This window comes from Capsicum annuum, chromosome 6 (assembly GCF_002878395.1).
Source record: "Capsicum annuum cultivar UCD-10X-F1 chromosome 6, UCD10Xv1.1, whole genome shotgun sequence".
NCBI lineage: Eukaryota > Viridiplantae > Streptophyta > Magnoliopsida > Solanales > Solanaceae > Capsicum > Capsicum annuum.
This window is the reverse complement of record NC_061116.1, coordinates 50,758,275-50,830,363: the sequence shown is the minus strand read 5'-3', so window position 1 is coordinate 50,830,363 and position 72,089 is coordinate 50,758,275. Positions and strand designations below refer to the sequence as shown.

Here is a 72,089-nt window from a genome sequence, read left to right as displayed (position 1 = left end):
TTATTAGTTGGAGTTATTTGGGGACATGCCCCATCAACTTCTCATTCAGATAATTCAGTCAGTTAGAGGCTTTCCAGACTATCATGTTCAGACTATCATGTTATTTCAGTTTTGTTTTAGGTATTTCATACCCCATTCAGATGTTATATCTCTATCAGTTATGTTACAGTATTGAAACTTATGTCCTTTCAGTTCATGTTTCCGTAATCATATAGTATATTATGTAGTATACAGGTACAAATATTAGTCAAGGGTTAGCTTATGGTCCGTCGGGGTCATGAGCACCGTGTAGCATTCCGGGTACCAGATACGGGGCGTTACAACTACTGATTATGTCGTGACTGATACTGTTCTATGACTGAGCATGAATCTAGGTAATCAGCTAAATTGTCTGGTACAAGTACCTCCAGGACTTGATAGCATAAATTAATAGACATGGCATAACATGAAACATGTAAACTATGAACTTGATCATTATTCATACATTGGGGAATTTTGACAAACACTTGCATGATATAACTTGCACATAAGCTAACTTGACATGATTTTGTTCTCTTAATAGCTTACATGGATAATTTATCAAGCAATTGGTGAGCATAGTATATGCACATAGTATTTAACAACAAGTGAGCATTATAATTCATCTCTAATTTCACAAGTCAAGGGTTTATCATGGATTCACATGAATCTACATATATAATGATCAATTTCACATGAGATATATATATAAAATCATGAGTTAGGAACTTAATCCAAATAGCAATCATGGATACACTTTAATTCCAATCATGGAAATCATAAAATCAATTACTTGAAGTTCAAAAGAGAATCTTAGACTCCAAGGGTGGAAGGAGCCCTTGGATAAACACTTCAAATACCTTTGTTGAGGAATTTCTGAAACTTATGGTTAAATCTTGAGTTCTTGATTTAAAATTGGATCTTCTAGGGTTTTGTTCTTGAGCAAATTTGAGAAAAATGACTATATTTTCTCTATAGGGAGTTTAATTTTGTGTTTTAGGGGATGAGAGTCAAGGGAAAAAGACCTAAATACCCCCAAGAACACGATCTTTTAATGACTAAAAACTGGGTTATCGATGCACAGGTCGACACGGTGCGTTGATGGTATCGACGTGATAGTCAACGCATTGCGCTATGTTCGTGTCGATTCACTGGAATTGGACGCTGGTAGCTAAGAAAAATAGTAATCAACGCGATAGTCAATGCGACGCGCCAAGATCGCATTGATTCACTATTTTGGTAGCTTTAAATGAAGTCCAAAAAATCCAAAACTTGTCTGAAAATACCTACGGACTTTCCTGATCATGAATCAACTTAAACATAAATATTTAATGGACGTAAAGATTGCAGAATAAGACTGCCAACCTTCGTAGGTTAAAATGACAATAAGTCTGTGTACTTAGCTAAAATATTCTAAGTCTGGGACCTCTTGACAAGCCTAAAGGACTGAATTAAGCTTAGGATTTTGCGGGGTTTTATATTATCTCCCCCTTGGGAACATTCGTTCTTAAATAAGACTGCTGAGATTGAGAATACTGAGAGACTGACTTACTTACAAGACATAAGCATCTGTAACATGGCAATATAACTGATATTACTAGTATTCTGAATTATCATACTGAACATGCATATCTGATGCATGGATATAGGTGAACATGATTCATGAATGCATGACTGGGGTTACTGATAAACAAAATCTATATACTGAACATGTATATCTGATACATGGATACATGACTGAACTGGCTCATGAACGTAAAACTGAAAATACGATGGTAACTGATGTAAAGTTTATAACTAAAAGCTGAACATAAAACTGATTAAGCTTAAGGAAAGTATTACCTTGAGCTGAGTCTGGATTAGCGGAGAATAGATGAGGATACTTGGTTCGGATGTCTGTTTCTGCTTCCCAGGTAGCTCCCTCAACGGACTGATTCCGCCAAAGAACTCTGACTAGAGGAACTTCTTTATTCCTTAGTCTGCGAATCTGATAGTCAAGGATTTCGACTGGGATCTCTTCATAAGAAAGACTGTTCTAAATATTTATTTCCTCAATAGGGACTATGACTGATGGGTCACCTATGCATTTCTTTAGCAAGGAGACATGAAACACTAGATAAACTGAAGATAAATCTGAAGGTAACTCAAGCTCGTAAGTTACCTTTCTGAAACGGCTGAGAATTTGGTAAGGACCGACATATCAGGGACCGAGTTTCCTTTTTTTGCCAAAACACTTTACTTCTTTCATTGGAGATATCTTCAAGTACACATAGTCACCAATCTCAAACTCGAGATCCTTTCTGTGCACATCTACATATGATTTCTACCGGTTCTGAGCTGTCTTAAGTATTTCCCTGATCAACTGGACCTTCTTTAAGGTATCAAGCACTAAGTCAGGCCCTACCATTGCGGCCTCACCCACTTCAAACCAACCAATAAGAGATCTACACCTCCTCCCATAAAGTTTCTTAAACGGAGCCATCTGAATACAAGAGTAATAGCTGTTGTTACATGCAAACTCAATCAAAGGTAAATGGTTATCCCAACAGCCTTTAAAGTCTATCGCACATGCTCGCAGCATATTTTCTAGAGTTTGAATGGTCCTTTATACTTGACCATTTATTTAAGGATGGAAGGCTGTACTGAGATGAACTTGGGTACCAAGACCCTTTTGGAACGCTTTCCAAAAATGAGAGATGAAATGGGTACCTCTGTCTAAGAAATAGATAATGAAACACCGTGTAATTTTAACAACTCTCTGATGTAGAGTTTGGCATAATCCTCGGCTGAATAAGAGGTATGGACTGGAAGAAAATGAGCTGATTTGGTCATTCTGTCTATAATGACACAAACTGAATCATGCTAATGACGAGTACGAGGCAAACTCGTCATGAAGTCCATGTTTACTTCATCCCACTTCCAAGTAGGAATATTGCACTCCTCCATAGACCCACTAGGCTTTTGATGCTCTATCTTAACCTGCTGACATGTAGGGCACTTAGCCATAAACTCTGCAATATCTCTCTTTATCCCACTCCACCAATAGATTTCTTGCAAGTCGCGGTACATCTTTGTGGCCCATGGATGAATAGAGTAATGCGTACCATGCGCCTCTACGAGAATTTACTGCCTCAAGTTATCTATACCTGGTGCACACAGATGACCCTGACAACATAAAATACTATCTCCCCCTTAGGAGAAAACCCCTACCTTCTGATTTTTGACTGATTCCTTCAACTAAAGTAGACTGGGATCCCTATCCTACTTTTTCTTTACTTCAAAAACTAAGGATGATTCTGAGCTACTCTGTACCCACACACTACCTTCTGTTGAATCGACTAAGCGAATACCTAGTCGGGTTCGATGATGAATTTCCTGGGCTAACTTCTTTTTACTGTTCTCAACATGGGCAACACTACCCATAGACATTCTACTGAGAGCGTAAAGTACTACATTGGCCTTGCTCGGATGATACAGAACACTCATGTCATAGTCTTTCAACAATTCCAACCACCTTATCTAATGGAGGTTATGGTATTTTTGAGAGAACACATACTGTAGGCTCTTATGATCAGTGAACATATCAACGTGTACACCATACAAGTAATGCCTCCAAATCTTTAAGGCAAAAACTATCGCTTCTAACTCAAGATCATGAGTAGGATAGTTTTTATCATGGGGATTAAGCTATCTAGAGGCATAGACTATGGCTTTACCTCTCTCTGAAAGAGTCACAGTACACAACAAAACCGTCGGAACCATCTGGTAGGGTCAAAACTGGAGTTGTCGTGAGTCGAGTCTTCAACTCCTGAAAACTTTTCTCACAAAAATCTGACCACTGAAACTTGACTTTATTCTGAGTCAATCTAGACATAGATGATGCAATATACCAAAATCCCTCAACAAACCATCGGTAATAGCAAGCCAAACCTAAGAAACTCCTGATATCTGATGGAGAGATGGGCTTGGGCCAGTTTCTCACTGCTTTGATCTTTTAGGGATCAACTTTAATGCCATCACTGAAAATTATATGGCCAAGGAATGCTACTGACCTTAGCCAAAATTTGTACTTACTAAATTTGGCGAATAACTGATGGTTTTTGAGAGTCTGCAATACTATTCTGAGATGGTATGCATGATTGTGTTCACTACAAGAGTAAACAAGAATGTCATCTGTGAAGACTATGACGAACATGTCCAAGTACTGCTTGAACACACGGTTCATCAAGTAAAATGAAGGCTGCTGGGGCATTGGTAAGATCAAAGGACATGACTAAAAATTCAAAGTAACCGTACCGAGTTCGGAAAGCTATTTTTGATATGTCACTTTCCCTGACTCTGAGCTGATGATAGCCTGATCTGAGGTCTATCTTAGTGAAATAACTGGAAACCTAAAGTTGGTCAAACAAGTCATTGATTCTGGGGAGTGGATACTTGTTCTTGACTATAACTTTTTTTAACTGACGGTAATCTATGCATATTTTGAGAGAACCATTTTTTTTATGCACAAATAAAACTGGTGCGCCCCACAGGGACATACTGGGTCTGATGAATCCCTTATCTAAGAGATCCTTTAACTGTTTCTTTAATTCTCTGAGTTCTGCTAGAGCCATTTTGTATGGCAAATTAGAGATGGGCTGAGTATCTGGGAGAAGATTAATTCCAAAATTAATTTTCCTTTCGGGAGAAACTCCGAGAAGATCTTTGAGAAACACATTTGGGAATTCACATACTACTGATACTGATTCAAGAGTAGGGGTTTTTGAACTAGAGTCCTGTACTTGAACGAGATGGTATACACATCCCTTAGATGTCATCTTTTTAGCCCAAAGGTGAGAAATAAGTTGACCCCTAAGTGCTGAAGTACTACCCTTCCACTCTAGGATGGGTTCATTCAAAAATTGAAACTTAATAATTCTATTTTTACAGTTGACTGAGGCATAGCAGGAATGAAGCCAATCCATGAAGAGAATGACGTCGAAATCAGTCATCTCTAATTCAACTAAATTTGTTGAAGTAACTTTCTAATATATCATAACTGGACAGTTCTTGACTCTGAAATCAACCGCTATATATGGAGTAACAAAAGACAAAGAAACTCCTAGATCTAGCAAAGCGTAAACATACAAATGGAAAACTTGTAACATACCAGTGACCATATCAGGAGAACTTTTCTAATCCTATCGGTATTAAAGAGCATAGAGTCTATTTGGGCGCTGCCCACTGGTAGCACTGGAAGAGACACCCTACTGATTCAGGCAACCGGACTGAGCTAGGGGATGGTTATGTTGAATCTGTGAACCAACATGAGGACATTGTCTGACTCTGTAGCCCGGCTTACCATCTCCAAAACACACATCGGTGCCAGCTCTACAGATACCCTAGGGGTTTTTGCTGCACTTATGGAAAAGGGATTGGTTCGAACACTACGCTGGGGTTTAGGGCTTGATGCCCTGTCTCAGTTTCCATCTTTGAATTTTAGAACTAGAGCATTGGTTGAGGAAGAAGTTGGAACTGAGGATTTTTGGTAGAACTGAGAACAATTCCCACCCTCTGACTTAGGCTGAGCTAAATTAAAACTATTTATTCTCGCCCTCTTATTATCTCTCTCCTTCTCTTTTTTCTTGGCCTCCTCCATCTGCTGAGCTTGGACCATGATCCTAGATATGTCCATATCCTTAATAAGCATTGCGATCCTACACTTCTCGAGCACGCTTCTAGACACTCCTGACACGAACTTACTCATCTTTGCTCTGCTATCTACTACAATATACGAGGCATATCTGGCTAACTGAGTAAACTATAGAGAATAGTCCTGTACTGTCATATTTCCCTGCATCAGGTTTATAAACTCTAAAACCTTCACTTTCCTCAACTCTAGCGGGAAGAACCTATTCAGAAAAGCAACTGCAAACTCCTCCCATTCTATGGACCCTGCATCTGTGGCCCTCTCTTCCATCCACTATTTGAACCATGAGTGAGCCACATCCTGTAATTGTTATAAGACGAACTCATCACTCTCAATAGCAGTCACCCCTATGATATCGGTAACCTTATGCACCTGATAAAAAAAATTCCTGAGGGTCCTCATCTACTTTGACCTAGTAAACGATGGAGGGTTCATTCGAGTGAAGTCTCAAATCCTGGCAGCAATAGTATTGGCCACTGGGTTGGCCGAAACTATAGTTAGGCATTTATTTTGGGCTGCCATAGAATGAGATAGGGTAGTGAAGGCTGCTCTGAACTCCATATGGGAGACATGCTCGCACAAAGGATTAGGATGGACGGGCTGAGCGACTGACTGATCTCCCGTTCCTCTTCCGTGAGTCCTCTTTGGAGACATATTCTGTAAATGGAAGAGAAGCTAAGATTAGAAAGAGAGTGTAACTGGAATCATGCTCACTCGCACGACATGAATACTTAAAGAAGGAAAAATTTTCCTAAAACATCTCGTAGCCTCTTGTCCATAAGTGTGACGCACAACACACCCATGCACAAGGCTTTACTAGATGTGTCTTTCAGACTTCCTAGGACACTATTAAAAACCTTAGGCTCTGATACCAAGTTTGTAACGCACCGAGTTTGTACCCTGGATGCTACATGGTGCTAATAATCTTAAAGGACCACAAGCTAACTCATGACTGGTACCTGCTGCAATAACTATGTAATAAATACTGTAATGATTGTAGAAATAGGCGAAAACATATACCATAAGGTTCAAATCTGTAAATAAATATGAATGCGGTATCAAAATATCAAAACTGAATATAAGTACTACAAAAAACTGAACAACTATCTGAAAATACTCCAATCTAAAAAAAGGCCTCTAACTGTCTGAACTATGGAGTTGATGGGAAAAGCCCCCAACTAACCCCATCTACTGAAATAAAACTGAAGTACTGTAAATAATAAGCATGTCCTCGAACTATGAGGACTCACCACTACTCTGAAAGCTGAGAATCTGCACTGCTAAGGGTGCTCTCGAGCCCGTGCATTTGAACCTATGATATAAGAAATCATAGCACAAAAAGCATGCATCAGTACTTTGAATGTACTGGTATGCTCAGTGAGGTAGGCTAAAATGCATGGGCTCATATGCATGCACAATAATAACTAATAACATAAGTATGACTGAGTAAAAGTACATGCATGAATACATAGATTGTAACTGAGATCATGCTAATACTGAATACTGAATCTGGATACTGATAACTGATGTCTGAGTTTGTGAATACTATATTACTAATTATCTAAATGACTATATCTAACAATTCTGAATACTGTGGAGCCATACTGAGTTCCATACTGAGCTAAGTGACTATGTTTGATAGTCCTGAATTTATAGAACTGAACTGAGTTCTATTCTGAGGTTGATACTGAAACTGAGACTGTGGGAAGTAATCATCTAACCGACATGCCCCTTCTCTAACTGATTTGGGGTCCAACCTGTAACCCTAGTTGGAAGGGTGTCAATATTGTGCCACGGGTTAGGACAAACTGTGAGTTAACCCTCTCTGACATGAAGCTCTTTCGTCAACCCTCACTGGTAGGATAACTCGGATGAGAAGTATTAACCCTCATAATGTCTGGCAGAAAGATACCTCAACCTACGCTGGCTACTTAGTTCTGTAATATAGGGATTGCTGCTAAGGGTCAAACTCTCTGCTGACAGGAATGCCCCCATCCCTAGGTTAACTCGGTGCTGAATCCTACTTCAAACTGAATAGACACTGAACTAATTTCTAGTTTGTACTAGGATGGACTAAACGGTTACTGAGATTACTGTTTAGCTGAACTGAACTGAACTGAGTTCACTGAGTTCCATTGAATGACGAAATACTACTGAATTTTGTTAGCTGACTGAGTTTACCGAGGTCTGAACTGGATCCTGAATTAGACTGGACTCATATGGATTCTACTGAGTTTTTTTGAGTTTTGCAACTGACTGGGAGTACTACTGGTCGTGTCGTGACTGATACTATTCTATGACTGACCATGGCTCTAGGTGATCAGCTAAATTGTCGGGTACAAGTACTCCTAGGACTCGATATCATAAATTAAGAGACATGGCATAACATAAAGCATGTAAACTATGAACTTGATCATCATTCATCCATTAGGGCATTTTGATAAACACTTGCATGATATAACTTGCACATAAGCTAACTTGACATGATTTTATTCTCTTAATAATTCACATGGACAATTTATCACGAACTTGGTGAGTATAGTATATGCATATAGTATTGAACAATAAGTGAGCATCATAATTCATCTCTAATTTCACAAGTCAAGGGTTTACCATGGATTCTCATGCATCTACACACATAATGATTAATTTCACATGAGATATATCTATATAAAATCGTGAATTAGGAACTCAATCCAAATAGCAATTATGGATACACTTTAATTCCAACCATGAAAATCATAAAATCAATTACTTGAAGTTCAAAAGAGATTCTTGGACTCCAAGGGTGGAAGGAACCCTTGGATGAACACTTTACATACCTTTGTTGAAGAATTTTTGAAAGCTTATGGTTAAATCTTGAGTTCCTGATTTGAAATTAGATCTTCTAGGGTTTTGTTCTTGAGCAAATTTGAGAAAGAATGACTATATTTGCTCTATAGGGAGTTTAATTTTGTGTTTAGAGGTTGAGAGTCGCGGTAAAAGACCTAAATACCCCCAAGAATGCAATCTTTTAATGACTGAAAACTGCGTTATCGACGTGCAGGTTGACACGACGCACCAAGATCGCGTTTATTCACTGTTTTGGGATTCCAAAGGAACTTCAAACGAAGTTCGAAAAATTCAAAACTTGTCCAAAAATACCTACGGACATTCCTGATCATGAATCAACCTAAACATCAACAGTTAATGGACGTAAAGGTCACAGAATAAGACTGCCAACCTTCATAGGTTAAAATGACAGTAAGTCTGAGTATTTAGCTAAAATATTCTAAGTCTGGGACATCTTGACAAGCCTAAAGGACTGAATTAAGCTTAGGATTTTGCGAGGACTTACAAGTAATCATTAAAAGCTTGGGATATAAATTCTCCAATATTAGCGATGAACAACCTTAATGGGATAACCTGTGAGTTGCACCCTTAATAGTATTATTTGTGTCGATAATTTTTCAAATACAAGATTGCAAGATGCTAAGAGACACATATGAGACCATCTTGAAGATGCGTCTATTAGGACCATAACATATCTAAATGACCCACTGGATGAGTGAATAGGTCCACATATATCCCCATGTTTATATTCTAGAAAAAAGAGGGGATTCGATGCCAAATTTCAGTGGTGATAGTTTATTATCAATTTGGCTTGATAACAGGCAGCACATGAAAATTCATTGATTGTAAGAATCTTCAGGTTCTTCAACGGACGCCCATTTGAATTTCCAGTGATTCGTCTCATTACTATTGAGGCAGGATAACCTATTTGATCACGTCAAAGAAAAAATATATTCGAATAGGTAAACTTTTGATTTACGATAGAGTGTGCTTCAACTATACTAATTTTGTCGCAATCGAAGACTAACCCCTAGTTGTAACATGGTGCTCGGAACCACAAGTAATCCCAAGATAACCCATGAACTGGCACACTATTGAGAAACTGATTTAGTATGTATAAACTAGCTGAGTTTACTATGCGGAAACATAATCATGGTATAATATGGATATAAATTACTGAGAAAGGTTATAATCTAATAATACTGAAGAGAGAACTGAAATTGCATGACTGAATCTGACTGACATCTATGAAGTCTCTACTATATTGACTATAGATAGCTAGGACATGACTCCAGCTACCACTAATCAATACATATGAGTATTAAAGTAAAGTACACGAACAATATCTGACTGAAGTCCCCGAAATAGAATAACTCATCACCTGTTGGCTAGAACTGCAACTGTTTGATTATGATGTGTGGACTACAACAGTTACCTATATTATGAAATAATGTAGCCACACAGACATATATGTGGATCATTACTTTTGGAATGTACTGAGTAAGCGGGGGTGAATACAATAAGTAAAACTGATTTCATACGTAATCTTAAAACATGCATGCTAAGTATAAGTAAACTCACCAAGAGGCTGAAGTAAATTGAAAGCTGAAATATCTTAAAACATGAGTAACAAACATATTCTGATAAGATGGTGAATCACTACACTTAGTTTCTTAAAACTTTACTTTTGTAGGATAAGTAGAACTGAAGCTGGGATATGGTAAAAACATAAATACATGAACATACGTAACCAAACATACATGTACTAAGCTGATCTAATTACTTGAATAGCTGATGCCTGGGTGACAGAATGATTGAAATCTAAGAAAGAGGATAACTAACACCTATATACTAAGTAGTTGATATAAGAATACAAACTACTGATATCCAAACACTGAATAGCTGACGACTGAATACCAATCATGTAATACTGAACTGAACTTAGTCTAAATAATTGAACTAAAACTATAGAGTACTGTGCCTATGAGATAAGGACTAACTGAATAACATGGGATAACTAAGCATAAATGCATGAAAACTGTAAAATCTGAGAATGCGAGACCAAGCATATACATTTCTGAAAATAATATATAAACTAAAATATTAAAGTCTGGTGACTGAATAACTGAGAGTATGTATGCTATGGTCAAGTAAACCTAAACTGAGAATATAGTGAATACTATATTGAGACTGTGGAAGGTATCATCTAACCAACATGCCACAATCTGAGCTATTTGGGGTCCAACCTGTAACCCCAGTTGGAAGGGTGTCAGTATCATGCCATGGGTACTAACACTGGCTTTGTGGATCCACTAAAGTAAAATTCGGAAGGACTAAAGAGTCATTCTCTACTGGCAGGTGCCCTGGTGAGATATGTGTCAACCCTCAACTGGTAGGTTAACATCTCAAACATACGATGGCTACGTAGTTCTGAAATACAGGGATTACTACTAAGAGTCACACCCTCAACTAGAAGGTGAGCCCCCATCCCTTGGTTCGCTCTGTGCTAAATCCTACTCTTAACTGAACTGATACGGATTACTGAACTGATCTAAGTTTGAATGATATGATAACTGACTGAACTGATAATGCTCATACATATCTGAAACCATTCTGGAAATACTGAGACTAAGTAAAAAACTAAGTTTCGGGTATTCATAACCCCCAGGACTCAATAGCAATAACAATAGGACCACATGAAAACTTTGAAACCATAGAAGGGAATCACTGTTCAACATTCAACACTTAGGGGACCATAAACTTGTGCATGGAAATAAGCAAACATGCAAAAATATTATCGTTATACGAATCAATGGGGATTTGATATGAAGATCATAACATTCAAAATATGTATTGGCTTATTCCACTTGAAAACACATATACTCTTAACTTGAAATCAAACACCTGGGGATCATGAGTTAAAATATGAGAGTAATTAAACTATGAAAATCACAAAAAATTCAATATTAGAAACATGTGTTAAGGATTTAACATTTGAAAATCATCATTCGAACATATCAAGGAAATTTCAATGAAAACCATTTGTAAACATGATACATAATTGAAATTCATGAAATTTCATGGATATAATTCATATTGACATGTAAAGATCATAACTTTGAACTTGAAAATGGGTTTTGAGCTCCATGGGTGAAAGGGTACCCATGGATGAACTCGTACATACCTTAATTAGATGAATTCTTGAAGAAATCATGAATTTGATGTAGAAAGCTTGACTTTGAAGCCCTTAGGGATGATCTTGAAAGCTTTTATTGGAATTCTTGAACTAGAGAACTTAAATTCTTGTTTATCTTGAAGAGATTGTAATAGAGTTTTGAAGTTCTTGGATGGAGGTTAAGGTTTGTTCTTGAGAGAGGGAGGTTTTCTTGGAGAAAAATTATGAGTAAAGGGGCAACTAATGCTCCTTGGGGGCTGAAATTATGTGTTATGGACGGATTTAGATGAAGAAAAATGACCAAAGTGGCCCTAGACATTTTAGGAACTGAAGCAGCGTGTGAAAAAGCTCTGTATCACATCGAATATTGCATTGGTAATGCAACGTGTTGCGTTACTTATCTCTTTGAGAAACCAGCAAGCCGCACCCCAATCGCGTTGGCTTATTGCCTCACACGAAAAATGTCATAATTTTACACTCGGGTATTGGATTAAGGCAAAATTGGTGTCGTTAGAAATCTGACTCAATTATCTACAATTTGGTGGGTCTTGAGCTGTAAATTTATATGTATATGAAAGTTATACACGTTTAAAGTCGACCCTTGTAGAATCAAATACCAAATTTTGGATGAACCATAGGCTCTTAGCTCAACTTTGTTCTAAGTGATTCTTACAAACATTTTTTACCTCGAAATCACATCAAACACGAGGATAAAGATCATGAAACTTATTTTCACATGAGAATCATTTGGATTATAACTTATACATGTAGGAACGACGGTCCAAAGAATAACCCAAAAATACGGGGTGTCACAAAATTTTACATAATATAAATCGAAAGATAAAGTTGACAATTTCTCCAACACACGTTTCTAGCCTGTGACATTCTTGATAATGCCAAAATATTTAATATTCCATTCAGTTATTATCTGAACATGATATTCATTTCGACCTATATCCTTAAAACTTAATAAATTTCTTGGAGATTTAGAAGAAAATAACGTATCTTCTATAATCAGTTTTGTCCTCTTAGGCAGAAATATAGTAGCTCTTTCGGAGCCTTCAATTAATTTTGAATTACTAGAGATTGTTTTGATTTTATTCTAAGTAAGAAGGAAAAGTATTTCTTATGTTTAAATATGGCGTGCGTTGTTCCACTATCAATTACACAAATATCGCCACAATTGATTATTGATCCAAATAAAAATTGAGAAGAATTCATATATTCTTCAAGATGAAAATTTAAACAAAGTAATTATTATAGCATTACTAACACACAATGTATTATACAAACTTCAAGATAGTGAAACGCTACTAACAGAAATATAAACTAATATACTCAATAGAAAAATAAAATACTCAGACTACTGCAGATTCATCACCGATAAAGTGACTAATATTTTCTTCAGAATTCAAAGAAATCTGCAACATCTAAATCCATTGGCTCAACATTATCTTCAGAGATAAAACTTGTTTTTACATTGTTATCCATTTTCTTAAGGGACACCTGATAGAAATTAATTAGGTGCTTTGACATACGATAGGGACATGACTAGTGCCCTTTCCTCCACACCGATAACATTTATTTTCTGAATTTTTTCTTTGCACTGCTTCAGTATTTTCACCTTTATTTTTACACTGCAGGTGCTGCGGGTCATTATTTAGTGCAAGACGATCAACCTAATTAAAATTTCTCCCAAGGCCACAGCCACAATCACGACCATGGCGGGGCCAGAACCTCTTTCACATCTGAATTGGTGAAAATTACAGCATTTACTTCGAGAAATATAGTACCAGTAGGTCGACTTTCATGATTTTTCATCAAAAGATATTGTGCTGTTCAGCAAGAAGAAGATGCAAAATTAGTTCAGAATACTTTTTAAATCACATTTCTCGATATTGCTATAGGAGCATACTCGAGGCAGGAAAAATGAGAATATTTTCTCTAGCATATAATGATCAGTGATATATTTTTCTCTGCATAAATTTTAATTGAAATTTAATTCTAAACATGACAGAATTATAGATAGTTATATTTTTAAAATCATGTAATCTCACATGAATCCATTCATAATGTGTCTGTGGAAGGACAATCATTTTCAGGTGGTCATATCTCTCTTTTAGGTTATTTCACAGGATAAGAGGATCCTTAATGGTGAGATATTTTATTTTTAAGCCCTCGTCATGATGACGATGGAGAAGTATCATAGCCTTGGCACGGTCTTGATTTAATGCCTGATTTTATGTAGGTTTTGCTCGATATATCTAGGGCAACAAATTCATGTTTAGATATAATTGTCATTATTTTAAGAAAAGTAAATTCTTATATTTACTATCGCTGAAAAATATTTGTTCAAGATGGTAACGTGTTATAAAACTATCTAAGAAAGTAACAAAAGGTAAAATGTAACAAGAGAGAATATAGCAGGAATAGTATTATCCATTTCTTCTCAATATAGATGACAATTTATAGCCAAAAGGAAACTTAGCCAACTAGATATTTAAAAGAAGTGGGAGATTATTTGGCATTAAGCATAATCAAGTGTAAGCCACATGGACATCCATTTGTCTTCGTGACATTTGGCCATATAATTTGTCATTATTTGATAGATATTTTTGACAAATAATTTAAATTCTAAATACTAAAAAAAGTCTAGTTGGACCAAATCCTATTATTTGAAAACTTTTAAAATTATAAACTTTACTCCAAACCATTATGTATTATAAAATACCTTACCGTTTATTAATCCCAATTAGTATCTATTTGTCAACCAACCCCATTATTAATCTTTGATATTTGACTCAAGTATGAAATTGAATAGTTGCATAGCACTTTTAAAAGTAATATAATAGAAACATTGAATGCTCCTTTGTGAGTTGAGAAGACTTCGGTAGCTCCTACACTTATGTGTGAAACTGTTTATAAGAAAGTTGGAGCTTATAATTTATGAGTTTAATTTTTATCATGGAACTTATTCATCATAAAATGATAATACAAAGTTATGGATAATTTTAATAGTTTTAAAACTTATGGGTATAAATCATATTTCTTTAAAAAGTAAAATATTCTTTTAAAAAATTATGGCCAAACACATGGTGAAACTTTACCCAAATCTCGACCCAAAAATAATTTGCCAAAAATATTTGAGAATCTATGTCCAAACTCTAGCTAGTTTTTTTTTCTAGTATTTGAAAATTTAAATTATTTGTCAAAGATGTATCCTAAATAATGACAAATTGTATGACGAAATATTATTTTTTTATTTTTTTCAAAAACTTCGTAAAAAACTTTTGGCCGAACGAATCCTAGATTTCATTCGCATCATAGCCTATCAGAATCCAGCATTACCCAAAACTCAACAAAAGATAATACAATGTGAGGCTGACTATAGTAAATAAAAAAATTACAATTTCTATTAATTTCAATTTTTGAGGAAACACACCCTAAATGAAAAAAAAGAGCATGATAATGCTGAAGTATACGCTTATCATACTCGGCTATGATAATTTATTGTTCGAGTAAATTCTTTGCTACTATATATAAGTGGATAGATATTTAACTCTTCATTGAACAGTAATCTGCACGATATCAATAACGCCACTTTCACATGACAATCGACTCTAGGACTTTTGGCAAGCACTAAGAAATTAGGCTTTAAACATAATTCTTAGAATAATGTTCCCTCCATAATCTATTTTTGTATCTCCATTGACTTGATCGGTCAATTGCCACCAAACCAACAAGTGCTAAACACTCTGTTGGGAGCTCTCCCCCAAAGGGGCCCGACACGGGGAGAATCCGGATATAGTCAGACTCCTAAAAAATGGGTACCGAACACCGGGTGGTTTAAACCAAAAAAAAATAAAAATACACACAGCCTATATCTTTTTTGACACAATTTATTATTTAGTTCCATGAGTCTATCTTGCTATCAAGGTAGAATAAAATAAAAAAGTTTCCATAACAAGAAAGTTCGGTTATGTTGTTTCGGATATACAAAATCTGTATTTTGGCAAAACTACTTCAACACAAGTTCAAGAATAAATCAAGAACACTTATGAAGTTTTCCAATACCTTCAACATAAGATCAAAATATGATTTTTCAAAGAAGTGTGTTTTCAGTTTTTTTTTAAAGAATAATAGATGAAGCGGAAAAAAACCCAAGTCCTTCGAATTCACAGAGTGTTCTTACGAAAATAATTCCCCTCAAGTACCCGAGGTTGCAGAATTTTCCTCCCAGGATAAAATGGCTTAACGATCCGACAATAGTGGTACCTCAAATGATCAGATTCTCTTCGAACTCACTCAACGGGATATGATCACACAAAGTTTTTCAGAAGACAAGATGCGTTTTTAATTCAGAAATTTTCATTACAAAACCTGTGGAATACAGGTTTATATAGCCATTAAGTGCCCCTTTCGAAAGGTGGCAATGGTTCATCGAAAAGGTGTGTTCTTTGGAACAGTCATGTCTGTCCATTTGAAACAGTGTGTCTTTTCCGAACAGCCACAACCATTCAAACAATCATACCTTTTTATCAAAATAGTGTGTCTTTTATACGACGAGTTGTATCTCTTTCGAGCATCGTTTCTGCATGCAGAAGCATGCATGTTAATGAAGGATCAAAAACTATTGTGTTTTACGTTTTAAATAAATTTTGTCTAGAAAATTAATCTTATCGATCGATCATTTTTCAAATCCAAATCCAAATCCGAATAGGAATCTGAATTCGAGCGACCAACCGACCGACGACGGTGCAAGGCACCTCTTGGTTCTTGCCTCACTTACCATGTGGAGTAAGTGTTTCTTAATATAAACACTTGAAAGTTTCATTCTCCCACCAATGTGGGAGAATTAGTAGACTTTTCCATTTTTAGTACACTTTTCATTTTGAGTGTTATCTCAATTTTTTCCTCCACTTAGTTTCCTCCATTTTCCATTCACACTTTTAATCTTGAACCCAACAATCTCATACATGAATGGGGAATGACTATCTTTGTAAAACTTTACGAAAAAATATGTGATCATCAAGCAAAGATTGATTGCATCTGGATAAGTGGGTTTTCCTTTGAACTTTCCGTAGTGAACACGCATCAGATGCACTCAGTCAATCGGTAGATTTGATATCATTGAACCATCGAGCTTTAATGTATACCTAGACAACACATGTCATACAACCAGCCTTTTATCATTTATGGTTCTCATAATTTTATTTGTTTCAGCCATGAACACGTCCCGATCTCATGAGAACTTAGAGAATAGGCCTTTACTAACATCTCCTTGAAGCGGCTTCCACTTCGTCCTCACATAGGTGATTTCTAAACATTTAATTCTATAGAATAAGCTATTTGGTCAAATCTGCCAAATTTAGATAATCATTAAAAGACTTCACACCATAAGTCTTATCTTTGTTTACCAAACATTGTCTACATCATGAGAATAGGTTGCGTGTATTAACAATGTTGAAACTGTCAGACACAACTTTGTTTGATCTCCTTGAACCTAGCTTTTGGGATCTCTAGTCTGCTAAGTAGAGTTACCGACATACTGACTTGTCCTAGGCCGTAAACTTATTCCCTTGTATATTCTCTCAACTCCTTCTCGAGATAGACCCTTTGTAAGTGGATCCGACACATTATCCTTTGACTTCAGATAGTCAACAGTGATAATGCCACTAGAGAGAAGTTCTCTAACAGTATTATGTCTCCATCTTATGTAACGAGATTTACCATTGTACATCATGCTCCCTTCTCTACCTATCACTGCTTGACTATCACAGTGTATACATACTAGTGTCAATGGTTTGCAACAATAAGGAATATCTTTCAAGAAATTCCGGAGTCATTCTGCTTCTTCATCAGCTTTATCCAATACGATAAACTCAGATTCCATTGTGGAGCGAGCAATACATGTCTGTTTGGACGATTTTCATGAGAGTGCTCCTCCACCTATAGTAAATACATATCCACTCGTGAATTTTACTTTATTTGATCCAGTGATTCAATTTGCATCACTATATCCTTCAGTTATCGTGGAATATTTATTATAATCAAAGCATAGTCTTGAGTGTATTTAAGATACCCCAAAACTTTTTTCATTGCCATCCAATGAGTTTTATTGGGATTACTCGTGTACCGACTCAACTTACTAATAGCACATGCTATGTCTGGCCAAGTACAATTCATGATATACATTAGACATTCCAACACTCTTGTTATTCCAACTGTGAGTCACTTTCACTCTCATTATTTTGAAGTGCAAAGCTCACGTCCAATTGAGTTTTGGCAATATCAAATTTCAAATACTTGAATTTGTCAAGTACCTTTTCGATGTAATAAGACTGTGACAATGCCAACCCTTGTGGAGTTCTATGGATTCTTATTCCCAAGATCACATCCGCAACTCCGAGGTCTTTCATATCAAACTTGCTCTCAAGCATTCATTTCGTAGCATTTATGTCAGAAATGTCTCTACTGATGATTAACATACCATCCACATGCAAACAAATAATGACCGTGTGATTTGAAGTGTATTTAATGTAAACACATTTATCACATTCATTTATTTTAAACCCGTTTGCCAACATGAATTAGTAATCTTAGTATAAACACTTGAAAGTTTCATTCTCCCACCAATTTAGAAGAATTAGTAGACTTTTATTTTTTAGTACACTTTCCATTTTGAGTGTTATCTCATTTTTTTCCTCCACTTGATTCCCTCCATTTTCTATTCACACTTTTTATATTGACCCCAACCAATTTCACATTTAACTTCTCATTCCACGCAATGGCATACTTGTTTTAGATCGGTAAAGTAAATAGGCAATCATTATTCAACTATTTTTGGAGTTGATCCATTAGCGTATTATCACTAATCTAAGGCTACATGTGTGTATGTATTAACTATCCACGACGAACTAATTCAAATGAAAAATATTTTTGATTAGACACTACACATCAATTATTGCACATTATCCGTTCATAATGGCGTAAAAGGTACACATAATGTTTTAGTTGTTCTTTTTTTTTTTTTTTTTTTTTTTTTTTTTTTAATAATGGTGGTGTTAAGATATGGAGAACCAGCTGCTCTCCGCAATAGAGTGCTTTGTCCATACTGTTATTCTCCGGCTTTAATCATACCTTTAGCTAGGTCTGGACATATTTTGGTTCAACGAAAAAATCAAAAAATTGAATCGAAATTTAATTTTGATTTGGCTTTTTGATTTCTTGGATTCGTTTTGTTTTCAAATTTTAGAAATTCGATTAAACGGTTTGGTTTTCAAATTTAAAAAAAAAGGATAAATCAAAAAATTAAAATTATATAAATAATATATTATAATTTATATAATATAATATAATAATATAATAAATAAATATATAAACTATAATCATTTAGTAACCCTAGTGCTAACATAACATTAACCTGAAGAGCGAAGGTTGCAGCGGCGCTCAGCCTCAACCATCGTCATCGTCAGTACTCAGTTCATTTGAAATTTTGATCATCGTCAGTTCATCACTGTCGTCGACAGTCGCTGCCGAGTGCTTCCACTGCCGTCACGCCAACAACTACGACTGTGACCACTGTGTGGATTGTTTCTATGATATTTCAATAATTTTGTGGATTGTTTATTCAAACTTATGCATAATGTTGTTATATATTATGTTAGACTTATGGTTATTTCATGCGTGTTGAATTAATTATATTTGGGATGAAAAATAGGTTTAAAAAAAAAATATTTTTCTAGAAAAATCACCAAATTTAAATGCTCACTACTTTAATCTTCAAAATCGAAATAAAAATCTGAAATAACCGAACCGAGTTTGTAAAAAACGAATCAAATTAAATTTATTTTGATTTGATTATGATTGTATTTTTCGTCAATCCAAAAATTAAAAAGCCAAATCGATATTAAACAATCAATCCGAAGAAATTGAATATCCACCTCAACCTTTGACATCTTGGGACAGTAGCCTTAGGTACCAATGAACTGACTCTCGGATCAAACAAACAAAAGTTCTTTTCAAAATATTGTGGCAATTTTTTATGGATCATTTTGCATTGTTTTATTTAGCCCATATCAGTTTAATTTTTTATTAAATTAATTGAATGAATTAAAATAAATCGAGCTAAAAAATAGACGAGTCATCAATCTGTTTAGTTTGTTCAATGAATCATTTTTCATGAACTACTCTTTCACCCCTAATTATGAAAAGAAAATATTTAAATGATTTATGATGAATTAGTGAGAAACGATTGATATATTCCTATCTCCTCTCATTTGTAAGTACTTAACTAGCTTGCATGGGTTGTTCTTCTCTTAGTCTTGATTTTGAAATCTGGATATGAAAAAAGATTTTAGTTGGAAGCACTTTCAACCAAATGAACCCTATGTTAAATGAATGTAAATTAGTTGAGTTTTAATATGAATATGGAATACCAAATGAGAAATTAAAAAAAGCTTGTATTAGTTGCAAGCCTTTATGTACAGATTGTAGGAAGTGATTAAGAGCTCATTTGGATAGGATAAAAAAATAGCTTTTTAGTTTATGTACTTAAAAGCTGAAAATAAATGCTTATAAATTAAGCAGACAAGTGTTTAGATAGAAGTGTTGAAACTGAAAAAAATGATAGATGTGTTTGGTAAACAAGTGTTATTAAGCATGTTTTTCTTGTCAAAATGACTTAAGTGTCCTTAAAGCCGCTAACACCGTAAATAAATTGAATTATATATAATTTTTAATTCTAATAATTTAAAAACAAAGGAAAAAGATTAAGAAGAAACTGGAAGGAACAAACAAAGACAAGCGACAAAGAGTAAAGAAAGAAAAAAAACAATATATAAGAGCAATAAATTTGGTTTGTTGTTGGAACTAGAGAAAAATATAAGAGATAAAAAAGTAAATATAATCTAAAAAGTAAAAAGTTGGGAGTACTCAACTTCTCACTTTTTTCTTTTATAATCAGTTTTTAACCTTTTTTTTAAGTACTTTTTTATTTTACCAAATACCTAAAAAACCTAAGAAAAAAAAAGATTAAAAACTAATTTGATCAAATTTTAATTCTATCCAAATGGGCTCTAAAAAATAATTGCCCAACTACGAATTAAACCTACAAAAACCTGAAATTCACTTTGTTCGGGAGTGTGCATTCGATAATTAAGTTGGAGTAACAAATTTCGACAAAATATTTGGTGTAAAATGATATAGCATTTGGTTGACCACATAAAAACAATATCGTATAACTAAAGCAATATTTGATTGCTGGTATTAGCATTAATATTAGTACTAAATTATATCAGAATATTTATATTGTTTATGTATGATGAAATGTGGAACATAAAACATATATTAGTAAAGAAAAGGTTAAACTATAAAAGAGAAAAATGCCATTTTGAAGTAAATGACTCATACATGACAATTCCTTCATTATTAATCACAGCACGATAATTTTCTTCTTTTTTGTGGTAATGAAATACTTATATTATTAGTAATAATTAAAACTTACACAAGATGTAGTAGGTATACTGCTAGCAGTGTCTAGAACTATATTGTTACTATTACTATCATTAGAGATTACAGATTGATTGTCGATACAAGCTAACTTATTACAAGTAGATTAAGAAATTAGTTTACTAAATAGCACTCCATTTTGATCATGTTTCAGTTGTGCTTTCACATCTTCTGATGGAAATAACAAAACATAGATAGAATTGATTTGTGTTAGCTGAAAATCTAGATCAGAACAGTACGATAATTTCTTCATCACTTATTACAGACTAAACAATTCGTGTATTATAATAGATCAATTCATAAATAAGTATATGCTGCTTTATTTCTCGAAATGATCACCAATCAAAGTCTGTTGGCTTGTGAATACATCTAAAGAATTTTTCTTTAAAATGGATTTGAGTCTTAAGACTCCTAAATGTTAAATAAATTAAGATTATGTAGTTAAATTGTAGTTAGTTTGTTAAGCACTAACAATAGTAGTTAACACTGTTTTCAATAAATAGTTAAGTTAGTTATAGTTAGTTAAAGTTAGTTATTCTCGACTAATGCTTGGAACCTTTTCAGCTATAATGAGAATCTATATATAGCTAGTCAATGTATTGAACACATAGAAGTTTTACATTGAATGATTAATCATCCTTTTTCTCTCATCCTCTCCTCCCTGATCCTTCTTTCTACTTTGTATTTTTAAAAAATAATAGAGTTCATATAAGAACCTCTACTTAGTTACATACAATTTCATGGTTTTAGAGCCATAGACATCTTTCAATTGATTATTTAAGTCAGTTCGATTCTGAAAGTTGTATATTTTACTAAAACACCTTTCTTAAATTCTAGTTTCTTGTTTCTCAATTTTTGAATTCCAAAAAAAATAAAAAATTATGAATCAAACTGATGAAAGTCTTAAAAATCTTAGAAAAAATTCAACACAACTATCTTATTCTACTCAATCCTCACATGCAGATGGTAACTCTGGACAAGCATCTGCACAAGTAATCGATCAAAATCATTCTTTTTACCTGCATATATCTGATGTAAGTTGCTATTTGGACTAGGTCAATGCGTATATATCTGTTAGATAGAAACAAGATGAATAATATTGATGAAACTTGGAAGAAAGAAAATTTTAATGTAGATCTTTGGGGAAAATAGGAGAAGGTAAATATTATTTTTATTTCTTGGATCATGAATATTGTTTCTAGATTTTTTGAGTGGTATTATATATTCATACAATGCTTGATTTGTATAGGAAGAACTTAAAGAAAGATTTGACAAAGTCAATGGTTCAAAAGCCTTTAGTTTGCATAGAGAAATTGCTACCATAACTCAAGGAACTATTATTATATCTTATCTATTTCATTAAGTTGAAAGATCTTTAGAATGACTTTTGAGTTACTTGAGCCTATTACTAATTGTTAATGCAATCATTTTAGGAATTTTATTTCTTATGTTCAAATGTAGAAATTGTATCAGTCATACTTATAAGCAAGAAGTCTGTCGTTATTAATGAATCTTTGTCTATAGTTAATTAGGCATATGCGATGATTATGAGTGATGAGAGCCATAAAGCTACTATGCCTACATCTACTGGCTTACTAGGTGATGCACCTAGCAATGCTGATTCTGCAGTTATGTATTCTAAAGCAGGCCCTTTTATATTAAAGAGAAACAAAGACTATACTCAAACATGTGATCACTGTAAAATGAAGGATCACATGAAAAACAATTGCTATAATGTTGTAGGGTATCTCCTGGACATTTTGCAAATTCAGGGTATTCTAGTCATGTGTTAAATTTCAACAAAAAGAAAAGTTATATTCTTGAAAATGGTAATGGATATTTCACTTACTATAATGCCTATCATGTGCAAGCAGAAGAAGGTGGTGTTGACAGTTGCTGGATGACTAATGTTGGTGTCAATATACCTGATAGAGGATAAGATCAAATGGTGGCCAATATTATGAGTCTGAATCTATAGACGAAAACAAGACAGAATCAGACATCAAATCTTGGTACATGTACCTTCCCCATGAATTAATATGAGCAACTATTGAAAATACTAAATAGATCAAAATTGATCATCTGCTAGTTCTAATATAGATAAAGTCACTGAAATTCCTAACAAATCAGTATGAGTTATGCACTCTTAGTACTTACTAATTCTGGTGACCGAATTATAGATACTGGGGCCACTAATCACATAGTATCTGATGTTAACATACTAGATAAATAGACTATCACTAAGAATTCTAATTCAAAAAAGGTGTTCCTACCTAATGGTGATATATATTTGGTTACACACAGTGGTGATAACTTTAAATCTGCACAGAACACATTGCATAATGTGTTTCACTTACCATAGTTCAAGTTCAACTTACTATCTGTTTTCAAGGCTTCTACTAAAGAATTATATTATGTTGTGTTGTTATATCTCGACTGAATATTTCAAAAATCTCTCAAATGAAAAGGTGAAGGTGATTGGTAGATAAAAAATGGACTCTACTTAATAAGAATGCAAATTATCTTACCAACTTAAATATAGTCTTGACTGCTAAAACTACTGAAGACAATCATTTTCTTGAACACTTAGATATCAAGCTATTACATAAATGATTTGGATATGTGTGTATATCTATACTCATATGATTATTCCTAAGAAACAACAAGTTATTGCATGTAGTAGATAAAAGCTCAGCCTATCCTTTTGCTAAGCAAGTTGGATGTCCTTTTCTTGCTAGTAGTATTCAAAGTAATAGTGTTTTTGACTTGATACATATGGATCTTTAGAGGTCTTATAAGACCCCTACAATAAAGGCTACAAGTATTTTTTTAATAATTATTGATAATTATTCAAGAATGACATGAATCTATTTGTTGAGATTAAAATATGATGTATGTGTTGTTATTCAATATTTTCTTACTTTTGTGCAAACACAATTTCATAAAACAATTAAAGTATGTAGAACTGAAAATAGTATAGAATTTGTAAATGAAATATGTAGTGCCAAGTTTAAGGAACAGGGTATTATACATCAAATAACCTAGCTTATTCTCCTCAGTAAAATGGCATAGCTGAGAGAAAACATAGGTATATACTAAAAGTCACTAGATGACTTAGACTTTAGAAAATATTTCTCTAAAATTTCAAGGTTAGTGTGTACTTGCAACTGTATTTATTATTAATAAACTACCTTCTTTTTCATTCATACTTCTCTTTAGGAGAAGCTTCACAACAGAAAATCATCTCTACTTTATTTTAGAATTTTTGGATGTCTATGTTTTGCAAAAATTCTTGCTCAACATGAAAAGTTACAATCTAGAAGTAGAAAAGTTGTGTTCATGGAATACTCAGAAAAACATAAATGATATCTTTTATATGATCTATGCAATAACTCTTTTTTTGATCATAGAGATGTAGTGTTTAAAGAAATTGAGTTTCCTTTTAAAAGTCATGCATCTGAGAAACCTCTTTTAACAATAATAACATATTCCTATCTGATGATCACTTGTGATTTCACTTTATATATTAACTAGTATACGTATCTGTGCGATGCACGGATAATATTAAAGTATTACTTGTAATAGTTTATATTGAAATATCTCTTTCAAGCAAGTTCAACCATATTATATTTAAGAAGTTTAACTATTATATTATTTGTCAATATAATGTAATGTAATCTGTATAGCTATAATATATTAAAAGTGTCTGGAAGTTCTCTGGCGGGTCAGGGTTGAGGTGGCTGACCAATTTGTTTAATAATATTTTCAAGTCAGCAAAGATGCCTGAGGCGTGGAGATGGAGCACGATGATTCCTTTATATAAGAACAAGGGTGACATTCAGAGTTGCAACAACTACCGGGATATCAAGTTGTTGAGTCACACGATGAAGATTTGAGAGAAGGTGGTAGAGTGGAGGTTGAGGAAGATTGTGTCTATTTCAGATAATCAATTTGGTTTTATGCCTGGTCGCTCCACGACTGAGGCAATTCACCTTGTGTAGAGACTGGCAGAGCAGTATAGAGAGAGGAAGAGGGATCTTTACATAGTGTTTATTGACTTGAAAAAGGGGTATGATAAGGTCCCTAGGGAGGTTCTTTGGAGATGCTTGGAGGCGAGGGAGGTCCCGATGGCGTACATCAGAGCAATTAAAGACATATATGAGGGAGCAAAGACTCGGCTAAGGATAGTGGAAGGAGATTCTGAGCATTTTTCGGTCTTGACAGGGTTGTACTAGGGATCAACTCTTAGTCCATTTTTATTCACTTTGGTGATGGATGTGTTGATGCGAAATATACAAGGCGAGGTGCCTTGGTGTATGCTTTTCGCGGATAATATACTTTTGATTGATGAGTCGCGATAAGGGGTTAATGATAAGCTGGAGGTTTGGAAACAAACCCTGGAGTCTAAAGGTTTCAGGTTGAGTAAGACCAAGATGGAGTACTTGGAGTGCAAGTTTAGTATTTCGAGGCAAGAGGAGGAGGTGGTAGTGAAGTTGGATTCTCAGGTGGTTTGCAATAGGGATAGTTTTAAGTATCTTGGGTCTACGATTTAGGAAAATAGAGAGATAAATGAGGTTGTCTCTCACCGTATTATGGAAGGTTGGATGAAATAGAGGCTCGCTTCGAGAATTTTATGCGATAGGAAGGTGCCCCCTAAGTTGAAAGGCAAATTCTATAGAGTTGCAGTTCGGCCTGCTATGTTGTATGGAGTAAAGTGTTAGTCGGTTAAGAATTATCATATCTAAAAGTTGAAGGTGGAGAAAATGAGGATGTTTCCTTGGAGTGTGGATTCACAAGGGCTGACAGGGTTAGAAATGAAATTATTCATGAGAAGGTGGGAATGGTGTCAGTGGAGGATAAAATGCGGAAAATAAGGTTGAGATGGTTTGTTCATGTGATGAGGAGAGACACGGATGCCCAGTTTGTAGGTGTGAGAGGTTGGCCTTGGGAGGTTTCAAATGGGGTAGGGGTAGGTCAAAAAAATACTGGAGAGAAGTGATTAAACGTGACATGGAGCAGTTACAGCTGACTGAGGACATGACCCTGGATAGGAAGATATGAAGGAAAAACATTAGGGTAGAGGGATAAGGGTATAGATGAATCGTAGGCAGTATTTATGTGGACTTTGGTGTCCTTTGTTTGGTAATGTATAAATTTTTTGTGGATATCGTGCCTATGTTATTTTATCGTGTTTTATGCTTTTGATGCTTTTGTATACTGCCTTTTATCTTGAGCCGAGGGTCTATCGAAAATAACCTCTCTACTTCTTTAGAGGTAGTGGTATGGACTGCGTACACTCTACCCTCCCCGGACCCCACTATGTGGGAATATACTGGGTTTGTTGTTGTTGTTGTATTAAAAGTGTGAAGGCCCTTAGAAAAGTGATTTGAACTTTTTGCCCTTTATTAACAAACTCTTCTTTAGACAAAACTGTCTTTTCACTATATTTTTTAATTTATTATTTAATTATTTTTTATTATATTAACTAGACTTTCTAAAATATATGAGACTCCTAAAATATATGGTAGAAGAATTAATTAATATTTTTAGACTTTCTAAAATATATGGTAGGAAAATTAATTAATATTTTCCTTTCTACTGTTCAATTAGAAAAATACTCCCAAAATAGGACTCTATTAGGGAAATATTTCTATAAATATTGAGATGTACGTTAAACTAGAGAACAAACCGGTTTGTCTATTGAGAAAATATGATTGATGCTCATCTAACTTGATTCGATTGCATGTCTAGATTTGTAGATGCTTGATTTTCTAACCCTCAACTTCTTCACTATTTTTGTCAGCATAATAGAATTCAACATGTGTGTATATATATATCTTCTTTTTTTCATTCAAACTCATTCTTTAGAGTCAAAAATTTCGCTTAGACAAGAATTAGTTGGATCAAAACTGAAGATTTGTGATCACTATTATATTTTTTTTATAGTTTACAGGTCGTAGATGAATGTCAGTTGGCTATTTAGTGTAATGTTTGAACTCATTAAAGTGAGGTATACGCGCAAAGCGCGTACACCTAAACTAGTATATATATACACACACGCGCACACGCACACCTCCATCTACATCACCACACTTCCATCCCTACCTCCACCTCCATCTCCACACCCTCACACCCACCCTCAAATTTATTTTAAAAAAAAAATAAAGGAAAAAGTGGAATTTGAAAAAGTGCAACCCCTCGTTCTACCCCACCCACCTACTCACTACCCCCTACCTCTAACTAAATTTGTATAAGTAAAAATAATCATGTAATTGAACAAAAATCTTTTATGTTTCATATTCTTTGTTATTATATTATTTACAACTTAAGAATTTCGGATTGTCAAAAATAATGTAAGTTTTTATTTTATTGTATTCATTTTTTTTCATTTAAAATTTATGAATGGTAATATGTGTATTATATAATTAAGTCATTGTATAGAAATTAGAATAAATAAATTTTACTATGCCAAAATACATAAAATATAAATTAAAAGAAGACTCTAAAATAATCTAATATGTTATAAGTAGTTATAATTTAAAATTCAAGTTAAATACTTTTACATCTATCAAACTATAATCTTATCTCATATTTTATTTTATTTTATTTTATTTTTTACTCGGATTAAAAAAATTACTAACCCATCTTAAGAATCAAAAGAATTTTCATAATGCATGTAATAGTCTTGAATATTATTCTTGAATATGAATTTTACATGAAAAAGTAAAATCATAAATTTTTATGCGAAAAATAATTTTAATGTGTAACTGTGCACATAATATTTAATTATATTATAAGCTACAACATTAAAAATTTACGGTGATTTTAACATTTTACGTTTTTTAATTAAAACATTACCAACAAAAGAAACTATCATTATAAAATTTAAGTTATTGCTTGTGTTTTAGTCATTACGATTTATTTTTTTTACTTTATCTATTAAACTTTTTTTAAAATGTAATGTTATCTATAAGAATGTCTTTCCACTACCAAAAAAACAGAGTTTAACAATAGATTTGTAGCAACAAGTACTTTCCATCGCTAATTAATGATGGAATTGCAAAAAAATAAAACTTTTGTTGCTAAATAATTGAAAATAAAATTAGTAGCCAAATTAGTGATGGATTAGCGACATAAAGTAAAATTTGTTGCTATATTTTGGTGGTAAATATTGGTGCCTTTATTTTGGTGACAAAATTAGCGACATAAAAGGTGAAATTTTTTTTTGACATGATGGATACAGAAATAGCAACGAAATTATTGTCACTAAAATTATTTTACCATTTTAAAAAATATATTAAGAATTTTTTATTAAATAATTAGCAACGGATAAAATATTTGTTGCGGAATCCGTCACCCTACCAATTAAATATTAGAAAAAATTCGTTTGTTTTACTTTGTTCCAACATATAGTATCCTCCGCCTCTTTTAAAAACAGGCTCTCCTTTTTCTTTTCTATTAATTAAGAAAAGGGAATCGCTCAATATCAATCGAAAAGGGCGCTCAATTTCGAATCTAAATTAGAGGTACAATTCTAAATTTCATAATGTGAGTTATTTTTCTCTTTCAATTTCTTAGTTTCTAAGTTAAAAGTCACTTGTAAATGATAGGTTTAAGATTGTTTGAGCTCTTTCACTTAGGGTTGTTTGATTATAGTGTTAAAAAGTTTGATAAGTGGTTATTTACTCAAAATGGAAACCGTATTTTTTCTCAGAATTTCTGTTTGTGGGGTTTTTGATATTTTCTGTTGCGTGTTTATTAATCTAAAATTTCTTCAATAGAATTTCTGTTTGTGTGGTTTAATTTTCACTTTTTTGCGTACACTGATTATGTTGGGTTCTATTTGTGGGTTGTTTGAGCTCTTTCACTTAAGGTTGTTTGATTATTGTGCTAAAAAGTTCTGTTAGTGGTTATTTAATCGAAATGGGAATAATATTTTTTCTCATAACTTCTATTTGTGGGTTTTTTTTGTATTTTCTGTTGCATGTTCATTAATCTCAAATTTCTTCAATAAAATTTCTATTTGTGTGGTTTAATTTTTATTTTTTGTGTACAATATTTATGTAAGGTTGTACTTAGTGTGTTGCATGTTCAAAAAAGTATGTTGTTGTTTTTCTTAATCTGATGGTGATGTTATGCTTTGGATTTTCAAGAGATCCATTAAGGATACCAGCAAGTGCCAGAAAGTGAGCTAGCAACTATCTGGTACTATAAAATTCTCCCTTTTAAATAATTTTTGATCAGTTTTTTCATATGTTTCTCTATTTCTGTTTGTGTTCTTGAGTATTCATGAAACTGTCTTTATTTTCTTTTACTTACCGATTGCTTGAAAAGAAGCAACCATGAACATTCTTATGCCTTAATAGTCCACATACAATTGAGGATTTATTTTTAATCTGATTCACCATTCAAATAAAATCAATTCATTTATTCTTAACTTTTGTGATGTAACTTTGTGTTAAAGTTGTAAGCTTTATTTATTTTTTTGCCAACAAAGTTGCAACTTATTTTTTGGTTTTGTTTAATGTTCTAATTTTAGGTATGTATTTTGCTGAAATTTGATGTTCTAATCTTGTTGTCGGGAGCTTTTGCCTCATGCCTTATGATTGTAAAGATAGAAGTTTCAATTTTGTTTGTAATTAAACTTTTTGCTAACCCTTATTAAGAAAGACAATGAATGATATGTTCTGTTTGTGATTTCTTATTTACTTAGCAAAAAATGACTGATATATTCTATTTCCTTGTAAAAATAGAAAGATATATTCTAGTTTGTTAAGATATTTAATTTTTTCTTCTCTTTAGTGATAATCCTGAATGTATGAATTATTAAAAAATAAAACTCTAACTGTGTTATTTATATCGACATTAATTGGAATATGAATAATCTAGAGCGTGGATGGATGTATGATAGGTTGGATGGACAAGGGGCTATAAAATCTAGATTCGTTACTGGTGTGAATAACTTTATCCAGTTTGCATGTTCTCAACAAAATTGCATGAGTGGTAACAACATTAGATGTCCATGTAAAAATATCGCAACATTAAATACAAGGATGTTGAAACTATTAGATATCACCTTCTTCATGATGAATTTTTTAAGGGCTATTTTGTTTGAAAACATCAAGGGAAAAAAATGTGATCGGTGAGATTTCTTTCGATAATAATTTGATCAATGTTTCTCAATTTGAATTGGGATATGATAATCCATATCGATAAATAATTTTGGATGATGCTGGTCCCAACTTTAAGCATGGTTTGAATTGGCAACCTTACAATAATATTGAATCTGGGTCATCTCATCCGTATGAGCCTTCAATTGAGGAGGAACATGAAACTTCGATGGAGGAGGAGCCTAATTTAGAGTACCAAAAATTTTATAAATTATTGTACTCTGCTGATACAAAATTATATCTTGGTTCTTCCCTCTCTCAACTTGCAGTAATCTCTCAAATGTTAAATATTAAGATGGAGAATACTATGTCACAGAGGGTTTTTAACCAAATGATGCAATTGTTTAAAGAGGCTTTACCAGAAGATAACCTATTGTTTGATAGTTATTATCAGACTAACAAGCTAGTGCGTAGCTTAGGTTTATTGGTTGAAAAGATTGACTGTTGTAAATCGGGATGTATGTTGTATTGGGAAGACCATGAACCTCTTACCTCTTGTAAATTTTGTGGAAAAGAGAAGTATAAGCGTCGAGTTGGCTCTTGTAAGAGGAAATTGGTCCTTTACAAAAGGATGTATTATTTTTCTTTGATTCCTAGATTGAAGAGATTATATGCATCCCATACTACAGCTGCTGACATAAGATGACATCATGAACATATAAAAGAGGATGGGGTAATGTGTCATCCATCAGACTCTGAAGCTTGGAAGAACTTCAACGAAAGTCATCATTTTTTGCCGATGAACTAAGAAATATAAGGTTGGGGTTATGTACTGATGGTTTCCAACCATTCAGTCAGTCTGGGAAAAAATATTCTTCATGGTCAGTAATCTTCACTCCATATAATTTACCTCCAAGAATGTGCATGAAAGAGGCTTATATGTTCTTAATTGTCATTGTTCCAGGGCCAAACAATCCCAAACATAAAATTGATGTTTATCTACAGCCTCTAATAAATAAACTGACCTTGTTGTGGGAGAAAGGTGTAGAAGCATTTGATATCTCCAAAAAACAAAATTTTCAATTGAGGGCAGCTTTGATGTGGACAATTAGTGACTTTTCAGCATATTCGATGTTATCAGGATGGAGTACTTCAGGTAAGTTTGCTTGTCCTTATTGTATGGAGGTAACACAATACTTCAGATTATAATATGGTCAGAAAATATCATGGTTTGACTATCACAGAATATTCCTTGATCAACATCATCCATTAAGGAGAGATCATAAAAACTTTCTCAAAGGTCAGACTATCAAAAGATCACCACCACCCTACAGAACTGGAAAAGAGATATTAAATTAAATTTGTGATTTGGGGATAAGAAAAGTAACAGAGTTAGATACAGAAGAAGTTAATCAGAGAATTGTAGTTCTTGTGGATGGGAAAAGTGAAACATCTTTTAGGATTTGCCTTATTGGAGTTCTAACATGATTTGACATAAACTCGATGTCATGCATATTGATAAAAACTTCTTTGATAATGTATTTAATACAGTCCTCAATATTGATAAGAAAACCAAAGACAATCTACAAGCTCGTCTAGATATGGTCAATTATTATGATCGACCTTAGTTGGCAAAGGATGCTTCTGAAAAATATCCCAAAGCTGTATATACAATAGACAAGGAAGCAAGCACTATCTTGTTCAATTGGGTGAAAGACTTAAAATTTCTAGATAGGTATGTTTCAAATTTGGGTAGATATCCAAACACAACAGCGAAAAGGTTATTTGGCATGAAAAGTCATGATTATCATGTGTTCATGCAACGATTGATGCCTATTTCTTTTCGTGAAATACTTCCAAGTAATGTATGGTAGGCCCTTACAGAATTGAGCTTATTCTTTAAAGATCTCACATCGACTACTCTCCGAGTGGATGACATGGAGAGATTACAGGGAGACATTCCACAAATTTTGTGCAAGTTAGAATATATATTTCCTCTTGGGTTCTTTGACTCAATGGAACATCTGCCCGTGCACCTTTCATATGAAGCAAAGATTACTGAACCTGTACAATATCGATGGATGTATCCTTTTGAAAGAAAATGCAAAAATTCATGTTGAACATGTGATAATTATGTTATTATTAACTTTTCAAATATAATGGTTTATCCATTTTTCTATTTAGGTATCTTGGAACTCTTAAAAGAATGATTAGGAATAAAGTAAGTGTTGAGGGTTTTATATGTGAAGCTTAATTGATGACAGAGTCAACACTATTATTTTTCATTATTATGAACCACATGTCATGACACGCAATCATAATGTGGATCGTATTGATGATGGTGGTATTGTGGAAGATGTTGAAGGAAATTTATCAATATTCACCCATTCCGATCGATTATGAGGAGAATAAAAAAAGAGGAATCTAACTCTTAAAGAAATCAAGGCTGCCCAAACTTATATTTTGCTAAATTATGAAGAGGTTGAGCCATTTGTGAGGTAACAAAATTTAGTTGTATCAAATTAATTTTATAAGCATATTCATATATCATGACTTGAAATTGAACTTATGTTCTTTATATGAAGTATGTTTGTACAATATTTGCAAAAAGAATTTTCAAATGTCTCTCAAGATCAAATAAATAAGAGCCTTCAAGCAAATTTCTCTATATGGTTCAAGGAATATGTATGGCTTCAAAAATTAATATCTTCTATACAATTATGCACTTAAATTGACTTATGAAATTTAACTAAATTTTATAATCTTCTAAATAGGTCCGACTCAAACATATTGATAATGAATTCCTACGTAGTCTTTCTTGTGAACCATTGATAGGTGCTACATCTTATTCAGTGTATTTTGTTTATGGATACAAGTTTCATACAGACTTTTATGGTAGTGTAAGATCAACAATGAACAGTGGAGTTTGTATCTCAGATCCAAATTTTGGTAATTTTTATGGACGGATAAAAGAGATTATAGAAGTGGAATACCGTGAAGCACCTTTAAAGCGAACTATACTATTCAAATGTGAATGGTTTGACCCAACTATGGATGTTGGTGTTAAAAACCGTAATCAGTATAAATTGATTAATATTAACTATTGTCACCGATATAAAAAATATGAACCATTTATTCTGGCAGTGCAAGCAACTCAAGTATGTTATGTGTCTTATCCTAGCAAAAAAAGGACAAGGATGATTGGGTAGCTGTATTGAAGATCGAACCTCGAAATGTTGTTGAATTACCCAATGAGGAAATTGAGACAGCTGCAGAACTGAATATTTTATTTCAAGTTAAAGAAGTTCAAGTCTATGAGATTGACATGAATGTTGCCACAAATTAAAGTATACACTTACATGATCGAAATGGTGGCTTAATTGAAATGGACGAACTTATTGATGATGGTTTATTGCAAGAGCATCATGAGATCCAAGAGGATGCTACAGAAAAAGAGTATGAAACTGAGGAAACTGAGGATGATGAAGAGGAAAATTTTGAAGAAGACACAGATAATGATTAGTGCTTGATAAAAAAATATGTTATTGTATCTTAATTTTATTTTGTGAGCAGTAATTTTGTCGGACTAGTATCATTTTCTTTGTCTCTACTCGTTGTTTACTCAAAACTTATTGTTGCAACTGATTTTAGGCTCTGTTTCTCAATTTTTGACTCTTTTATTTCTCATCCATGTTTTTAGGCTACAACTGTGCTTTCTCTTTGCTTACAAGTTTTTTTTAAAGACGTAAAAATTGATGTTAAAAAGTAGATTATCTACCATCTCTGATCCCCCTCTGTATGTGTTGTGAGTATCTTGTAATTAGACAGGATTTAGTGTACATATTTATTGCAGATTTGACTGGTCTAAAAGAGAAAGATGAGCCATTCTTTTTTGGATCAGATTTGTGCTTTTACATTTTTTGATACCTTATCTACATATTGTTGTTTGGTTCTCTTGGTATTATTCCGTTTGCATCTTATATCCACTTAACTAATACAGTTTTTTATAGATATGGCTAGAGGTAGAGGTCAAGGTCACGAAAGCACAAGATGTGTAGGCAAGTCTGTAGCTAAAAGTAATCCTGATGTTACTGCAACTATACCTACTATTCCCACTTCTACTATTGTTAGTCCTCAAGCTGGTGTTAGTCCTTAAGCTGATGGCATGGGTGGTCAAAATGATACAAATCAAGTTCAGCCATTGATTCCTCAAATTACATCAACAGTTCAAACTTTTGGTGATGGTAGTAACCCTACAATACCTAAATCATCTTCCACTGCTCCAAATCAGATCAACATAACAGTTGAAAGTACATTTACTCTAAGGAACCAAATAGGTGAGGGTCTTAACCAATCGACTTCATCATTAAAAATGGATGAATATAATTAAATTATGGTCTTTTTGCTTTCTGTGTATATATATATATGTTTTAGTTTTTTCTGGTTGATGATCTGTTATTGGTTCTTGATTTGGGAGGAGTTCTTGTGAGCAGAATTACAATAAGAGTATTTTGTAGCAGTTTGGTGGTTTTGTTGGTGGTTCTTGATATGAGTATTTTTGTGGTTCTATTGGTTGTTTTTGTTCTGTTGGTGGTTCTTGATCTGTTGTTGGTTTTTTATTTGAGCATTTTTGTGGTTCTGTTGGTGGTTCTTGATCTGTTGGTGGTTTTTATTGTGAGTATTTTAGTGGTTCTATTGGTGGTTTTTGTTCTGTTGTTGGTTCTTGATCTGTTGTTGGTTCTTAATTTGAGAGAAGTTCTTGTGGACAAAATTACAATAGGAATATTTTATAGCATTTTGGTGGTTCTGTTGGTGGTTCTTGATCTGTTGGTGCTTCTTGTTATGAGTATTTTGGTGGTTCTGTTGGTGGTTATTATTATATTGGTGGTTCTTGATTTGTTGTTGGTTCTTATTGTTAGTATTCCAGTGTTACATGGGATTCCAGAATTACAGTGAGGTATGTTGTTGTGAGGTATTTTGTAGGATTCTAGTGTTACATAGGATTCCAAAATTATACTATTATATGTTGTTGTGAGTTTTTCTGTACAATTTGCATCTTATTTCTACTTTAACAAGTACATTTTTTTTAATAGATATGACTCGAGGTAGAGGTACAGGTCGAGGAAGCATAGTGCATGTAGGCAAGTCAGCAGCTAGGAGTAATATTCCTGTTCTTACTGCAAACATGCCTACTATTCCCACTCCTGCTGTTACGCCTCAAGCATCTGGTGACATAGGTGGTCCAACTTCTAATCATGGTAGTAACCCTACAACACCTGAATCATCTCCCACTTCTCCAAATCAGAGCAACCCAATAGTTCTAGGTACGTCTTCACAAACCAACCAAGTAGGTGAAGACGTATCTCGTAGCAACATAAATGGAGAAAGTAATTCCAGTAGAACCTATGTGCGGACCCTTGTTACTATAACTTCTGCAGGGTTAGTCCATTTTTTCTATTATTATTATTATATATTATTTTTTATTTATAATAGACCTCTAAATAATCTCGTCACATTGATACGGATTACAACCTTCTAAAGCATGCTCCAATAGCATACACGAGTCTTTCAAAAGTGAACTTTATCACAATGGAATCAATTGGAAAGGTGTCGCATGTGATATAAAAGATGGCTATTTTGGGGAATTCAAGGTATACATCTTCATCATAATTGAGTTTTTAAAGTGTATTCACTTTTATAAATACAATATTAATGTGTTATTATGGAAATTTATTTCAGAAACACTTCTATTGGGATTCTTCCATTAGTGATGCTGCAGTAAAGAAACAGTGGCAAATTAAGGCAGCAATTGTGTATAGAAATTTCATTGCTAAACTTAAAGACAAAGGGATTAGTCAAGATTTTAGACATGAAGATGTCTGGGAAAGCTGGCAGCGACTTTGGAAAGATCCTAAGTGTGTTGAAAAGTCAAAAATAAATGCACAGAATCATCGTGGTGGCAAAGAAGTTGCTGTTGGAACTAACACGGGAGGATCTATCTCAATTGGAGAGTATCAAAAGAGACTTGTAAGTATATATTTCAAGTACTACCCCCTAATTTCTTTCAATGGGAATATGTTAGCTGGTTTCATAGTCCCTTATAGCTCTATAGTGGTAGAAAATGTAATCTGCATTACAGCAAGTTCTACTATTATATTGACATTGAGTTTAAAGTATATTTATCCTTGTGTGGTGGGTGTTGCTTCTCTCATGTGTTGCGTGTTAATCTTGTGGCTGCTTCTCTCATGTATTGACATTGAGTTTGAAGTAGATTTATCCAAATTGACATTGTGGCTGCTGATATTGTGGCAACTTTTAAAAAAATTTCCTTGTAGTAATTTTTTATATGAAAATAGTATGCGGGTGTTAGGATGAAATTTTCCTACCGTTTTTATAAAAACAGTATGTATGCATTTCCCACATTTTGCTGCCTATATGGAAATTTTTCCATTTCCCACGTTGTGTTGTCCATGCATATGTATTTCTCACATTGTCCCTTGTATGAAACCATGTTGATTTCTTTCCCTTATATTAGTTGTTGATGTTGTTGTATTGAAAGTTTAAAATAGTGAGTTATACTTTAATATGTGAAATGAATGGTCCAGTAGTTTCGTTGTAGTACAATGCTCAAAACTTCTTTTTTACAAGCTGCTGAAATAGGTCGATATCCAACACCAAGTGAGTTACATTTGCATCTTCACACACATGGTCATGATGAAAAATCTTTCATTGATGAACGTTCACGAATCATCCATGTTAGACTAAATCTTAATATAGTAGTTTACTTAATTCGTATTTTTTTAGTTTAAAGTAGTTTTTCATATCTAATCATTTTTAAGTACAATCCGTTATAATTTCACTTCCTCTATTATAGGAAAGATATGAAGAAATATTACGAGAAAAAATATTTTCAGAAACTAATATTGATCAAATTAAAGCATATTACCAAACTGCCGGAGGAGAAAAAAAGCGAAGAGTATTTGGTCTTGGATCTGAAGCAAAAAGCTACTATGGGCAAACTCTTTGTGTTTCTTGTGGAAAGACTTCATCTTCAGCTTCTCATTAATCGGAATCAGCTGCAGATTTGGATTTGAATGACTTTGTGAATCGACTAATTCCCGCACTTAAAAATCAATTTATTCCTATTGTCATTGAGGAGGTACGAAAGTTGATTTCTTTACGATCAGTTGTGACACCTCAAAGCTACTACTTTGGACGATCTTGATTCCTTAGATGATGATTGCAATCTTAATCAGTTGTGATACTTTTAACGATCAGAGCATTGATTTTTGATGGTCTATTTTGTTAAAATGTTTAAAATTGTGCAACAACAATATACACTTCATGGATGTGGGTTCTTTTAAGAATAATTCGTAGATGTTTGGTACTATGGATGATTTGAACATAATTGTGTTTAGATTTTGCTATCTTTGATATTTTGGATGGTGTGGGTTCTTTTAAGGATAGTTGGTAGATGTTTGGTACTATGGATGTTTTGGACATAATTACGTGTTTAGATGTTGCTATGTTTGGTATTGTGGATGTTTAGATTTTGCCATCTATATATGTGGGTTCTTTTATATGAATATTGGATATTTTAAGAAAATTTATCTATATATGTAGGTTCATTTATATGAATGTTGAATAGTTTAAGAATTTTATAATGTGCTTTTAATATGATTCAATACGGTGTATTTAAAGTACAAATCAAAAAGGTTTTGGAAGAAAACTAATGATGACAGATTTAGTGATAAATTTCATCATTGCCAAAGAAAACACATTTGCAACGGATTGAGAAAAATTATCTTTTGTCACAAAAAATTGGGAACCAAATAACAAAATTTATAACGACGGATTAGCAATAAAATACTTGATCACGAAATAATCAAAATGACGAAATACATTATGAAATTAGTAACGACATTTATAAATATAACAATGAAAATATTCGTTGCTACAAATGGCAACGGATATAGGTCGTCTCTATGACGTTGCAAAATTGGCAATGAATTTCATTTTTTTCATTGCTAAAAGGTTAGCAACGAGCAAAATAGTAACGACATATATTCTGTCGTTGATCCATCTCTAAATCGATATTGCAATGGATATATGTTGATTAATAACATATTTTGTCTATTGCTAAACACTGTTTTTTATAGTGTTCTTATCATCAAAACATTCTAATCTCAAATTCAAATAAAAATCAATAAACGATCACAACTTAAATTTTATCTAATATTTAAAGTTTATTAAATTTGATTTGCTTTTTTGGATTAAAAAAAATCATTGAAGATAACCTTTTCTAAAAAATAATTAGAGAATGATTATGTAACATTGACTTAAATTGTGTACATATGTTAAATAATTCACTGAATATTTGTAAACAATAAATCTAAACCTAATAAATTGAATGGTTGGTGTGAAATTTCAAACTTGAACTCATAATATTTAAGTTTTGAATTCAATATAAAGTCTCATAACATCATATTAAATAATTAATTCATCCCCAAAAAATAGAAACACATAAATTAATATGACCATTCATTTATTAAAAATAAATTATATGAAAATCATAACAAAAGTTATCATTTTAAAAGAGTCAACTTAACTTCTCAATTAAAGATGATTTTATTTTTCATTTACGTAATTGAATTTTATTTTTATCAGAATCAAATGACCAAAATAATATTACTTACTTGTATTCAAGCTTGAATATAGTAAAAGTAAATTAATCTGTAATAACATCATCAGTCATATGCATATAAAAAGGAGAAATGTTAAATTTCTAAAAAAAATCATAGATAAAACTAATCTCTCTCTCTCTCTCTCTCTCTATCTATCTATCTATATATATATATATATATATATATATATATATATATATATAATCAAAATGAAAATCAAGACAAGAAGCCACGTGGCAGCACAAAAATAAGTCTAAGTGATAATTTTAAGACAAAGTTAAAAAGAATGTAATAAAAACTTTTAATTGAAAGATTAAGTATTTGAATTCGAAATACATTATCTCTTTTTTTAAAAAAAAATATATTATTTTAATAATAGAAATTCATAATTGAAAAGTCCTTGTAGGGTCTTACTATTTCAAAGTTATATCTTATAAAATTTAAATATTATATATAGTTTATTCACATACTAATAATAATAATAATAATAATAATAATAATAAAAATAATAATAATAATAATAATAATAATTTTTGAATGTGTCTTACACAAAATGAGTAGTGTGTTTAATACAAAATGAGTAGTATGTTTCAATAGGAATAAAATCCATCTGTATTTTTTAAAATTTGAATTGATACAGATATCTCTCAACAATATCAATCTCATTTTAATTTAAGATAAAATAATTTCAAACTCAAAAGTGTAAGTTATAAGATAATTATGATATTTTAAAATCCTATCTTTTTTAACAAATTAATATCACAATAAGTAAAAAAAGAAAAGTATATGTTTTCAAAATTAGTAAAACAAAAAGATAATTTTACAAAAAAATCAAATTATAAAATAATTTATTTGAATTTTTTCGTAAAATAAATTTATTTATAAATAATAAGAAAAAGGTCTTTTTAATCTTTGTGTTTTTTTTATTTGTTTCTGTAGACACGTAATTTTGTCCCTACGAAAGATTAATTTACCCAATGTTACCTTATCCTACCGTGTACCCTTATCCATGTTATTATATCCTCACAAAATACAAAAAAAAATAACAAACCTTGTCTTATCCTAATATTCTAACAACCCACCCAACTAAAAATTGACAACACATCGTAACCCCTACCCCTCCTACCCCTACCCCACATAACCACCCCTCCCCCACATTTCTTTGACACAAAGAAAAGAGCATATACACTCCATCTTTTCCATTTTTTTTGGGGAAGGGGGGGGGGGATATACACATACACACAGATTGACAAAAATCGCACGCACAGATTGACAAAAATCGTACACACACTCACAAAATCACCGAAAAATCGAAACAACTTCACAATCGATACAACATATACCCATAGCTCCATTTTCTCCATTTTTTCCATTGAAGCACATATACACACAGCTACAAGATCACATGCACACACAGATCTAAACAACGTTTTGCTCTATTAAATGTTGTACATACATAAATCAAAAAAAATGGAGAGAAGATTGAGAGTGTGAGATAGAGAATCGAGAGAGAGAGGGAGAATGAAAGGGAGAAAACACATTTTGGTCCTATTTTTCAGCGAAATTATCGCCGGAATTGTCAATTGAAGAACACTTCCAATTCTCGAATGTTACTGTTTCGGCGGGTTCTCATCGAAAAACATATCATTCGTCAAAAATTCATCAAAATCTGACCCGTTTATCAGTCAAATCTCATTGGAAGTTCAAAAATCAACCAAAACCTCTTTTCCCGTCACTGTCTAAAGCTCACCGAGGGTGACGACAAGAACCCAGACCCAATTCCGGCGAGTTTCGTATGAGGTTAGTTGGAAATCGGAGATTTATGGTTTGAGTTGAGATTTTTGTTATGTTATGATTTCTGTTCGAGTTTGTGGGTCTCGATATCGAGTTGGTATCGTTCATTCTGAGATTTTTCCTTGGTTTTCAAATCTGTCCTGGTGGTATTTTTCAATATTGAGTTGAGTTTGGTCGTTGTTGGGATTTGGTTCAAGGTTTACGGGTGCAGACTCTCTTTATTCGAATAATATTGTGTTCGGAATCTTCAAATTGAGGTTCAATTCTCATCTCTCCCTTTATTTTAATTTTGGTGTGATTGTGGATGTGATTTGATAACTTTAATCCATTTGTTTGGATGATTTGGGTGACTTTGGATGTTGTTTGCTTTTGAATAATTGCTCTCGATGTTAAATGTGATGACAATTTGAGTTTGAGATTGTATTAAACATGAAATAGGGGTGGGAATAAAAAATTAATAAAATTGAACGTTGGTTAATTTAACCCATTGATTGTTGTTGATTGGAAACGGATGTTAATTTGGACAACCCCAATAATGTCATGTCTTAGGCCGAAAACTTAATAGACAAAATGGTAGGTCGGGTAAGCAAATCTAGAAATTGTGGGTTGATTGAATGGTTTGATTTTATCACTTTTGAATCAATTGTATAATTCGGCCGGGGAATGCCCCGAAGTATCTGTATATATTTATTCACCGGGGAATGCCCCGAGGTATCTTGTACCCGAAGGACATTCGTGATGAAGGCCCGAGGCGTCGGGTAGAGCATTAGTCTAGAATTAATTTAGAGTAGGATTTATTTTTACACATTTCTTATTTTTGAACTGTATAATTGGACTGGACACTAAATTTTGGATTGTTTTGTTTTGTTTGTTTGATTGATTGTGTTTGTATGTTTTGTGTGGTTTATACCTTTGTAGTGTCAAATTAGCCGATACGCTTCACCAAGCGATCGTGGTCAAACCACGGAATCGAGGGGTGTCTAACACCTTCCCCTCGGTCAACAGAATTTCTTAGCCAGAATCTCAGTTCGCGGATCAGTTTTATAGTCAAAACCGTTTGAAAAGGATTTTCAAAGGTGACTTGGCACACCCAATTATGTCAAGTGGCGACTCTGAGTTTTCATGCAAATAATCCTTTTCGAAACAACTTTTCACCTTTTGTCACTTCAATAATAAAAATCCTTTCAAAACTAAAATCAATCTTTTCGGGTTAAAAAAGGGGTGTGACAGTTTCTTTATTAGAAATTTTTAATTGAAAGATTAAGTATTTGAATTTGAAATACATTATCTCTTTTTTAAAAAAAAAAATATATTATCTTAATAATAGATATTTATAATTGAAGAGTCCTTATAGGCTCTTACTATTTCAAAGCTATATCTTATAAACTTTAAATATTATATATATAGTTTATTCACATAATAATAATAATAGTAGTAATAATACTTTTTGAATGTGTCTTATACAAAATGAATAGTGTGTTTAATACAAAATGAGTAGTGTGTTTCAATAGGAATAAAATATATCTGTATTTTTTAAAATATGAATTGATACGGATATCTCTCAACTATATCAATCTTATTTTAATTTAAGATAAAATAATTTCAAACTCAAAAGTGTAAGGTATAAGATAATTATGATATTTTAAAATCCTGTCTTTTTAAACAAATTAATATCATAATAAGTAAAAAAAGAAAAAATTTATGTCTTCAAAATTAGTAAAACAATAAGATAATTTTACAAAAAAATCAAATTATAAAATAATTTATTTGAATTTTTTTTTGTAAAGTAAATTTATTTATCAATAATACGAATTTTTTTTGTAATCTTTGTGTTTTTTTTTTATTTGTATCTTTATTAGAAAGGAAAAATAAAAGAAGACAAAACGATAAGAAAAGTAATTAAAAAGGAAAAAATAAAGACTCTTATTTGAAAAAAAATTAAAATACATGTTTTTTTAAAGAAATAGTAAATACACGTTTTTTGAAGAAAAAAAAAAAAGAAGATAAACTATCTTCCTGATCTTTAGCAATAAAATACACATTTTTTTTCTCTTTTTGACTTCATTTGAAAGTTAGTTGTTTGATTGGGAGTGCTCTTAAATAATTATTCCTTTTTTATCAATTATTTAGTTATCCAACTTTAAATAAACTTAAAATTTTCAAAAAAAAATTATTAGATGTCTATTCTATTAATTTTCAGGATTTGTTATTGCCATAAAATGAAGATTGGTGGAGTTTTCAAATTCAAAAATACCTTTAGAAAAAGACGTATTATTTTGATCGACCATAAAAATCAAAATAATAATTAAAAAATAAGGATTTAAAATATAAATTTAAAATCTATATCTATATATATTATAAAGCAGAGGACGAAATACCAGAAGAAGCCAATGGCAAAATGCTGAGAAGCCACGTGACAATTTTTAGGACAAAACTTAAGTGTTGTAATAAAAATTTTAAATTTAAAAATAATAAATATTTGAATTAAATAATGACACTAAGAAATTCCCCTAACTTTGCGTAATTATAATTATGCAGCAATTCATTAAAAAGAAAGTTTTAGTAATCTTATTAAATATTTGAATTAAATAAGATTTTTATCATTATTTGAATATAAAATTCATTATCTTTTTATAAAAAATTATTAATTAGTTTAAAATAGAAACCCACAATGAAAGAGTTCTAAATGAATTTTTATATTTCATAAACTTATCTGTATCAAATATAATAATAAATATATTACTATTATTATTATTATTGAATATAAATAATATATATTTGTGATGTGTATCTAAAACTTATCATTACTTGCAATTATTTTAAAATTTTAAATATTAACTAAAATTTAATAATTAAATTTAATTTATATATCTAAGTGAAGTTTCTTTATATATCTAAGTTGTCAGTTGATTTTTATAAAAAAAAAATAACAAACAAGCAAAAGAAAGGAAGGAAGGAAAGGAAGGAAAGGAAAGAAGAATAGAAAATTAAAAAACAAAAGTTAAACTGCCAAAAAATAATTAAGAGTAATAAATTATTAATTTAAATTTAAAATAATATTAGCTTGAAATTAGAAACCTAATGTTGAAGAGTTCTAAATGAACTCTTACTATTCATAAACTTATCCCTTTCAAATATTATTTTAAATACTAGCTTAGAGTACTGCGTAGCACGTGCATCAAGCGTTAATTAAGAATAAATATGTATAAAAAATAAATTATTGTGTGTAAGTTAAATTACTAAATACAAAATTTTTAAAAGTATAATTAATTAAAGAGGAATAATAAATCACTGTCACCCTAATAATTAAGGAGCAAAACTAGATGTAGCAAAAAATATATTCATCGTATAAACTTATACTATTTAGTTTTTTTTTGTATAAGTTGAGATGGTCCGAATTAATGAAAATCAGAGTTTTGACACCATAAATAGTATTTTATCATTATATTATTTTCTAATTTTAAAATTATTATTTTAATTGAGAGTTACTTTTAGTCTCAAAATTCTATATTTTAATCAAAATTGAAGACATTTTAGATGATTAGTATACATATTGGATATGTTAGAGGCCGTTTGGATAAGAGTAGAGTTATTCATTTATTTAAATTGTGTATAACATATACAACGCAGTAGAATTAATACAATGTTTGATTTTACCATTAAAATTCTTCATAAGTTATTCATGTATAACTTATTCCAACTTCTATGTTGCGTAAAAAAATACATAAACTCTCTCATAACTAATTCATGTATTACTAATATCCGATTAACTTTAAACAACTATCAAATTAGTGTTGTTGAGGTAATGTTTGATTAATTTAATAATATTTTAGATATTCTACATATTTTTAAATTAAAATCACAAATTTAAATATCTTCAATACTCTTTTTAAATTTTATGTAACATCAAAACTGTCAAACAAAAATTACTATATAAATTTATGTTTCGCTGCTACAATTTTTCTTTCGTAAATTATTTATAATTTTTTTCATTATACATATTTTAGTGATTTTATTTAATTAGAATAATATAATTATTAAAGTATCAAAAGTGCACGCTCATTACAATCTTTTTACAATGTGCTACATTTTTTTTTTAAAAAAAATAATGTATTACTTTAGAGGTTTTTCTTTCAGCTACTAGTTCAGAGTTCTAAATTTTGAGGTTAATTTATAGACGCGTTATATATTTGAAATTTATGTACAATATATTATAAATTATAATAATAAATAATTTAAAATTATTGAACTGCACAAAAATTATTTATTATAAAGAAGTTTTCGTGTGTTTGTAAAAATTTAAAACTTAAAATATTCAAATAATATAAATAAAATTTTAATTAAAATAAAATTTTAGTGACTCTTAAAATTTCACTCATATCGTATAAATTGAAAACAGAAGAGATGGTAATCATAAGATACACTAAAAAATTTGATAATTGAAAGATTTCTTTTTAAAGGACTTTAAAATGTTTGACACATTTATTAGAAGGTCCACATCAATTAATAATATTCTAATAAAAATGTGAAAACTTTTTAAAACTTTACTTAACATTTATTAGATAACAATAACTGTTTCTAAAAAATAAAATAAGAAACTCCACTATGCTACTACTAAAAACTTTTTTAAACAATAGGAAACTCTAATTCTGTCAACTCCAAATAAAAAATAAGATTCTAATAACCTTATTTCATTCTCTCGTGCCGGTCGATTTCTTTAGCAGTCGAGAGAAGAAAAAAGTTAGTGGTTTCTTTTGCAGTTGAGGTTTTGAATCTTAGAGTTTTTTTTGAAATGGTTTCTCTGGTAGTGATGGATAATTGTTATAACTTCATTTTTAATCTGTGTCAACTATGCTCAATCTTAAGAATTTTTAATGAAGAATTTGTTTTGGAACAGTGAGAAATTCATAGAATTGATAGTTTAGCTTTTCTTAGTATTTTTGTTTTTTCCTTTTCGTAATTTTAAAGTTTTGAGGCTTGATAATTGAAAGTTTTTTCTCTTCTCTGGCCAGTCTCTTCAATTGCAGTCTGTGATTCTTTATCAAGTAGTCGATTTAACTCAGATCCAATTTTGGAAGTCTCTACCTTTGCATGTCAGCTCAAACTCACGAAGTTGAGGTATCGAATATTTTTGTTTCTTTTTCAATTTATTTTTTGTGGATATGTAGTCAAGGGAGTGGTGATTTTATTTTCTTAAGATGCTGAACAGTTTTTGGTAGATAGACTCGTAATCATTCATGTTTCACTCTGTTTAGTTTGATTTTTGTCAACTTGATTTGGAACATTTTAAAACAATTATCATCGACTATTTTGCAGAAATTGATTCGATAATGAAAAATTATGCTGGGGTATATGGTTTAACTTGTGAAAGCTTATTCTGGAATTAGATTGCGTTTGGTTTTTGGAATTCTGCTAGAGTTTTGTATCAAAATGGGTTATTGTTAATGGTTTAAGATTTCAAAAATAGGAACTTCTCTGTTTTTGTGTGTTATGATACAATTCTGATTCTCCTGCATTCGTTATGTGATAATCTGAAGATCGTTGAGTGTTAGCTTAATATGTTATTTCAGTGATTTTAAGGAAGGAGGTACCTAACTAATAGTATTAACCTCCCCCGGTCATTTCTATTTGATAAGAGTTTTAAGGTTTAACTTAATTTGCTTCAGTCTACTAGTTGACTATGATAAACTGACCTAGTTACAACGGGTGCAGGTAAGTTTTTTCCGTCCTAATTACTCTTCTTTTTATGACAAGCCAAACTTTACAGGCTACATATAACTGCTTGCTAAAGAATTAAAATGACAAAATTCATACTTATGTCTCAGTTCCCTTGCAAAAAGAAACTCAAAAATCGACCAATAGAATCTCTATAAACAGTTGCTTTTCCTGATCTTTCTCTTAAAATCTTTACTACCATATACCTGCATCAAAGAAATCCTCTTCATACAATGTTTTTTATAAATTTATTTTCCACATTATTGATATGTTGTGAAGTCTTTTAGTTTGACACGTTGCAGTCTTATTTGCCTTCAGTTAGTTGTTGTTAGTTGTTACTGGTTACCCCTTTGGTGAATAGGAATATGTTGAAATATTAGTAAGTCAAGATCGTGTATGTCCCACGTTTAATAAATAAAGCTAATTTTCTCTTGCCCTTCCTTGAAAAACTGGTCTTATGTGCAAAGAAGCTCTCTGCAGATTTCTAAAGGATTTGCATATATGGACATTAACTCTTTAGGAAAAATATTTAATTCAATTAAAAGGAAACTTATGAAGTACTTGTGATAAAATACTATAGTAACTGCTATACTATTAGAAAATTAGGTTTCATCAGAACCCAACATGCCTTACCACTAATTCTGAGCTTGCATCCGAAGTGAAGAGTCCGCATAACTTAGGTTCTTGAACACCCAAATAGAAAGATTGGATTTTGTTTCTTCAGCTGACATAGTTTTGCACTTTCCTTCACTTACACTAAGTTGCATTACGATTATGTCTCTGTCAGCAATCATAATTGATCTTTGACATAATCTCACACGCATTCTTCTTAATAACATCAGGTTACCATGCCAAAAGAACAGTACTATGTAGGAAAACCACATATTTTTATCAAGACATTAATTTGTAAAGTCTTGATATAGATCCTTGTAGCTCGAACTTTACCGAACCATGCATATAGCGAGAGCTTGAGCATGTGATAGATTTTAGTCCCAGACTTTTGCCCCCAATCTGATTAGTCAAGAGTCATGTGGTCGAATGCACTCTCTTGTTAGTTCTGCAATAGGTCCTTTTTCCAAGTCTGCATCTAATCCTATCAATGATATCATCAGAATTTTTTCTTCAAGTGACTGAATTACATTTTTCTGGTTTGGGTACCAATTCCCAAGTTTTATTCTTGTCTAAAACGTTAGTCTCTTCTTGCGTCTCTTTCCCAATGTGGACAACCCTTTGCTTTTTCATAATTTAATCATTCTTCTGTAGTTAATGCTCCTGTAAAGAAACACAAGGTCACAGAATAACTTTTAAATTTGACATCATAATCTTTTCTCCCTTGTTGACCTTCTCGCTGCTTGTTGTTATCAATAAATCTTAGAAACTTAAGTGGTATGATATGGATAAAAATAAAAGATTCACCACCGTTAGTATCTCTAAGAAGGAAGAGATTGTGTCTGCCTAAGAGGAATATACATATAGAAGGAAATAACCATGAACAGTGGATTTCATAGGAGGACAAGCCTTACCTTCACTTTCACGTAAGAACTATTTAGCTCAAAGGGTGCATAGTTCTAGGGATTTAGGGGCGCCAATAGCAACATGTATCTCTTCGTTCATCCATCAAGAATTAAAAGATCTGAAATCAAATTGTATGCACACAACAAATTCTTCATTAGAATCACATGATAATACAAATAATTTAATTTTTTCACAAGTAAATCAATTGACATAAAAAATCTCAAACATCAATGAAACAAAAAATCAAACACTGGATGATTTACGAAGGACATTAATAGCCGAATTCAAATATATTTAGTAAAAACAATATAAACAATTAGTTAAACTCAAATAAATTTAGCAAGAACCTATATAAACAATTGTTGAAGCTATACATCTTTATACTATTATTAAATATTTTAAGTCATAGATACTGACTACACTTTATTTGAGGAGTTTTTGTATTTATACTGACTACTAAAGAGGGAAAAACACAATATTTATGAACTTAGGAGCCTTGGAACCGACCTTTCTTGTTGAGAAAAGTGATTATACCCATAAAACCTTATGTATATATACGAATTTGATTTTGAGCTTTTTTCCTTCCGAATTTAAGGTACGCCATAAAACCTTACCATAACTTAAAGGAATTTAACTTTGAATAGAATTTTTTTATTTTTTTATTTTCACTTTATTTGTTCAGCCGACAATGGAGGAATTTGGTTTTGAATAGAAAATCTTATTTTTGTTAAAATTTATTGTTTAGGAGATAATCTTTTTTCCATATATTGTTTAGGAGTCCTTAATTTAATAAAATAATAATTAAAGAAAAAAAGTGAAAAGACGATTTTGTCTATTGCAAAATCTTTTAATGAAGGACAAAAAGTTCAATTGACTTTTCTAAGGATCTTTATTTTTTTAATATATTATAGATAAAGATATAGATATAAATATTCAAATATTAATTTAAAAATAAAATATTAACCTATGTAACAATCATAATAATAATAATAGTATAGTAGTAATAGTAGTACACCAGCAGCAGTCCTAACAATCATAATAATAATAATAATACGCGTCTCTTACCCCCAATGATAAAATTTACTTTAAAATTTGAATTAAAAATCAGTTGTTGGGTTGGATGTGAGTGTTCCCTTTTTATAGAATCTCTTCTTCTTTAATAGCAACTAAATGTTTTTTCTATTTTTTTATTTTATATTTATATTTATTCAATTAATATCCTGATCTTCTTATAACAATCTGAAAAGTATTTTTTCTTTATTTTTATATTTATATTTACCCAAATAATATTCTGATCTTTTTATAACAAACTGATATGAAATTTGAATTTGAATTTAAATGAAGTTTGAGTTAGAATAGATTTCTAAATTCCTTATTAACCTCTGTTATATATATACACACACTCCTACAATGATATATAATATTAAAATCTCTTCTGCTTCTTTGTTGTTGATCATTAGATTTATTCGTGAATTTATTGATTGCATTCTTCATATTTTTTATTTAGTTTTAGAAATTTAACATTTTTATTTTTTTATACAGATGACAAATGCTGCTTTTATAGACTAATTTATTTTCACTATATCTAAACTTGAATACAAGTAAGTAATATCTTTCTATTCGTTTGATTTTTGATAAAAATTTAATTACGTAAATGAAAATCAAACCACCTTTAATTGAAAAGTTCAGTTGCTTTTTAAATACTAACTTTTATTATTATTTTCATATAATTATTTTTAAAAATAAATGATCTAATTATTTTGCCTGCTTCTATTTTATGTGATTATTTCATTATTTAATATGGTATTGCGAGATTTCTTACATATTTTAGGATTAACAATAAAATGTACTAAATTTAAAATACTAATCAAATTCGATGTTTGATTATTTTTGCTAATATTTTGTTAAAGTTGTTCCTAAAGCTTAAAAAGTATTTTCCTAAAGTTGTTCAAATGAACATAAAGAATGCGCTACTTGAGAAGTGAGATCGCTTTCAAATCCATCCAATCTTACTTACTCAAAAGCTTTGAATATTCTACTAGAAATGGTTGTTATCAAATACGATTGTCCCCAAGTTCGTTGTAATTGTAGATGAAAGGTCATAGCGAAGAAGATTGTAGAATGAGCAATGTTCAAAAGTATAAAGAAATATATAATATGCAGCATACTAAGGTTGATGAGGGTGGAAAGAAAAGGAACCAGGTTCATATTCCTCCTCCTAATGACCACAAAGTACATAGACTGCAAAAAGAGAAAGATAGAATCCTCTTCATTGTTCGTGTGGTTGGTGGCCTGGGTTAGTAGAATCCTCTTCATTGTTCGTGTGGTTGGTGGCCTGGGTTAGTGGAATTGGTGAGGGATGAGGAAAACATGCAGAAGGCAATACATAATTTTTATTTGTTAATATTTTGCAATTACATTATTATTTTTCTTATATAGATTTGATTAAAAGAGGTGATGATGGGTGGGGGTGAGGGTGAGGGTGGAGGAGAAAATATTAACAATCTAATAACTATAAATTGTGAATAATATAATAAAGAACAACATAAAACATAATTTTTTTCATAAAGAATTGGTTATATGTGGGGTGGGAGAGGGATAATTTTTTTTTTTTTAATTTAAAAAAATTGAGATGGAAGACGGGGGAAGGGGGTTGGAGATGGAGGTGGAGGTAGGTAGGTAGGTAGGGGTGAAGGGTAGAATTATTTTTTCATATTTCATTGAGAAATAATATGATTGTTCATTCCAATATAAAATGATTTAGAATAATAATTTAATATTATCCTCGCATCGTGCGGGTACGTATACTAGTATATTATAAAGCAAAGGTCGAAGCATCAGATGAAGCCAAGTGGTAAATTGATGAGATGCCATGTGTCAGTTTTTAGGACAAACTTAATAGTATTGTAATAAGAATTTATAATTATATGAATTAAAAAATATATTATCCTTAAAAATATATTAGTTAATTTTAAAATAGGAACCTACAATGAAAGAGTTCTAAATGTACTTATATTTCATAAATTTATTTGTATTAAATATAATAATAAAGATATTATTATTATTAAATATAAATAATATATATTTGTGATGCGTATCTAAAACTTATACTTACTTGCAATTATTTTAAAATTTAAAATATAAATTAAAATTTAATTAAATTTAACGTATATTTCTATATGAAATACCTTTATGTATCTAATTTGTCATTGATTTTTATTAAAAAAAAAATAACAAAGAAACAAAAGAAAGAAACAAGGAAAGGAAATGAAAGAAAAGGAACGAAAATTGCAAAAAATGTGGAAAAAAAAAACTAAGCGTAATAAATTGTTACTTTTGAATCAAACATAATTACAAAAAAAATAGTTAGTTATAATAGTAGAGAGTTATAATTAGACTCTTATTATTGTTTAATCAATAATATAAGATATATATATATATATATATATATATATATATATATATATGAATTTAATTAATTTTACTTATTAAATGAAAGAAGCAAATCTTTCCACAAAATATGCCATATCCGTTTCAAAATCTATTTTTGTGGAACTATATTTCCACAAAATTAGCGTAGAAGATAACACAACTTTAATAAAATCACATTTTTTAATTCCCATTCTATTCATTTTTAAGTATTGTTAATTATTCTTATTATAAGATAATCATAGTATTTTAGAATCTTATCTTTTAGATAACCATAGTATTTTAGAATGTTATCTTTTCTAACAAATTAATATTATATTCAATTTTAAATTTGAATTAAATTTTAGTTTGCATGAAATTCAACTTTGTAATCTATTATATATACCCCTTCAGTAATACATATACCAGTGCAATCTTTCTTCTTCTCCTTTTAATTATTATTTTTATCTCGAGAGAATTTTGTACGATCATTTTATTCACAAATATATTGATTAATATTTTTTGCGTACATCAATACTATTTTGTTGTTTACATATTCACTGTAGAAATAAAAAAAATTATTCGCAAGTTTATTACTAATAAAGTTATATTTATGTCCTTCCTTATTCTCAAGTTTACTATTGATATGTTTTTTATATACTTAAAATATTTTAATATACATTATTTATTTTACCATAGAAATTTCTACTATGGATAAAAAGATAGTAGGTAATACTCATCAGATTTCTCCAAATAGCTACCAAGGTTTGTTGTTCATGTCTAATTTTTCTTTTTAGTTATTTATTATTATATATATTTAACATTATATTTATCTTTTTTAACATAGATATACCTGCCATGGATAAAAAGATTATAAGTAATGCTCATCATCAAAGTATGATGTTCATGCTTGATTTAACTTTTAAATTATTTTATTGTTATTTATTATTAACATTATATTTATCTTTTATCACATATGTACCTATCGTGGACAAAAAGGTTATAGACAATGTTCATCTATTTTTTTTAAATAATTGTCAAGGATGTTAGTCAAGCTTAATTTAAATTTTAGCTACTTTATTGTTATTTGATTAACATTATTACGGAAGTTGATTTTCCCTAAACCTGATGTATATAAATATGTCAAAAATACGAAATAAGTATTTAAAAAATCAACAAGTACAGTGGAGGCTCGAAGCACGTAAAGGAGATTTGTTATATTATTTGTGTAGAAAATGAATGAAAATATATTTCGTTGTATATAAATATTATTGTATCACAGTTTCTTTTCTTTTATTTATTTCTCTTTAAGCATAAAGACATATGTGAAATATACTATATTACTTTTAAATATTTACTTTCTTAGAATATAATATTGAATTGTTCTTTCGTTTGGATGGGGAATGGGGATGGGAGTGGGGGCTGATAGACCAATGAAAAATCTAGAAAGAACTAACATTTAGCTGGGAAGGATTTAAGAAGTTGAAGATAATTATGAATCTTTTATGTTTTATGTGTTAATATTAAAGGTATGAGATTTTCACAAGTTTTACAGAAATAAAATGAATACAATGAACAATAAAACACAAATTTAGATTGAACAATCTATTTGAAATAAGAAAATAGAAAGTTCAACTAATTATAGCATGTAACTCAAAAAAAAAAAATTAATTCAATTTCAAATTATAGAAAAATAATTAGATACAGTAAGGGAAATGCAAAGATTGGGGAATTGGGAGATAATATTTTAAGCTAATTTTGAGATATAATAAAGATAATGCATGCACTAATATCCATAAATTTAAATTAAAGATATGTGAACAACATAATAAAAATAAAAAAATAGAAAAAATCATAAAATATATCTATTTTAGCTAATAAATTTATGATTGTATAAAGCCAAGTATTAATCTAATAAAAATTCATATTAACAATCTAATAGTTTTAAATAGTGAACAATTTAATAAAGAAAAATATGAAACATTAAAGTTTTTTTAATTATATGAATCGTATTTTTTTTTTCAAATATAAATTTGGTTATGGGGTTGTGATGGTGTTGGACCGAGTGGATGGGGTCGGGGTGTGAAGCGGTTCAATTTGAGGGGGTATATTTTATTGAGAAACAATATGATTATTGAATTTTTAAAAATAATATAATTTAGCATATTTGAACAAGACGGACAATTTAAAGTGATTTATAAATAACAATCTGCATTTTTAAAAAAAGATTAGTTTGTTGTTTTTTCTTATTCTTACTCTACTTTTATTATTTCTACTACTACTATCATCATATCATCACTTCGTTGATATCAAATGTTTATCTCAATTTAAATATATAAATTATTAGATAAATATACATTTTATTTGAAAAAAGTTAGGATAAGAAAGAATAACAAATTAATTTTTTTAAATGAATTAATATGATATTTAAATTTGAATTGAAATAAAATTCTAGCTTCTTGATCTCTCTTATATATACTCCTATATCATTAGCTTGGTGACTTTATTTACTGAATTTCTTATATCCTTAATTTTTTAAAAATTATTTTTGATTTAAAATTTTTCTTTTTATATGTAGGAAGGATAACATTTTCATTTTCATCTTCATCTGTTAATGATAACGAAGAGGAACAACTTCCACATCATTAATGTTATATTTATCTACTTCTTGCAACTCTTCGTCTTTCACTATAATTGGTAACATCCTCAAAGGAAATAAGGACAAAGGGGTTGCTAATGATTGAAACGACGACTTTGACATGTAAAAGATTTATAAATCAATTTATTTTTAAATTGATTCAAAACTTTTCTACTATTTAATTTATGAGAAAGTTTTATTAAGAGTTGTAAAGTTTTATTTAGAGTTGTTCTTATCTTTACATGATGATTTTATTATTGTTATTGACTTACAGAGGAGAAAAAAAAGAATGAAGAGAAGAGGAAAATAGATAAATGTGAAAGTAAAAATTTTATTGATATAATGGACCAACTTAAGTTTTTCTAAATATGTGTTTCAAATTATTGGTCTTCTTTTGAACGATGCTTTATTTCATATTTTTTTGTTATTTAATTCAATTGTTGCAGTTGATGATTGTTTCTATATTTAATATCACATATAAGAGTTGTTCTGTGTTTAAGTAATTTCTGACAATTCGAAATTGTTAAATTGTAAAAAATATAATTAAAAAATACATATGAAATATAAAGATTTTTTTTTTTTGCAATTACATGTTTGATTTCACCCATATAAATTTAGTTAGGTGTGGGGGAGAAAAAGTATTAACAATTTAATATTTTTAAATTGTGAATAATATAATAAAAAAAAATATGAAAAGTAAAAGTTTTTACAATTACATGATTATTTTTTTTTTTGTATAAATTTGATTAGAGGAAGGGGTTTTGGTGTGAGGGGGAGGCATGTGGTTGGGGGGAGGGGTGCGGTGGGGGGTAGATTTTTATTTTTATTTTTTTTAAAAATGAGGGTGGGGGGAGGGGGAGAGAATTAAAAATAATTTTTTTAATATTATCCGTGTATCGCACGGGTACGTATACTAGTAAACAATAACAAAGAAGCAGAATGAAAGCTTATTATTATATATCATGTAAGAGTATTTATAGAGAGGTTAAGAAGTTAGAAATCTATTCCAACTCAAAGTTCATTTGAATTCAAATTTCATAAGAAAATCAGTATACTAATTAGGATATTGATTTGGATAAATATAAATATAAAAATAAAAATAAAAGGAGCAAAAACTTTTAGTTGCTAATAAGAAGGAGAATATATTATAAAAAAGTAACTACCAAACAACTTATTTTTATTTTCTATAAAACAATACTGAACAAGAAGAAGAGTAGAGAGAATAGAGAGAGTGATTTTTATTTCTTCTTGAGGGATGATTTACAATGAAGGAAACCCTTCTATTTATAGGGGGAATTTGTCCCTAGTTTCATACTAAAAGACAAATACATCAAATCTTGATAGACATCAAATAGATCTTGATAGACATTCACTATAATTGATATATGTCATAACACTCCCCCTTGAATGTCTAACAATACTCATATAGGTTGCCTTATCAAAAACCTTACAAGGAAAACCCAGTGGGAGAGTCTCGTAAGGAAAAAATAGTACAACGCGTATTGGCTCCCCCTAATAAGAACTTCCTTGAACCTTTGCAGTCTGATCTTGTGCACCATCTTCTTGAAAGTTGCAGTTGGAAGAGACTTGGTGAATAAGTCAGCCACATTATCACTTGAACGAATCTGTTGTGCGTCAATATCACCATTCTTTTGGAGCTCATGTGTATAGAAGAGCTTTGGTGAAATATGCTTCGTTCTATCTCCTTTTATAAATCCTCCTTTAAGTTGTGCTATGCATGCTGCATTATCTTCATATAAAATTGTAGGTACTTTGTCACATTTCAAGCACATACACTCTTGGCTTGCTTCATGAATAGTTATAATTTTAGCATGATTCAATGAAGTGGCTACGATAGACTGCTTTGTTGATCTCCAAGATATGGCAGTACCCCCACATATTAATACATAACCTATTTGAGATTGAGTTTTATGCGGGTCAGATAAGTACCCAGCATCAGCATAACCAACAAGATCGAAACTGCAATCTTTAGAATAAAATAAGCCCATATCGGTAGTCCCCTTTAGATACCGTCATATGTATTTGATCCCATTCCAATGTCTCCTAGTAGGAGCAGAACTATACCTTGCTAGAAAATTTACTGAAAAGGTAATATCAGGCCTTGTAGTATTTGCAAGATACATTAGTGCACCAATTGCACTAAGAAATGGTATTTCAGGACCAAAGAGTTCCTCATTCTTTTCTTGAGGTCGGAATGGATCCTTATTCATATCAAGTGATCAAACAACCATCAGAGTACTTAATGGATGTGCTCCATCCATATAGAATCATTTCAACACCTTTTCGGTGTAGGCAGATTGATGAACAAAGATATCGTTTGTCAAATGCTGAATTTGCAAACCAAGGCATAACTTTGTCTTTCTGAGATCTTTCATCTTAAATTCTTTCTTTAGGTAATCAATTGCCTTTTGAAGCTCTATTGCGTTCCAATAAGGTTTATGTCATCGACATAGACAACAAGTATAACAAACTCCGACGTTGTTTTCTTTATGAAAATACATAGGCAAATTTTATCATTTGTATAACCTTCTTTAGATAAATATTCACTAAGATGATTATACCACATGCGTCCAGATTGCTTCAAACTATATAATGATATTTGCAATCTAATGGAATACATTTTCTGAGGCGTTGAACTATATGCTTTCAACATTTTAAATCCTTCTAAATTGTTTATGTATATCTCATTATCAAGTGATCCATATAGATAGGTTGTTACCACATCCATCAAATGCATTTCAAGTCTCTCATGGACAGTGAAACTAATAAGATAATGCAATGTTATTGTATTCATAATTGGTGAATATGTCTCATCATAATTGACACCAGGCCGTTGTGAAAATCCTTGTGCAACAAGATATGCTTTATACTTTTGTATTTTATTTTTCTCATTGTTTTTTGCACAAAGACCCATTTATAGCCAACAGCCTTAACACCATTATGTGTTTGGGTTATAGGTCCAAAAACTTCATGTTTGGCAAGTGAATTCAATTTAGATTGAATTGCTTCATGCCATTTTGGCCAATTATTTCTTTGTCGACACTCTGTGACAGACCGAGGTTCAATATCCTCTCTATCTTGCATGATTTTCGTTGCAACATTGTATGCAAAGACATGATCCACTACTATTTCAGATCGATTCAAATTAGTTTCAACATCACTTGAATTTATGGATAGTTCCTCATTTTCTTGAGTCTCAGGCTCATTAATTCCTTCAGGAATAGTAACATTTCTCAAATCTTAAACTTCCATATGTGGATCTTTCGTAGTGTCAACTTGACCATTTGTTTTTCTTTTTCTAGGATTTCAATCCTTAGAACCTAATGGTCTGCCACGCTTCAAGCGTGCTTTAGATTCATTAGCTATGACACTAGTGGATGGTCTTTTAGGGACGTTAATTTGAATTGGGACGTTCTCTGCAGGAATATGTGATTTAGTGATTCTTTTCAAATCTGTAAATGCATCCAATATTTGATTTTCAATTCTCTGCAGATGAATAATCTTTTGAAATTCTTGCTCACAAATAGAAGCACGTAGATCAAGATGAGATAGTGATGAGTTTTCCACAAAATTTCTCTTTTGATGTCACTATCTTCTCTCCCTAATTTTAGAAAAACTATCTCATCAAATCGACAATCTATAAATCGAGCAGTGAACATCTCCCGTTAATGGTTCAAGATAGCGAATAATGGAGGGTGATTCAAACCCAACATAAATTCCTAACTTTCTTTGGGGGCCCATCTTGGTGCGGTTTGGTGGTGCTATAGGCACATAAATACCGCACCCAAAAATTCTCAATTGAGATATATTAGGCTCTTGACCCAAAACTAATTACAATGGAGAAAATTTATGGTAATTTGTTGGTCTAAGATGAACAAGTGTTGTAGCATGCAAAATTGCATGACCCCAAACAAAAGTGGACAACTTAGTTTTCATAAGCAATGGTCTTACTATCAACTGCAGACGTTTAATTAATGACTTAGTAAGGCCATTTTGAGTATGAACATGGGGTACAGGATGTTCCACTCTTATCCCAATCGATAAGCAATAGTCATTAAATGCTTGGGATGAAAATTCTGCAGCATTACCAAGGCAAATAGACTTAATTTAATTATTGGGAAACTATGATCGTAATCGTATTATTTGTGCCAATAATTTTGTAAATGTCAAGTTGCGAGATGACACTAGGCACACATGAGACCATCTAGATGAAACATCTATTAGGACCATAAAGTATTTAAATGACCTACTAGGTGGGTGAATGAGTCTAAAAATATCCCCATGTATGCGTTCCAAGAATGCGGGGAACTCAATCCCAACTTTTGTTGGTAATGGCCTCACAATCAGCTTGCCTTGATAACAAGCATTGCATGAAAATTCACCATTCGAAAGAACCTTCAAGTTCTTTAATGGATGCCCTTTTGAATTTTCTATGATTCATCTCATCATTATTAATCCTGGATGTCTCAAACGATCATGCCAAAGTTCAAAAGTATCGAAATCAGTAATCTTTCGGTTTAATATAGAATGTGCCTCAATTGCAGAAATCTTTGTCCAAGACAGGCTAGAAGATAAAGCAGGGAACTTTTTAATAACATATGTCTACCCAGAGACATTCTTGGTGATACCAAGATATTCAAGATTCATCTCATCAATTGTCTTGATATGTTAACCATTTTCACGGATATCTTTAAAACTCATCAAGTTTCTTCGAGACTTGGGAGAGAACATAGCATTATTTATGATGAGTTTAGTTCCCTTAGGCAAGATTATAATGGCTTTTCCGAAGCCTTCAATCAAATTAGCACTACCAGAAATTATAGTGACATTAATCTTGCCCATATTTAGATGAGAGAAATATTTCTCGTCTTTGAATATCGTATGTGTAGTGCCAGAATCAATCAAAAATATATCTTCAAAATTTGATAGCTTACTTTGAAAATTATCAATATTTTTTTTAAAAATAACATACACCAAATAAGATATATATTAAATTTTTGTAAAAGCTTATACTATAAGAAATTGTTATTCACACTTTATTTAATACCCCATACTTTTCCTAGCTTGAAAAGTTTTCCAAGAATGTTAGAATCTTTCTTTGAAAGATGATCTACTTTTGTACACGTGGTATTTTTAAGATTTTCACTTTTTATCATGTGGGGAATCAAATAAGCTTTCCATCGATACCAAATTCGCCCAAATACGACACCCGGGTGAAGAGTTAGAGTCTTTTTAGTGAAACAGTGTATCACCTGAGCCGTCAGAGCATCCCGGAGATAGCTGTAATACACCAATCGTTTCTTAACCCTAAATCCATCTTTTGAGTGGATATGTATGAATTTCAAAGTGATTGATATTTAAACCATGTTGTATTTCTCTAATTTCTACTTTTTATCTTGTAGATCATTGAATAAGCTTTTCATCGATACCAATTTCATTGAAATCTGAATTCGAACGAGGGAGTTATAGCTATTTTACTCGGCGATATCGGATCACCCAGGTCTGACGATCGACCTGGCGGTCTGGGAGGAGTATTTAGTACCAAGCAAAAAATGTGGTATTTCTTCAAAACTACGTGCCACCGTAGGATTGATATTGATAATTCTGGGCCAGAGGCCGAGTATGGGATTATGATAACGAGATTGAGGTTGTACTCCCTGGAAAGAGTATGACACCCCCGGGGGTTCTCTTTTTAGGAGGACAAAATGTTGGACTCCATACGGCTCATATGGTGTAGTTATGTCGGTTATAAGAAACTTTCACGTCCATAATGATCTAAGTACCATGAGTTACAGAGTCACTCTAAGTCATGAGTCAAAGAGTTTGAGTTGAGTTAAATGATTTATGAGATTTATGAAGCATATGTTATTACTGATGACTTACAGAAATGATGTTTTAGATAATTCAAGCGAAGAGAGTTATTATTGTCAGCATGCATGATTTTCGTATACATTATGAAATTATTTAAAATGTTGCATCCACCCCCACATACTCAGTACATTCCCAAGTACTGACTCTTATACTCTTTTGTATTCCATATTTCCTCATGATATAGGTTTAGATACTCAGTCTCAGCAGCGACAGTGATCTTTGAGTACCTTCATCTACATTTTTGCGGTTGGTGAGTCCTCATGGTTCGAGGACCTGTGTCTCCGATTTTGTCTTGTTAATAGATGGTTGTTTACTTTCAGTTCAGTACGAGTCAATTGGGGATCTGTCCCAATGCCTCCTCAGTCCTATGTAGTAGATATCATACCCTATTTTTACCTGAGGTTAAAACGAGCACAGCGTTATGGACTATAAAAGAATAAAAATTTGCATAGAGTCGCCACCTAATTTTTAAGGAAAATAAGGAAACCTATTGAAATATTAACATGTGATTAATGTTTTTAGTCTGCGAAAAACCAATTGAGATTCTAGGTAAGGGTTCAAGTTTATTCCGAAGGGAAGGGATTGGGCATCCTTCAGAATCCACAAGTGTGGTACTCGGCTAGACTAAATTTTTCAAAGAGGGAGGAGGTATAAAAGAAAATGTAGAAGTGTATGTATTAAATGTAAAATAATATAAATGTTTAAAATTATGTAAAGATGTATGTATATTAAATATATAAATAAAACATGTTATTATAAAAAATGTAAAAAAATACATGTGAAAAGAAAAGTATTTTATGTTGTGTGAAAGAAAGTATATCTTGATATGTCATGAAGAGAAAGAGAAAAATAATGTTCTTTGTTTGATTAAAGTTTATGAAAAAGTAAGGATTTACTTTAACAAAAAGATCACAATGTTTATGATGTCAAAGTATGTAAACTAATTTGATTAATTTAATTTATTAGTGTAAACATTAATGACCTAAGTTTGCATAAACGCAAGGTGAAGTTGTATAAAGAAAATTTCGTCCAACACCCCAAAAATAAAGTTTTCACTATAATAACATTTGTACAAATATAAAAATACAATACAAAATTAAAAGGGCTTCTTTGAATGCAACTCTCGACGAATATTCCAAAATAACCTGTATAAACACTTATAAAAATGTTAGTAATAAATAAATAATAATAAATAAAAATATGTTCATTTACATATTATAAAAAATATATTTTTTTGTTAAAAGTAGGCTCAGATAAAGTCATGGCTGCGAAATGGTTGCTCAATTAATTGACCATCTTAAATCATTTTGCTACGAAGTGATTGCTCAATTAATTGGCCGTCCTAAACCGTCTCACCAAAATGTGAATTGTAAAATCATATATTGTTGTAAAGTGTGATCATTGCCCAAAAAATATTTTTTTTTTACGTATATGTATACGTAATAATCCGTCTTTTATTTACGGAGGCCTCAAATTAAAGTAATTTTTAATTGGCCATAAAATTATGTAGTATCTGTTCATTATCAATGTAATAAATTGAAGGCAAAAGGAAAGGACAAATGGTCAAATCAGTCCAAAAATAACCGCACAGTAACGGAGTAAAATAACCTGCATAAATTAATCTCAACAAGACAACCATAAAGAATAAAAAAGGCGTATAGCATCAACTTTTGACCATATAATGGTTGTTAAAGTCATCAAATATGTCAACAAACACAATCAATCCAAATATCCAAAGTATTAAGGATCCAAAGTAGAAAAAAATGTTAGCACCGTAAATGACCTATATCTGTAAAATAAACATACTACCAAATAAATCTATAGTAAGAGACAAGGATTGACGTTGCTTCAACGGCGATCGCTGGAGCAACGCCGGAAAATGGGAGTACAGCCAGATCTGGCCAGTTCTTAATGGTAAAAAGCGAAAGAGGAAGAAAAGGGGGCTGCTGCGATGCTGTTTTATTGGTGTTAGGGGCGGCGCTAGGCGGTGCTCGCCGGAGCAGTGGGTTGTTATAGCGGAGGGTGGCTGGTGGCGGCAGATCTGAGAAGCAGCGGGGTTGGTGTTGTTTGGACGTTCGCCTGGATCTCGAACAGTGAAGGAAAAAGAGAGAATTGTGAGGAAGAAGGAGATGAAAATGACGATTGTGTGTGTTGTCATGTTTTGTAGTGTGTGTATTTTGTAAAAGAAAAATGGAGATTATCCGCTCAAGTGTGTGTGTATATGCCTTTTGGATGAAGAAGAAAGAAAAAAAATTGGGTTTTGTGTATTTTGTAATATGTTAGAGTATTGTTCTATGTTCATGGTCTATCCGTGAATGGATGATAGCATAGCTATTTATTTTGTGAAGAAAAATGTCAAATAGAGGTTGTTGTGTAATGTATCCGTTGGAGTGTTTTGAAGAGCAAAATAGAAAAATGAAATAAATAAAATATGCTTGTGTATTTATGAATATGTGTGTGGGTTTGCAAAGGAAAAATGTTTGTGAGTTGTAAAAAATAAATATATGTATATTTTAAAAGAGAGGAAGAAATGAACAAAAAAAATGTGTCCAAAATGTGTCCTCACACCACCTATTTATACAAAAAATTGAGCACCCCTTTTATCCAATGTATAAAAGGGTGTCCTCTCTTTTTATAATAGAACACCCTTAGGTCCTTAAGTTATTGGCCAAAGGATTTTTATCCTTTTGACCAACGGACAAAGTAATTATTCAAAGGGTAGTGTCACTGAGTGGTCGTTATCAGATGTGACGAGGCAACACTGAGTGGTCATTGTCGGACGTGACAAGACATTATTGTGTAGTCGTTGTCGGATGTGATAAGACATCGAATTGTTATACTGCACAAAAATAATTGATCCGACTCAACATTTGCGGACTATAAAATATAGATGTTGAATGAAAAAATGTAAAGAATATTAAAATTATTAAAATATAATTAATTTAAAAATATTGTAAATATATATATATATATATATATATATATATATAACGTCATGTCTTGCATGTGTGCGGGTGATTGTAAAATGTTAAGAACGATAATGAATTGATAAAAATCCAAAAATTAGAAAAATTATTACTAAATTATAAGAAATAAAAATATGACAAAAAATTGATCAAAACCCTAAAGAAATGATAATTATCAATAATTTATCAAATAATTATAAAAAAAATGTAAAAATTATGCTTCGTCCCCTTTAACGAACAAAAAGCCTGAAGACGTTAATTTTACGTACGGAGAGCAAAAACTGGGTGTCAACAGTTGCCCCTTTTAATTTGAGGACGATGTAGAAGCCTTCAAATGAAAACGTTGACGTGTAGCCAATTTTGCTCGACAAAAAAAGATTTGAAGAAAATTCGATCGAACTCCAATTTAAAGTTACTTACATACCTCGAGTTGTATGAGGATCAGGTCAATGTAGTTTAAAAAATTTAAGTAAATTGCCCTGTTGTTAAGGGTGAGAGATCATGCGAAATGATTATTGGGGTGTTCATCTATTTTCGATGCCCCTTTCAAAATTGCCCCTGTGAGATACTGGAGACGCAAGATTGTGTACTTTCTGGGGAGAAATAATGATTGCGGTTGTGACGATCGAACTCTACACAGAGTTTCCTGAATATCTGGAGTGTTACGAGAATCAGGTCACTGTAATTCAAATCATAGCAATATCTTGATAAATATAAAAATTTGCCCCAGTGTAGAGTTATGGTGACACTGGGTTCCTTCAAGGATGACAACAAAGATTTTAACACGAATGGAATGAATACAAGTGCTTATTCCAAAATTGACTGTTTGGGTAGCTGGAAATGAGTAGATGTCGAATAACACTATTTCCTGGGGACTTTGAGAGAAAAGAAGATTGTGAATTTTCAAAGATTGCCCCAGTATCGGATTAAGACGACATTGAGTAATGATAATAAGGATTATAAAAGTGAGAGTTTTGGGTCGAGTTGAGTTGAGTTTCTTCGCCGAAATTTCTGACGTAACTAGGGATCTCTGACATTCCGCTAGCTTGCCCCAGTTTGCTGCTAAGAGGATAGTTCTACGTTGTACTACATGTTCTAGTATTGTCTCTATTTTTGAAGGTAATCCACCTGGCGGGGTAATAACTGAAATATAAATAGCCTCTGTCGTTTGAGCAGTAATTGAAATATAAATAGCCTCCGTCGACTGAGCAGTTGATGAAATATAAATAGCCTCCGTCGGCTGAGCAATTGCTAAAATATAAATAGCCTCCGTCGACTAAAGTGTAAATAGCCTCCATCGGCTGAAATGTAAATAGCCTCCACCGGCTGAAATGTAAATAACCTCCGCCGGCTGAAATGTAAATAGCCTCTATCGGCTGAAATGCTTGTTGAGAAAGTAAAATTTGCATTATATGCCCTATTGTTGGGGGCGGGCGTGGCCTTTCCTATTGTTCAGGACGGACTTTCCCTGTCCTATTGTTCAGGGCGGACTGCCCTATCCTATTGTTCGGGGCGGACTACCCTGTCCTATTATTCAGGGTGGACTGCCCTGTCCTGTTGTTCGGGGCAGACTGCCCTGTGTTATGTTAGAGTTTTGTGAACATCTGTTAGTATGTGATGACCGAGTCTTAGTGGGGAAATCCCTTTAATTCGACCTGCAAATAAAGTCAAGAAATTTCTTTTAAAGTTAGAAAGTATTAGCGAATGAATTGATAAAACCTGGCTTCCTGGCTTGTGATAGAGATGTGATGTTGAGTTTCTGATGGAATGTTGTAAGATACTTGAAAAGTTCCTCCTTAAGCATTATTATGACCTGCAAGATTCTAGAAGATTCTTTAGTGTCTTGGAATAATTATGGATAAATTGACGATACCTGGATTCTCAGCTTGTGATGGTGAGGCAGTATTTAGGCTTTCAAGATGTTTGAACCTTTGTTATAGCGATGTTGTACCTGCGCTCAAAGAAAGTTTCTTAGTTTGGGGAGGGGATGTTGATTTTGGGTTCTTCAATCTTTCGACAATTGGTAATTTATTCGGGATTAGGAGTAGTGACACTTCCTAACTCCATATAATGTGCTTATACTAGTATGTCTTCTGGTGGAAACTTTCTTCATCTTGATCTTCACTTTCGAACTTCCATCAAAGTGATATGGTTGTTGAGGCTTGAGATGATAAATAAAATTTGAAAAGATGTAAAAGATTATGTTGTTGATATGACCGAGCCTGACTTAAGCTACCTACATATCCTAGAATAGGAATCAAGTCAAAACATAGTTTCGAGTGAGGCGAATTAAGAAAAATTTGGCCACAAAGGTGGGTATGTGGAGAATGGTAAGGTTGATAATCATGAGCTTGCTTTGGAAAGCTCATTTGGCCATTTGCTAAAGCGATGCCTCTTATGTATGAGTTTTCAACATCTTATGGCTTTTTTTTGTGCTAACGATTAACATCAAAGAATTTTTTAATTTGAGTGATGCTTTTGTAAGTTGTTGGAGTCGATCAAGCATTGAGATTTGCATCTCAATATTTTTCGTGTTAGGGTTTTGAGTGGAAGAGTAGTGAACGCGTTGTATAAGCTATCTTCATATGTAGTCTCGCTGACTTGAGTTTTGATGAAAGCAAGAGGCTTGGGTACATGCACGAGTCTTCTCTGCGTAAACTCTGAATATTTCTTAGGCATCTCATTGATAGTCTCCTTATCTTGTGGGCGTCTTCGTTTATGAACTCTTTTTGGGTCCACTACAGTCGTCCTTTCGTGTACCTGTTTGAAAAGAAATAACTTGCAACAACAGACACAACAACCCTTTTGGTTGTTGGATAATTATTTGTCAGTTGAATATGTCTTCAAAGTGGGGTGGCCCTTTTGGACACCGATGATACTTTATGCAGAAGGGTCACCGCAACCGTGTAATCTTGTGTTGATGCGGTAACCCTTTTAAGTCACCCATAATGCTTGTGGAATGATGATTTCTCTGGTTATTGCCAATAATTATTCGCATATGATCTCAGATAAGTCTTGCGCATCTTTTGTATCAATATGACTTATAGATATCCTTTGAATTGCTAGCCTTTAGGTAATCCTGCACATTATTCGACTTTGGATAAGAGATGACTTACAAATATCTCTCCAATTGCTAGCTTTCAGGTGTTCCTGCACATCATCCAACCTTGGACACAATATGACTTATAGATATCTCTCAAATTATTAGTCCTTGGGTAATCCTGCACATAATCGATCTTGGATATGATGCGGCTTATAAAGAACCCTTGGACATACCAATTTGATGATCTCGCATATTCTCCGGTAAGGATTTAGTTGCGAATTATGGATAACCATTGGACTATCAATTTTTGGGTAACCTTGCATACTATCCGGTTAGGATGTTATTGCGGCTTACGAATGACCTATGGACTATCAACTCAGAGGTAATCTTGCACACTATCTTATTTCAAATAATATGACTTATATATGATCCTCAAATTATCAATTTCAAGGAAATCTCATATGACGTTCGCTTTCAGATAGCGACTTAAAGACGAATCATGTGCTTTTAATGAATTCAAATGCTGATTCATGGGATGATGAGATATCCTCGACGCCAACGTATGCTATCTCACGTGTCAACGGATATTGAATGTTGATATCCTTGATTGATGTATTAGTCATAATGCAAGCTTGAAAGCTTTTAAGCATATTTTTGAAATCCTCCTAAAGATTTGGTTGACCTCCTTATTATTGAAGTAACGAATGTTTGATCCTGCGCTGATCAGCGATGTGATTTTGGAGCATTTGTATTGATAGTATCTTTTAACAATATTTGTAGAGAAAATCTTTGGTTAAGTGGTGGAAGTGTCTTCTGTATTGACCCTTGGTACATTTCTCTCGATATTGTAGTCAATTCATCCCCCGTTGATGTTTTGTAGCTCTAATGATGTCTTGCATTATCTGGTACAAATCAACCTTGATTGTAACATTTCCAAGTTGAACGTCCTAGCCTTCATTGATTTTCGAAACGTTCTTCAAAATTTTACCTGAGGTTAAAACGAGCACGACGTTATGGACTCTAAAAGAATAAAAATTTGCACAGAGTCGCCACCTAATTTTTAAGGAAAATAAGGAAACCTATTGAAGTATTAACATGTGATTAATGTTTTTAGTCTGCGAAAAAACAATTGAGATTCTAGGTAAGGGTTCAAGTTTATTCCGAAGGGAAGGGATTGGGCATCCTTCAGAATCCACAAGTGTGGTACCCGGCTAGACTAAATTTTTCAAAGAGGGAGGAGGTATAAAAAATAATGTAGAAGTGTATGTATTAAATATAAAATAATATAAATGTTTAAAATTATGTAAAGATGTATGTATATTAAATAAATAAATAAAACATGTTATTATAAAAAATGTAAAAAAATACATGTGAAAAGAAAAGTATTTTATGTTGTGTGACAGAAAGTATATCTTGATATGTCATGAAGAGAAAGAGAAAAATAATGTTCTTTATTTGATTAAAGTTTATGAAAAAGTAAGGATTTACTTTAACAAAAAGATCACAATGTTTATGATGTCAAAGTATGTAAACTAATTTGATTAATTTAATTTATTAGTGTAAACGTTAACGACCTAAGTTTGCATAAACGCGAGGTGAATTTGTATAAAGAAAATTCCGCCCAACACCCCAAAAATAAAGTTTTCACTATAATAACATTTGTACAAATATAAAAATATAATACAAAATTAAAAGGGCTTCTTTGAATGCAACTCTCGACGAATATTCCAAAATAACCTGTATAAAAACTTATAAAAATGTTAGAAATAAATAAATAATAATAAATAAAAATATGTTCATTTACATATTATAAAAAATATATGTTTTTATTAAAAGTAGGCTCAGATAAAGTCATGGCTGCGAAATGGTTGCTCAATTAATTGACCGTCCTAAATCATTTTGCTACGAAGTGATTGCTCAATTAATTGGCCGTCCTAAACCTTCTTGCCAAAATATGCATTGTAAAATTATATATTGTTGTAAAGTGTGATCATTGCCCAAAAAATATTTTTGTATTACGTATATGTATACGTAATAATCCATCTTTTATTTACGGAGGCCTCAAATTGAAGTAATTTTTCACTGGCCATAAAATTATGTAGTATCTGTTCATTATCAATGTAATAAATTGAGGGCAAAAGGAAAGGACAAATGTTCAAATCAGTCCAAAAATAACCGCACAGTAACGGAGTAAAATAACCTGCATAAATTAATCTCAACAAGACAACCATAAAGAATAAAAAAGGAGTATAGCATCAACTTTTGACCATATAATGGTTGTTAAAGTCATCAAATATGTCAACAAACACAATCAATCCAAATATCCGAAGTATTAAGGATCCGAAATAGAAAAAAAATTGTTAACACCGTAAATGACCCATATCTGTAAAATAAACATACTACCAAATAAATCTATAGTAAGAGACAAGGATTGGCGTTACTTCAACGGAAATCGCCGGAGAAACGCCGGAAAATGGGAGTACGGCCAGATCTGGCCAATTCTTAATTGTAAAAAGCGAAAGACGAAGAAAGGGGGGCTTCCGCGATGCTGTTTTATTGGTGTTAGGGGCGGCGCTAGGCGGTGATCGCTGGAGCAGTGGGTTGTTGTTGCGGAGGGTGGCTGGTGACGGCAGATCTGAGAAGCCGCGGGGTTAGTGTTGTTTGGACGCTCTCCTGGATCTCGAACAGTGAAGGAAAAAGAGAGAAATGTGAGGGAGCAGGAGATGAAAATGATGATTGTATGTGTTGTCATGTTTTGTAATGTGTGTATTTTGTAAAATAAAAATGGAGAATATCCACTCAAGTGTATGTGCATGTGCCTTTTGGATGAAGAAGAAAGAAAAAGGAAAAATTGGGTTTTGTGTATTTTGTAATATGTCAGAGTATTGTTCTATGTTCATGGTCTGTCCGTAAATGGATGATAGCATAGCTATTTATTTTGTGAAGAAAAATGTCAAAAATAGAGGTTGTTGTGTAATGTATCCGTTGGAGTATTTTGAAGAGCAAAATAGAAAAATGAAATAAATAAAATATGCTTGTATATTTATGAATATGTGTGTGGGTTTGCAAAGGAAAAATATTTATGAGTTGTAAAAAATAAATATATGTGTATTTTGAAAGAGAGGAAGAAATGAACAAAAAAAATGTGTCCAAAATGTGTCCTCACACCACCTATTTATACAAAAAATTGAGCACCTCTTTTATCCAATGGATAAAGGGGTGCCCTCTCTTTTTATAATAGAACACCCTTAGGTCCTTAAGTTATTGGCCAAAGGATTTTCATCCTTTTGACCAACGGACAAAGTAATTATTCAAAGGGTAGTGTCATTGAGTGGTCGTTGTCCGATGTGACGAGACAACACTGAGTGGTCATTGTTGGACGTGACAAGACATTATTGTGTAGTCGTTGTTGGATTTGATAAGACATCGAATTATTATACTGCATAAAAATAATTGATCCGACTCAGCGTTTGCTGACTGTAAAATGTAGAAGTTGAAGGAAAAAATGTAAAGAATATTAAAATTATTAAAATATAATTAATTTAAAAATATTGTAATATATATATATATATATATATATATATATATAACATCATGTCGTGTACGTGTGCGGGTGATTGTAAAATGTTAAGAACGATAATGAATTGATAAAAATCTTAAAATTAGAAAAATTATTACTAAATTATAAGAAATAAAAATATGACAAAAAATTGATTAAAATCCGAAAGAAATGATAATTATCAATAATTTATCAAACAATTGTAAAAAAGATATGAAAATTATGCTTCGTGCCCTTTAATGAACAAAAATCCTGAAGACGTTAATTTTAGGCACGGAGAGCAAAAATTGGGTGTCAATAGTAGAGGCTTTGTCAGACTAGTATACCAGCGTGTACAGAGATTTCAGTATTTTATTTGTACAGGGAAGTATTACTTAGTGTTTCGGCATGTTCATGACATGGTTATCCCTCTTTATCTTAGCTTGTTTTGCGCTATAATGAGTTCTGAAAGTGATGACAGGCTTAGAGGGTTAGCTTGAGGCCACGTGTGGCCTTGAGCACCATGTGACGTCTTAGGATAGGTTCTTAGGGCGTTACAAGCTTGACATCAGAGCCTAAGGTTCAAGGAGTCCTAGGTTGTCTGACAAGCCGCGTTACGTAGAGTATTGATCATCTGTGTTAGAGCGCCACATCTATGAGCAAGAGGCTACGGAACATATTAGGAAAAGTTGTTTCTTTCTTTCAAGAGTCTATCGTGCCTATGACTGTTTTTCTCTGCTGTTAATTCGTGCTCTCTTATGACAGAAAATGCCTCCTCGTAGAGCTTGCAGAAACAATAAATGACCTCAACCCATTGATCCCATACTGAATTTCGAGCAGCTTTCCAAGCGCTAACCCAGGCGCCACCGCCAATGCCCAAGCCAATACCCAGGCTACTATTCCACCTCCGCAAGGGAATAATTCTGCTGCAGCCCAGGTTTGTGACTTTATGTGAATGAATCCACCTGAGTTCTTTGGGTCAAAAGTAGGTGAAGACCCACAAATATATTTAGATAAAGTGAGAAAAATCACTCAGATTATGCACGTGACGGAGGAGGAGAGTGTTTTAAATTGCCTGCCTATAGAATGAAAAATGTTTCTTATGATTGGGTGGAGATGTGGAGGAAGAGTAGAGGGGAGAATGATACTCCTGTGACTTGATAATTATTCCTAGATGCCTTCGTAGACAGATTCTTTCCCCCGGAGCTGAGGAAAGCAAAATTAGAAGAATTTATCAACTTGAGACAGGGCCCTATGACAGTTAAGGAGTATTACCATAAGTTTAACCAGTTATCTAAGTATGCTCCCTGTATGATGGCTGATTCTAGAACTAGTATGAGTAAGTTCTTGGCCGGTGTATCTGGTTATGTTGTGAAAGAGTGTAGATCTGTTATGCTTAATAGGGACATGGACCTTTCAAGACTAATGATTCATGCTCATCAGATTGAAGTAGAAAAAGTAAAGGAGAGAGAGAGAGAGAGTGAGAGGGAATAAGAGAATTAGATCAGAGAAACAGGGTTATAGTCAGACTAGATTTTCTGGAGGGATCCGCCTTCAGTTCCAGAGCCATTCTCTTGTGCCAGCGTCTTCATCAGCCAGTACTCCTGCATTCAAAATTAGGCTGGAGCAGGGTAGTAGGCCAACTATATCCTGGTCCCAGGATAGTGTGAGTAATAGACCTCATCCCCCCCTCGCCCATGTCCAAAGTGCAGAAGAGACCATCTCGGTGAGTGCTTAGTCAGTCAGAGGGGTTGTTTTGGTTGTGGTAAGTTGGGCCATAAGTTTAGGTATTGCCCTTATGCTAGATAGGGGAGTCGTGATGTTCGTCCCCAGAGTCAAGCTATTAGTGCTCCAGCCCCTGTAGTTTATCCTACTCCTCCTCAGAGTGTCTCGTCTAGTACTGCAGATGGTCAGCGCCAGAATCACTTTTATGCTATACCACCCCGCCAGGAGCAGGAGGATTCACCAGATGTTGTTACTGGTACGCTTCATGTATTTCATTTTGATGTGAATGTGTTGATGGACCCTGGGTCAAGTCTTTCTTATATGACTCCATTGGTGGCTATGAATTTTGAAATCAGTGCTGAAAAGATTTTCGAGCCTTTTCTAGTCTCTACATCAGTGGGTGAATCTGTTGTTGCTAAGCAAGTATATAAGAAGTGTCCTGTCACTGTTCTTAACAGGGTCATGTTTGCAAATTTTATTGAGCTAGACATGGTTGATTTTGATATTATTCTGGGTATGGATTGGCTTCACTCTTGTTATGCATCTATAGGCTGTCGTACCCGGGTAGTCAAGTTTTAGTTTCCCATTGAGCCAGTCTTTGCGTGGTCCAAAAATTCTGTATCTCCTAAAAGTCATTTCATATCCTATCTTAAAGCTAGGAAATTGATATCCAAGGGTTGTATCTATCATTTAGTCCAAGTTAAGGACACTAAGTCTGAGACTCTAACTATTCAGTCTCTTAGTGTTGTCAATGAGTTTCCTAATGTTTTCCTAGAAGATCTCCCAGGGGTACCTCCCGATAGAGAGATAGAATTTGGAATTAATCTTCTCTCTGAT

The 72,089-nt window shown here is 32.2% G+C and overlaps 1 protein-coding gene and 2 long non-coding RNA genes across 3 annotated transcripts; 2 read left to right on the top strand and 1 right to left on the bottom strand.

Moving 5' to 3' along the window:
• The first annotated feature begins 35,429 nt into the window (after positions 1 to 35,429).
• LOC107874347 lies at positions 35,430 to 37,400 on the top strand. Its single transcript, XM_047414377.1, has 4 exons — positions 35,430 to 35,773; positions 35,889 to 35,985; positions 36,074 to 36,361; positions 37,209 to 37,400. Exons 1-4 carry the CDS (start codon positions 35,430 to 35,432, stop codon positions 37,398 to 37,400), a joined length of 921 nt encoding a protein of 306 aa, XP_047270333.1.
• Positions 37,401 to 45,413: 8,013 nt separating this feature from the next.
• On the top strand, positions 45,414 to 59,800 carry LOC107875064. The gene is made up of 3 exons (XR_001675721.2): positions 45,414 to 45,552; positions 45,825 to 45,930; positions 59,512 to 59,800. It is a non-coding gene; the product is annotated as an uncharacterized LOC107875064 (long non-coding RNA).
• On the bottom strand, positions 47,047 to 48,162 carry LOC124899247. The gene is made up of 2 exons (XR_007056417.1): positions 48,051 to 48,162; positions 47,047 to 47,799 (listed from the first exon to the last, which is right to left on the bottom strand). It is a non-coding gene; the product is annotated as an uncharacterized LOC124899247 (long non-coding RNA).
• Positions 59,801 to 72,089: the final 12,289 nt, after the last annotated feature.

Excerpts from the sequence above, each read along its gene's own strand:
- LOC107874347 (XM_047414377.1), top strand. The coding sequence starts at position 35,430 with ATGACTCGAGGTAGAGGTACAGGTCGAGGAAGCATAGTGCATGTAGGC. Across the intron at positions 35,774-35,888 it reads GTTACTATAACTTCTGCAGG|CATACACGAGTCTTTCAAAA; the intron begins GTTAGTCCATTT and ends ATGCTCCAATAG. Across the intron at positions 36,362-37,208 it reads GAGAGTATCAAAAGAGACTT|GAAAGATATGAAGAAATATT; the intron begins GTAAGTATATAT and ends CCTCTATTATAG.